This window comes from Chlorocebus sabaeus, chromosome 8 (assembly GCF_047675955.1).
Source record: "Chlorocebus sabaeus isolate Y175 chromosome 8, mChlSab1.0.hap1, whole genome shotgun sequence".
NCBI lineage: Eukaryota > Metazoa > Chordata > Mammalia > Primates > Cercopithecidae > Chlorocebus > Chlorocebus sabaeus.
In genome coordinates this window covers 7881644-7953323 of record NC_132911.1, presented here as the reverse complement: position 1 = coordinate 7953323, position 71680 = coordinate 7881644, and the positions used below count along the sequence as shown (strand labels likewise).

Genomic DNA, 71680 nt, shown 5'->3' with positions numbered 1-71680 from the left:
CCACACATCCTCTGAAATGTAGGTGGAAGCTGCCAAGCCTCTTTCGTTTTTGCACTCTGCATACTTGCAGGCTTAACACCACATGAAAGCTGCCAAGACGTTATGGCTTTCACCCACTGAAGAAGTGGCCAATCTGTACATTAGGCCCTTTGAGCTGAGGCTGGAGCCTGGGCAGCCAGGATGTGGGAACAGTGTCTTGAGGCTGAGCAGGGCAGCTGTGCCCTGGGTGTGGTCACTGAACCATTCTTTCCTCCTAGGTCTGTGGGTTGCAGTAGGAGGGAGTGCTTCAAAGTTTTCAAAAATGCCTTGTAAGCCTTTTCCCCATTGTCTTGGCCATTAGCACATGGCTCCTTCTCAGTCATGGGAATCTCTCTAGCAAGTGATTTCTCCACAGCACACTTACATTCCTCTTCTCAACATGCTTTTTCTTTCTCTACTAAATTCCTAGGCTGCAAATTTTCCAAACTTTTATGCTTTGCTTCCCCTTTAAATGTAAGTTCCATATTTAAATCATTTCTTTGCTCCTGTATCTCACTGTAAGCTTGTAGAAGCAGCCACATATCTTGAATACTTTACTCCTTGGCAACTACTTAGACCACACGCTCTAGGTAATCACTCTAAAGTTCAACTTTGCACAAATCCCTAGGACGTGGACACAATGCAGCCAAGCTCTTTACTGGGGTGTAACACTGGTGACCCTTGTTCCATTTCCCAATATCTTCCACTTTTCCATCTTACACCTTGGTAGCCTGGACTTCTCTGTCCATATCTCTATGAGCATTTTGGTCACATACATTTAACAAGTTTCTAAAGAGTTCCAAACTTTCCCTCATCTTCCTATCTTTTGCTGGGCTCTGCAAACTCTTTCAGCCTCTGCCAGTACCCAGTGACAAAGCCACTTTTATATTTTCAACTGTCTTTACAGCAATACCCCCTGAACAGTACCAATGTTCTGTGTCAGTTTGTTTATACTGCTATAACGGAATACCTAATGCTGGGTAGTTCATAAGGAAAAGAAGTTTATTTTGGTTCCCCATTCTGTAGGCTGTATGAGTAGCATGGTGCCAGCATCTGCTCCTTTTGAGGCTTCAGAAAGCTTCCATCTGGGTAGGAAAGGGAAGGGGGAACAGGAGTATCACAAGTCAGGAGAAGGAGCCAGAGTTGGGGAGGTGCCACACTGTGTTAAAGAACCAGATCTCCCATGACTCAAAGAAGGAATTCACTGATTATCTCTGGGACAGCACCAAGTCATTCATGAGGGATCCACCCCAATGACCCAGACACCTCCTGCCAGGTCCCAACTCCAAGACTGGGGATTACATTTCAACATAGTATTTGGAAAGTACAAACACCCAACCTGTACCAGAGCCCAATTTCCAGTGCACATATCAGAGAGTGGGCCAGTGAAGGAAGCATTGATCTTGAGTGTTGGAGAAAAGAAGAATGCTTTCACTCTTGGGCTATGTTATGATGTGTGCACACTTGGGCTAAGACTTCCCTAGGCCAGAAAAAAGTAAAGGCTCTGTAAGGGAGTGAGTGGCAATTTCAGGAGGACAGACAAATCTTGAAAAGTCTTCATCCCCACAGTAAAGTGGAGAGAACTCAGAGTCCTCAGAAAGCCATCAGCAAGTAGTGGTGCCAGTCAGCTCTAGATTAAACTATTCTGCAACTACTGCTCCAAGACATTTTCAAGCCGTTCCTGAAAAAACCAAACGAACATATAGAACCCCAAAAATGAACCAGATAATGTCTAGCATTCTTTAAGAAAAAAGAAAAAAAAAAACCCACACCAACCAAAATTGTTAATCAACAATTTAAGCCGGGCAGTCGTGGTGGTTCATGCCTATAATCTCAGCACTTTGGGCGGCCAAGACAGGTGAATCACTTGAGGAGAGCAGCTCGAAACCAGCCCACCTATGTGTATGAAATGCCAACCTATGTGTACGAAAAATACAAAAATTAGCTGGACATGGTGGCACACGCCTGTAGTCCCAGCTACTCAGGAGGCTGAGATAAGAGAATTGCTTCTACCAGGGAGGCCGAGGTTCTGTGACCTGAGATTGCACCATGCACTCCAGCCCGGGCAACAGAGCAAGACCCTGTTTCCAAATATAAAAAAAATATAATAGGCTTTATTATATACTGAATCCAATCAAAAATTTCCAAACATGAGAAGACGTAGGAAAATATGGCCCATAACTAGAAGAAAAGTCATTCAGTAAAAGCAGACCCAATAATGACAAAGGTAATGGGATTAGAAAAAGGAAAGTAAAGGAGCTATTATAAAAGTTATAAATATGTCAAAGGCTGAAGAGAAAACCTTTTTGATGAGGAGGAACACATGTAAAGAACAAAATGGACCTTCTAGCAATAGAACAAAATGAGCGTGTGAACAAAAAATATTCTGAATTGGATTTACGACATATGACAGCATAGAAGAAAGGATCAGTAAGGCTGAGTCTACATTAACACAAACAAATGAGGAAATGAAGCAAAGGGAGAAAATAAAAGGCTGGATAAAAAATAAACAGTGCACTTCATAGAAATATCAAGCAATCCAGCATCTACGTGTGTGTGAAGGCAGAAAGAAGTTCCAGGAGAAAGCCTAAAGTTAATGAAATAATTGCCTATTTTTATTAATGTCGTGAGACTAGAAACATACAAATTTGGTATTGAAAGACATCCAAGAAGAATAATTATTGAAAAAACCAGACCAAGAATTTCATAATTACACAAGTTCATTTTCACACTGCTATAAAGAACTACCTGAGACTGGATAATTATAAATAAAAGAGGTTTCTTTGGCTCACAGTTTTTCAGGATTAACAAAAAGCATGGCTAGGAGGCCTCAGGGATCTCACACTCATGATGGAAGGTGAAGTGGAAGCAAGCAAGTCTACCATGGTGTCAGACAAAAGAGAGAGGGAGAGAAAGGAAGAGAGACAGCACAAGAGCAAGCACAGAAAGAAACTGCCACTTATAAAACCATCACATCTCTTGAGAATTCACTCACTATCATGAGAACAGCATGGCAGAAATCACCTCCCCATGATCAAATCACCTGCCACCAGGTCCTGCTCCCCACACTGGAGATTATGGAATTATAATTCCAGATGAGATTTGGGTAGGGACACAGAGCCAAACCATAAATAATCAAATTGTTTTGAATCAAAAATAATGAGAAAATCTTAAAAGCATGCTGAGAGAAGACACTGCTTACACAAGTACAAAAAAAAAGTGACGTATTTAAGTACCAAATGAAGCATACTATGTCAACATAGGACCCTTACAAGCAAAAATACATTTCTAGATCAATGCTAAACACTGATTCCAATAATAAGTAAAGGGATTTTCTTGCCTTGTCTTTTCTTTTCTTTGTTTTTTTGTTTTTTTGTTTTTTTTGTTTTTTTTTTTTGGGAGACCGGAGTCTCACTCTGTCGCCCAGGCTGGAGTGCAGTGACTCGATCTCGGCTCACTGCAACCTCCGCCTCCTGGGTTCACGCCATTCTCCTGCCTCAGGCTCCCAAGTAGCTTGGACTACAGGGGCCTGCCACCATGCCTGGCTAATTATTTTGTATTTTTAGTAGAGACAGGGTTTCACCATGTTAGCCAGGATGGTCTTGATCTCCTGACCTCGTGATCCACCCACCTCAGCCTCCCAAAGTGCTGGGAACTGCATGCATGAGCCACCACACCCGGCCTTGGGTGAATTTCTTAATGTCCAGGTGTCCTTGATTGAGAAACGGTAGACTAGGTTCATTCCAAGCAGATGACATTATTTGTGCGCATAGAGGGGAATGCGGAAGGCCAGGCATTTTCTAATGACAACAACAAAAACTAAGAGAATTCCTCACTAGCAAACTTGTAGTATAAAACAAGACCCAAATACACACTGTCTATGAAAACCCAATGTCTTTGTCAAATATAAGGACAAAGATAGGTTGATAGTAAAGGGGTGGAAAGAATTATAGTACAGAATAATTAATCTAATGAAAACAGAATTAATTGTGTTGGCTAATTGGCTATAAATCAAAGAAGATCTTACAGCAAGGAGCATTATTACTGGTAAAGAGGCTGTGTTTTCCAATGATAAAGTTGTTAAATCACCCAGAACAGATATTATTATTATTAAATTAGTATGCACCTAATAAGAGAATCTCAAAGTTTTTAAAAAGAAATTGATAGAACTAAGAGAAGAAATTTAAAAATTAACAATTACCATTGAATATTTCAACTCTTTTTTCTTTGAAATGGTTTTTTTTTTTAGCAGAAAAGTATAAATAAAGATAGAGAGGACTTGAAAAACAGTATCATCCATTGCGACCTATTGGAGCTTTACAGGACACTCCTCCCAATAACAGTAAAAAGCATTAAAATGTTATCTAAGAGAGCTCGTACTGGTCTAAGAAACAAAAAATCAAAGCAATTTAAAATCATATGAAACACAATGTCTATCCACAGTGGAATGCATGAAGCTGTGATTAAAGGAAAATAACTGGGAAATTCCCCACATATATTTGGACATTAATCAACATATTTCTAATGAGTCAAAGGAGAAATTTAAAAATGTTTTCACATGACAGCAAATGGAAACACAACATACCAAAATTTGTGGCAATACAGCTAAAGCAGTGCTTGAAGGGAAATTTATAACATTAACTGCTATTATAATGGGGAGTAGAAAAGCTCAGAAATAGACAATCTAATATTCCACTGTAAAAACCCTGGGGGAGAAAAAGAACAAATGAAGCTGAAAGTAAACAGGAAAATGAGTGAATAAAAAAGAATGTGGACACAAAAGAGAACATTAAAAATAAACAAATGAAAGCTAATTGCTTGAGAGAATGCACAAAATTGTGAGAACTCTCAATAGGTTCATTAGGGGAAAAGAGAAATTGCTAGAAGTCTCAGGTGCACACCCAGGCTTCAGGCAGGCAGGAAACTGAGATTAATCTGCGTTTCAGGGTCAGATAGATGAGCCGCCAACAGGTGGCAGTAACTGCGCGCTCATTCGCTCACCTCCTGCAGGTCAGGCCAGGCTCTGGACTCACCACTCAGCTCAGGAGATGGGAGAGGATGACAGTAGCTCCATGGACTCTGGCCTTAGGCAGAGCATTACTGTAGCTTTGGGGTTGTAGGAAGAGGAAGAGCGGAGGTTATCAGGACACCATGTGGCGGTGGTTAGGAATATGGACTTTGAAGACAGGGGGATTTTATTTCAAATTGCAGATCTACCCCTTAGTAGCCAGGTGACTTTGTCCTCTAACCTTTCTAGGCTCCAGGACCTGCCTCTGTAAACCTGGGTAATACCGCCCTGGCATGTTTGCTTCTGAGGATCAAAGGAGATAACTTGTATAAAAATGGCCACAGCAGGGCCGGCTACAAAATTCCCAAGGCTCAGCGCAAAATGGACATGCAGGGCGCCTTGTTCGAAGAACAGCAGAAGAAAGTGTCATGAAAGGCGGGAGGATATTCAGCTTTCTCAAGCCCATAATTTCTATCATTTGAAATATGTAATAGGGATAATATTTATAGAAGAGCAACAACAGAATCATATAAATCCCCACCAGAAATCAGTGTCATAGTTTTAATAGAATAAATAGTAATACTTTATTAATTGGATCTCGATAAATCAAACAATTTTTCTGGCCAACTTTTCTGTCAATTAATTTATGAGGTCATCAAACTTTATACTTTGAACAACTTCATTTTTCCTTTTGAAAAGAATCTGCTGAAGCAACTGTTTCTGGAATATTATCTAACCTCTGACAACACTGGAATAAATTATTTTGACACAAATTTTAGTATATCTGGAGCTGCTGATTCTTGTGGAACTATTTTTTTCAAAGGATTAAACTCTTTAAGCAAATCAGTTTTATGGAAGTTTGAATTTAATTTTAAGTGTAAATTTCTCCAGTGGAATTTGGATGCATCTTCTGACATGTTCTGTAAGTTGCAGAGACCCGTAGCCGACCAAATGTGGCATCATGATTTGTAACTTATTCAAAACTCTTGTTTTTGAATTCTATTGTTGTGTCTTTAACAAGAAGAACTTTATTTTTAAAATTACTCGACTTGTTAATAATTGATTGATCAGAAGTTTTCCTTTTCTCTTTCTATTTTTTTTTTTTTTTTAAGATATGGTCTCCATCTGTTAACCAGAGGTTATCATGGCTCACTGCAGCCTCAAACTCCTGAACTCATGTGATCCTCCTTCCTCAGCCTCCCAAGTAGTTAGGACTATGGGCATGTGCCACTGTGCTCAGCTAATCTTTTTTTTTTTTTTTTTTTTTTTTTCAAAATGAGGTCTAACTCATACTGCCAGTGTGGTCTCCAATTCGTGGCTTCAAACATTCCTCTAACCTCAGCTTCACAATGTGCTGGGATAACAGGTGTGACCCACCATGCCCATCCCATCAGAGGTTCTGTGACTATCATTGTATATTTAATTTCTATTTCTGAGCCTTGGATAACTCCTTGAAGAACTCTAAACCCTCTGAGGAATTCCAAGAACTCCCCAGTATACTCTCTCCCCGGTATACTCTCTCCCCGGTATATTCTATCCTTGTATACTCTATCCCCGGTATACTCTCTCCCTGGTATACTCTCTCCCCGGTATACTCTATCCCCGGTATACTCTCTCCCCGGTATACTTTCTCCCCGGTATATTCTATCCCTGTATACTCTATCCTCGGTATACTCTCTCCCTGGTATACTCTATCCCCGGTATACTCTGTCACTGGCATACTCTATTGCAATGTCCACGGGCACACTTTTGTTTTGTGATTCTCTCCTCTCAATTTGCTATCTGAGCACCTATGGTTCCTGTCCCGGTGCTCAGGTCAGGGGGTAAATATTTGTGCAGAAGCTCCAAGGATGACGCTGAGAATACACAGGCACAGAGGTTTCGGTGCTACCTCCACACAGAGACCCTCCTTTCACCCCAGGGCTGAGGACACTGCTGCTGCTGCTGCTGCCGCCTCCCATCCTGGTCTGTTGCCATCTTCCTTCCCAGTCCAGACATGCCTGGGCCACTCCAAGGCCCTGTGCTCAGGGCAGCAAGGTTTAGCATGTGGCCTTCATGTCCCTTGGCCTGAGCCTGCCCACCTCGACCCCTTCATAGCCACTCTGCCCATGTGCCTGCTCCATTGTCTCAGTGGGCTTCACTTACAAAACACAAGTTCACAGAAAAAACTAAGAAGGTCAAGAGGGTGTCAGCAGAGCCTGATACCAGGCACTGACCCTTCTGAGGGCATGTCCCTGTGTCACTGCCCAGTCCTCAAGCTCATGAAGTTGGCCCTGCCTCCAGCGTTGAGAGTCAGTAAAAGTGCTTCTGTTATTTACCATTGAGGACACAGTGCAAAGAAACTTTGCTTTCTAAAATTATAGATACGAGAGACTTTGCTTTCTGGGAGCCTTTCTGAAGGAATGCCCACTCTTGCCTGGGGAATTGAACCAGTTTGCCACAGATAACAGCCTCTGGTTTGGGAAAACCCCTTGTCTGTGCTGATGGATAGTCTTCCTTGCTGAAGCAAGATAATCACCCTACCTTTAAGACAAAAGTACTCCTCCCTTGATCTTTATCAAACACTTCATCACTAGGATGAACACTGCTATGAAGGAGTCACGTTGGGCTGTTCCAGGAAAAAAGAAGCAGCTGCAACCATAGGAATCTTCATGGGAACAGTCAGCCCAGCTGTCCTTGAGCGACCAATGTTACCTAAGTCTTGGTGGCTTCTTCCCCAGGGACACAGAGGCGCTGCATGTCACAGTGACTTTCCTATTTCAGAGCAATTTCACCTCCTTCTCTAACAAGGCCTCACAAATGTACTGAGATCTAGAGAGGACAAGTATAAAACCACAATGCTATCGGTTTTGTGATGGGATTATAGGAGAAATTCATACTCTTCTATGTGTGAGTTTTTAAATGCGAGTGTATTACTTTTATAATAATCATGTTAAGCATAGGAGTCATTAAGAACATATCCATTGGGAGTGGTGTCACACGTGAAAAAGATGGGAACCTCTTTCTTAACTCAAACTCTTATTTACATATAAGAGTTATGCAATAACTCCAGTAAGGCCCCTTGCCAAGTACCATGGCATTTCCTTAAGAATATTTACTCAAGAAAGAAAGAGGTGTGACAACCTAATTCGATGTGTGAATCTAGATTGAACGTGTACCCAGAAAAATCGACAGCTATCAAGTTATTCTTGGAACAATTTCAATGTCTATGCACACACTTTTGTTTTGCAATAATTTACTGACAGTTTGCTTCCTGAGCACCTACGGCTCCTGTCCCAGTGTTCAGGCCAGGGAATTTTTCTTGTTCATGTGCATAAACGGTATTGTGATTGATGCGGGAATTTTTTCCTTATTTATAACAGATCCAAGTTGAGATAATTAGGGTGAAGTGTCATGACATTTGCCTGTTACTTTCAAGAGGTGACAGTGACATAGAAAGTATATTTTTTAAATTATTTATTAATTTAGAGCACATATAGACTTTTTTTTTTTTTTTTTTTTCTTCCACATTCAGTTTTTCTGTTTGGCTTCCTTGGCCAGGAATAAATAGTTTTAGTGTCAGGAATGAATGAGTCTGCTCAATTCCAGCCTGCTCTGCACAGAGGAAAACAAAGCCCTGACAGAGGAAGTGACACCCTGGTGAGGCAGCGGCAGCCCCGGATGCAGATTCCTTTAGCAGTTCTGAGGGCACCCAACCCAGCCCTCTCTTCGCATACCCCATCAGAAACTTTCTTCCATGATAAGAAAGACATTAAAGATCTTGGTCATACAATGCATTGCAGCTCTCTTTAAAAATACCTCTGGCCTGCCTCAAACTGTGAGTTCTTAAAGTGTGACATTTTCAGTGTAGACCACGGCTCGAGGCTCATTGTCCCCAAGGCTGTCACTGCTACACTTCTGTGACAGTATAGACACTGACACTGGGGCCTGCTCGTCTCTCGAACTTCCCTTAGATCCAAAGAGGGAGGAACCAGGATGAATGCCACTTATTTTCCCGTGAAAATCCCCACCCTTGAGCATCTGGCACCAGGGGCTCTGTTCATTGCCTGTGGCCACCGATTGCTACTCTGTGTTATGGAGGAAGGACAGAGTCCTGAGAGTCCCCAGAGACCTCACACAGCCCTGAAAACACAGGGCGTCTGCAGAAGTGGGTCCCATCACCAACATGGAGACCACGTGAAGGCCTTGCACCCCCACTCCGTGCTTCTCCACCAAATCCCAATGGCAGTGAACTCCCTTAGCGCTGACGTCTGTGGAAAGCAGAGAAAGCCCTGGCTCGCAAAGTCCTGAAGTCCTGTGGAGCTGACGTTCCCTGAGTGACAGTGTGAGTGGAAGGAACTCAAGTGTGGGCCATAGGCCACCTCCTGGCTGGGCCTGGGTGGACTCTGAGGGGACACATGTAGTCACAATCCCACCCTCCCATTCTCCTTCTCAGAGGAAGCAAGCAGCACCCATCTGCCTCATCTCTGCCCCGGGGGGAAGATGGGGGAGTTTCAGGGCAACTTTTGCATGAATTTCACCAGTTCGGATCTCCTGGGAGGACGGGGCCCACCATGCTCCTGGTACTGCCAGAAGCCGTGAGCCCCTCCAGGGCCCCTGGGTTTGAGCCAACCCTGTTTCATCCCCAGGAGCTGAATGTTCCAGCAATAGATAGAATTAGATGGAACCAGCTTGCAGTTTGGCCTGAGACTGTCCCTAGACATTCAGGAAAAACAGGACATCCCACAGAGCAGGCAGGTGATCTCCAGTTCACAGGCCCTGAGTCTGTTCCCCTATAAGAAAGGCATTGCCCCTCACTCCATTCACATCCCAGGTCCCAAATGGCACAAGACAGAAAGAAGCCCTGGTCCTATGAGCAGAACAAGGGGATGTTCTGGGGTTTCCTGAGTCCAAATTTGCCTAGGATCTCCTGGGTGTACTTTACTCTCAGAGGGCCATTTCTCTGATGCCCTGGTAAGGTGGTCAGTTTCAATCACTGTAATCACTAACATGGCAGGCAATACCTGTTCCGAACTCTGCCCAGTGACCAGGGGCCAAGACCTGTTTAGGTGGAAAGCCCGGTGTCCTCCCCAGCCTCAGCTTGTGGTGAAGCTCCCAGCCATTGCCCATGAGGGTTCTGTATCTTCTCTTCTCGTTCCTCTTCATATTCCGGATGCCTCTTCCACGTGAGATGGGTCAGGGAAACAGGAGGCTTGGACAAGTGAAAAAATGGGGTAGAGACTCTCTCTTGCCACTCTCTCACCTCTTTCTCTCTCATCCAAGTACTAATTAGGCCCACCCCTGCTTAGCTTCAGGGGTCGGCCTCTGCTAAGATCAGAGGAGATCAAATGTGTTCAAGGTGGTATGGCCGTAGACACTGTCTCTCTTTTTCTCTGTCTCTCTTAGGTCTGTATCTCTCCCTTGTCTCTCTTTCTTCTTTCTCTGCCTCTTGTATTTCTCTCAGTGTCAGAGCACTCCCTCTCTCCCTGTCTCCCCTACAGCCTGACTCCCTTTCTCTCTTTCTCTCTTTCTTCTACGCTCACTTCTAGACTGAGTAGATTGCATGCCTTGCTTTATTGAACCAAACTCTATTTCCTTCAATATGAAAGGAGTTTAAAAGCCTCATGGCTGCCTCACTCCCTCTTCTAAGCCAGAGGGGCCCGGTAGCTTGTAAATCTCATCTCCTCCCTGATCTTCACTCTGTGACCGCTAAAACGATGGTTGAAACCTGTCAGGTGAATTTTATTTTTCAATAAAAGCGAGAAATTTTGATTTTATCCAAAGAAGTAAGTAAAGAATGTCATTTTCTAAATTTTTGAATTTAAAGTGTAGATTTGAGTGACCTAGAGAATTTTAGGGAATGATAAGGCACAGCCTGTACTTTGGGAAGTTGTGTTTGGGACGCTGGCCCTTCGTCTTTTCAGATGGAAGGCTCTGGAGAACGCTTACCCTCTGTGGCTGCTCTAGGTTCACGGAACAAAAAAGCCTATTGAAAGCCACTTTTAAAATCGAATGCCTAATTTTATTTTCTCCTTGATATTATAAGAATAAAATAAAAGGGTGAAGGAAGAAAAGGAGAGTGGAAGGGAGGGAGAGAGAAAGGTAATTTGAGACCAAGACCTGAGATATCAAATCTGATAGAAATTACATTGAAAAAGCCTCATTTTATCCATATTGTTTATGGGTTTGGGTTACAGAGAAGCAGCAGCGTTCCTGGACGCACCAGACACTGGCGATATTCTACCACTTAGGAGAGTAGGAAGGAAGAGACAAAAGGGAGGCAGGGAGGAGGGGAAGGAGGGAGGACAAATGGAAGGGTGAGATGGAGAACAGAATTTAGAGATTAGAAACAATTCATTACAAAGGTTTACTTCTACTGTTAATTATTGTTTTTAATTGTAAACTACTTTATTTTTCTTTTCTTTTTTTTTTTATTCCCAGCCTCCTCCCTCCCCCTGCCCCTCCCTGTCCCTCCTTTTTTTTTTTTTTCTTTTTATTTTGAAACGGAGTCTCATCTGTCACCCAGGCTGGAGTGCAATGGCGCTATCTTGGCTCACTGCAACTTCCACCTCCCAGGTTCAAGTGATTCTCCTGCCTCAGCCTCCTGAGTAGCTGGGATTACAGGTGCCCACCACCACACCCAGCTAATTTTTGTATTTTTAGTAGAGACAGGGTTTCACCAGGTTGGCCAGGCTGGTCTCAGACTCCTGACCTCAGGTGATCCACCCACCTGAGTCTCCCAAAGTACTGGGATTAGAGGCGTGAGCCACTGGGCCCGGTCCTAAGGTACTTTTATATTAAATTCACATTAAACAATTTCTACCCTTTGAGCCACATCTTTTTCTTCCATCTCAGTTCAAATACTTAATGGACTTCATGATTTGGAAAGCAGAGGTTACTGGCCTGTGTGTGTAAATGGAGGTAGGGTAGCTTTGAGGTTATTTTCTTGTGGTGGAGCTGAATTCTCAAAAAATCCTTGTTGAGCTCCTACCTGAGCCCATCTGGAGGCCCCGGTCACTTAGCAGAGATCAGCCTTTCACATTCTGGTTCCAGGAACTAAGCTTCCCCTAACCACAGCAGGGCCAGCCTCCTTTTAAGAAACTGAGGTTCACATAATCGTTCACTCTTGTCTCATGATCATGATGGAAAAGCCCAGACTTGGAAAAGAAACTCACCGCAGACTGATTCCAGATGATACTGACACAGGCTTTGTGCCTTTCTGACATGGGATTTTGAATTCCAACACCCTATCGCTCCTCTTGTTCTTTGGTTTGCTTATCGTTTATTGCTTCTTTTTTTTTTTCTTTTTTCATTTTTTCCTTTCTTCAGATTTTTTCTAAAGATATAAGAAATCCTGCTAGCTGACACAGGAATAAAGGTGTGTGTGTTCTGAATGTTTGCTCTACAAGCTTGAAACAGATTGGCACCTATGGCCATGACAGAATAAAATGCTGCAAAAAGTAATGAGGAGTCCAAGAAGTTGCTGTGGTTGATGTGGGTTCAGAAAGGGCTCTCTCAGCAGAGACATGCGACATGTAAACCAAATTAAGCTACGGTGTTCAAAGATGTGGAATCTTGGTCTTAGTAACTGTAATTGTGACTGTGTAATGTTAGTTTTGGACAAGCCAAACACTGACATCCTTGGAATGTCCTTCCCAGCTCCCCAGACCAGAGGTCAGGGATGGCACAGGAGAAATTTTTTGGGTTGCTCCTCCAGTAACCCAAAACCAACAAGAGCAATAGGATGTTAGAATTCAAAACCCCGTGTCAGAAAGACACAAAGTCTGTGTCAGTATCATCTTGAATAAATCCACAGTGAGTTTCTTTTCCAAGCCTGAGCTTTTCCATCATGATCATGAGTTGTGAGTGAATGATTATGAGTCGTACGTTTCTGACAAGGAGACTGGCGCTGCTGTGATTTGGGGGAGGCTTAGTTCCCAGAACCTGGAATGCTTTCCAGGTTCATTGACATCTGTTCCCTTTAGGTCCCTTGACCTTCCCCAATTATTCCCATTGTTTTCCTATAACCTGTGCTTTGCTCCTCCTACTTCCTCTCCTTGCATGCCCTCACCTACCCCATATCTTCCCTGAAGACTGTGACTCATTATTGTCCCAGCTCAAAGACCTTTTTCCTCCTGGAATCAGGGTGATCCACTAAGGAGGGAATGCCCTGACCTCCTGTTCTTCACAAGCACTCCCTCCTTCTGGTTTAGGCTGCTTATGCAATTGTGCCTCCTGCTCATGTGGATACAGTTTTACTTCTCCATTAGTCTATGAGCTCTCTGCAGGTATGGACTTTCTCTTATTCATGTATGCACTGGTCATTGAGGAAGAAGTGTTACTTCATAAATTATTATACATTTAATGGCAAAATTGAATTGCACAAAGCATTTCCTCATATCTAGACATAATTTTGATTCATGTAAAAGCTCTTAAAAACAGGTCCTTTTAGAAGGTACAGTTAAATGAGGGCAATATAGCACAGAACACAACGAGAGGGGAGCAAATATTAAGAAGAAAGACAGTATAGACTCTGAGGGGAAGCATCAAGACACCTGCCTAACCCTGCCCTCTCTCGTTGGGAGGGTTTGATAGTTAAATCGTGATCTCTGCAGGAATACTCTACATGTCTATGAAGCTCTCTGCTTCTTGATATTAACTCTTCACTTCATGTGCATACCGTCAACCTCTGGCTAAATGCATTTTCATCTAAAATAATCCGTTGGATTTCCTAGAGTATCAAGATTGGGAAAAAAAAATCAGACCTAGAGATTTTGTCTAGATCCTTTAACAGGGCCAAGAGGTGAGGGAGGCACCAGATGCAGGTGCAAAATTTGAGGATCAAAAACTTCTGCACTCAAGATAGATGATCTTATAATGCATTTTTTTTTTTTGTAAAAAAATAATTGATTCAAAAGTAACCCATGATCAACAAAATATTCCAGTTTTAAATAAGGACAGAATCTAATCCTGCTATTGCCCAGCTCAAACTTACCCACCTCACCTTGATCCCAGGCCTGTCTAATAGTGTATTTATTTAATCATTTAATTTTTATAATGTGTGACATTTTTAGTTTGAGTGAATTTGTTGCTCTCCTGTTGCCTGGAAGTTTAGGTAGAGTTTACATTACATATCCCATGATATTTGCAATGTCCATATATTCAAAAGTTATTCACAGACATTTTTCTCCCTTAAAGACAATTTTTGTGGCCAAAGTATTTATTTGCTACACCACTGAGTTTTATTTTACTAGATGTAGTAGGCATAATAATGGCCTCCCAAAGATGTCCACATCCTAATTCCTAGAACCTATGAGTATGCTTCTTTACATAGCAGATAATAATTAATGTTAGCACATAGAATTAAGGTTGCTAATCAGCTGACTTTCAAATAGGGAGGTTATCTTAGATTAGGTAAATGAGACCAATGTAATCAAAAGGATCATTAAATTTGGAAAGAGAGACAGAACAGTCAGTGTCTTCATGATGTGATGTGAGAATGACTTGACAGGCATTGCAGGCTTTGAGATGAAGAAGCCACAAGCCAAGAAAGCTGGGCAGCTTCTAAAGCTTGAAAATGCAAAACAAAACAAAACAAAACAGCAAACAAAGATTCTCACTTAGAGACTCTAGAAAGGAACACAGTCCCGCTGACACCTTGATTTTGGATATTTTATTCCCCCAAAGTGTAAGATAATTAATTAGTGTTGTTTAAAGCCACTAAGGTTAATGACAATTTGCTACTTCAGCAGTAATTAACAAATACACTTGACCCTTGGTATCCAGTGAGGGATTGGTTTCAGGCCCCCTGGGGATATGAAATTCCTCAGATGCTGAAGTGATTAATGTAAAATGACATGGTATTATCATATAACCTTTGCATTTCCTGCTATGTACTTTAAATCATCTCTAGATTACCTGTAATACCTAACTCAATGTAAATGCTAAGTAAATGGGTGTTATCTTATATTGTTTAGGGAATAATGACCAAAAAAAGCCTATACATGTTCAGATCAGACACATTTTTTTTCCTGAATATTTTCAGATGTTGAACCTGTCAAAACAGAGGGTCGACTATGTCTTGGTTTCAAATCATGAATTGAGCAAAAATTAGTAACACAAAAGACCTAAGTCTACATTTGTTTAATGGAGGAAAAAAATGATGAAAAACTCACAACAAGTTACTGAACTTAATATTTTTTTTCATAGAAACGACCAAGGCTCATAGGAGAGACAGAGAAGAGGGAAGCACCATTTTTAAACCATCAGATTTCATGAGAACTCACTCACTATCCCAAGAACAGCATGGGAGAAACTGCCTCCATGATCTAATCACCTCCCACCAGATCCCTCCCTTGACATATGGGAATTACAATTGGAGATGAGATTTGGGTGGAGACACCAAGCCAAACCATATCAGGACTCCAGCAATTCTTTCTCTCACCTGCTCTATCTCTTATTCCCCTCTACTGCATCTATGCCAACTAAAAGAAAAACACTTCTTGGACACACAAGAGCTGTCATATTTTGTGTTTGCCCAGTTTTTAAGGGAAACCCTATGAAAGGGGTGCCTACACAGTCCTCACATCCTACCACACTTCTTTCCCTCACTGCCACTCAAACCTGACTTCTGTCACTAGGGTCATAATGCCTTCTGCATGACCTAACTCAGCCCTGCCTCTGCCCATTGATCTGACCCCTAATTATGTGGTCACTGGAAGCTGCTCTCAGGTGTCCTTGCCCAAAGGGACATACAGCACACAGCCTGTGGAGGGTGGAGGAACCAACTGCAAGGTGGGTTTCTGGTAGGACCAACTGGGGTTAAAGAAGGAGTGGGAGGCAATAAAGAGGATTGTTTTCAGGGTGCAAGTGTAGGAGACAGGAATGTAGACAACAGCTTTCAGCCTCCACTTTACTTTCTAGTGGCATTATTATTATTATCAGTATTATCATCACCATCATTATTTGCCATGGTTTGAGTGTTTTTGTCTCTCCCCCAAAATTCATGCTGAAATCTAATCCCCAATGCAATAGTATTAAGAAGCAGAACCTTTGGGAAGTGATTAGTTCATGAGGGCAGAGCCTTCACAAATAGTTAAGACCCTTGTAAAAGAGGTCCTAGAGAGCTCCCTTTCCCTTTCTACCTTGTGAGGGTCCAGTTAGAAGCCACCCTCTATAAGGAATGGGCCCTCACCAGACACCAAATCTGCCAGGGTCTTGATCTGGGACTTCCCAGCCTCTGTGAGTGACGCATTTCTATTGTTTATAAATGACTCGTTCTAAGGTAGTTTGTTATAGCATCACAAAAGGACTAAGACATTTTCATCATCATCATTATTACTACCACAAAAGTCCTATTGCTGAGGCCAAGGGGGCAAAATCCTCACAGCCTCTGTGTTAAATTGTGTGATTTATTTAAAATATTTTACCAGAAACATTACTTTTATTTCAGGTCAGGATCACTAAACAAAAATAGATCTCTATGTGGTAAAAGATTCAAATACTGATTGAAAATTTCAAAGTGGAAACATTTAATTTCTACCTTTCCCCTGGACCAAGGGAAAATGTAAGAAACATACTTAGTTCATTTACTGAGAGTTTCATGCAGTTGTCTAAGGACAGAGGTAAATGAGGAGCAAGAATGAAGACTTGATCGATGGCAGGCTGAGGAGGGGGCTGGAGGAGGCCGCTTGTGCCCAGAGAGACTGAGGATAGGCAGATTAGAGCATCCTCACCAGACCCCCTCCCAACCCAGGAGGTGATACATGGGCTAAAATATTAAAGAAATTGTTCACTGATACCCTTACCTTGTTCCAAAAATAATTTGACATTATCCTTGTGTGATGAGGATTTTCTAAGAGATGACGGATGAATTTGTACACCCCCCAAGAATGGGTAAGCAGGAAAACCCTCTCAGCATCTCCTCCCGGAAGAATGCTTACCGTGACACTGCTGTCTCTTTTAGGATGCGATTGTGGATGGTATGTAGTTAGAAGTAAAAGTGTGTTCAACCTTAGCATAAAATCAGAAATGCATACTAATTGAGTTGCTGACACGATTTCCCAGTGGAAGAAGGTGGTACTCTTTCTCAAGTCTTTTCCTACCATAATCTTTGGCCGAGAGAGAAAACTGGAATGAGCTAGAAAGATAAGCCTGTGCCATCAATGATCTCTGTGTCCTAGGAGACCCCTATGATTGGTCAATGTGTTGTTGACAATTTCCAGGGTGGTGATAGGGAGGACAATGGAGAGACAGTGATCAACTCCAAGGCTTTAACTAAGCCTGCAGCAGAGAAATTTGTGGTTACCAACAAAGGAGTTTCCTTAGGGACAGGGTAGCGATATATCCAGATTGTCTGGGGGCAGTCCCAGTTTATGTCTGTTGTTCAAGCGTAACCATCAATAATAGGCCCCTAAAAAGTATTTCTGTTTGGGTTATAAATTATTTGGTGAGCTTGCTTAGGGAGCACTAGCCTTTACCCACTTGACCCACCATGCTCCACCCGATGCAGAGTTTCCCCTTTGTTAGGAAAGTGCAAGTTAGACAACCTTTTATGCACGACCCTGTTCATTCTCTAAACCTGTAGCTCTTTTGCTGTCAAACACACAGAGCTGGTTTATCTCACCAGAGATGTGTTCCTTTATTCAAAAAACATTATCTTTCTTTCTTAGCAAGAAAGACTGTAAATTAACCAAAGGTTTTGATTGTGGATAGAGTTCAAATCCTAGCTCAATCACTATTTGTATAACCTACACTGACTTGCTCAGAGAAAATGCCTATCCCTTATAAAAGTTACGTCAACTAAGATACCACTTTCAAGATTCATGGTACGTGATAGGTGTTCAAGAATGTTCATTCTTACTGGAGTGACAGAGGAGTTTCAGCATTATTTTATTAAATTCTGTAAACTTAAATTATGCTAACATTTAATAAGTGAAATTCAGTATGTTCCTACAATTTTAGGTCTTATCTAAGACCATCTTTCTCCCACACCCAAAACGGCCAAAGTTTCCCTACCACCCTCTAATTCTATGGACCCTAAAAGGCAAAGTTGTCCTTATTAAGTTTTAAATTTTAGGGATTTTTTTGGAGACATTCCAGGCCTTATGGAGGAAAGTAGTATCTTGTATGATTTCAGGTATCCAGAAGTTGACTTAAAAGTTCTTCTTATAGTTTAGGTTGATTTACATTTCTCTAATGACAAGTGATGGTGAGCTTTTTTCATATGTTTTTTGGCTGCATAAATGCCTTCTTTTGAGAAATGTCTGTTCATATCCTTCACCCACTTTTTGATGAGGTTGAAACTCTTGTGGTGATCCTAGATAAAACACAACTTTCTGTGTGGACAGGTATTTGGTAGCAATTGACTCCCCCTAAGATTTTTTTTTTTTTTCCTGAGATAAAGACTAGGAGGTTGGCACTATAACCATCACCAAATAAACAGGAGACACTGGAGCTTTGAAAGGTTGAGTTATTTGCACAAGATCACTCAGTTAATGAATGACAGAGCAAAACTTTGAAACAAGGGTTATCTGATTTTAGAGCTCTTTTGCTCTTAGGTACAAAAAAAAATCTCTATTTCCACAAAGACCACAGCTTACATCATAGCTTGGCTGATTTCTCTGATGTCTACGTCTCAGCAACAATCTGTCTTTTGGCTTCTCAACACATACTGATTATTAATGAAGGGTAACCACTGTTAGAGAGGTCAAAAGGTATGCATCCCTGAGTTTCTTCCCTGCTTTCCTTTCTTGTTTTCTTCCTTCCTTTCTGCCTTAGTCCATTTGGGATGCTATTGAAAAGTAATATAAACAGGGTGGCTTATAAAGAACAGAAGTTTACTTCTCACAGTTCTGGAGGCTGGAAGTCCAAGATTGAACACCATCACTGGTGTCTGGAGAGAGCCCACTTCCTTCTCTGTGTTGTCACACGGTGAAAAGTACAAACGAGCTCCTTCAGGCCTCTTTTTATAAGGGCAGCAATTCCATCAGAAGGGCTTTGGCTTCATGACTTAATCACCTCCCCAAAGCCCGTCCCTCCTAATATCATCGCCACCTTGGGGGTTGGCATTTCAACGGATGAATGGGGAGACACAAACATTCAAACATTTAGGCCGCAGCATTTCCTTACCTCCTTCCTCCCTCTATCAATGTATTCATCTATGTATTGATTCTTTAACTCAAGTCTCATTTGTTTAAACAAATACGTGAGAACCTTCTCTCTGCTAGGTACTGCTCAGGGGCTGAGGAAGTAAGGTAATCAGACAGTGCCTGTTACTTTAGAAGCTCACGGTGTGGAGAAGGAGAGAGATGTAGAAATAATATAAAGCAACACAGATGTGGAGGGGAAAGAGACAAGGAAGAATTTCAGTGCTTTACCTTGTATATTTTCTGCTGTTTAATTCCTTTACCATAAGAATGCATTGTACTACATGGATTAAGAAATCCTTTGGCCGCTAATGGGTCACCTAGTTGTAATCTATGCAAGACTTTGACATGGTCAGAGTCTGCCTAAAATTATCTCTTTTAACTGGGTAACAAAAAAAAAAAAAATCAAAAATTGAACTCGACAAAGGAAAAAAGGTAATTTCCATTTACAGAATTTCTTCTCCTTTTTTAGCTTCTAAAATGGGTGGTTTTCCAAAAAACCATATGTTCTCATTTATAAGTGGGAGCTAAGCTATGAATACAAAAAGGCATGCAGAGTGATATGATAGATTTTAGAGACTCAGATGGTAGGCAGGGCTAGGGATACAAAACTACACATTAGGCAAAATGTACTGTACTCAGGTGACCGGTGTACTAAAATATCAGAATTCACCACTATATAATCCCATCCATGTAACAAAAAACTCCCTGTACCCCAAAAGCTATTGAAATTTGTAAAGAAGAATTTAACTTATCCTTAATGATTCATGAAGCACTTTCAGATCTTGAAATAATGTAATGCCAATGGTATTAAATATTGGTTTATTTAATCCATAGATGTGTGGAAACAGGCAGTTGACAGAAAGTAATCGTGCATTAACTCAAAATTCAATTTTAATCAAAATGCTATTTTAAAATAGCTGCCCTTACATGGTCTGGCATTAAAAATAAACTTTTTTATAGAATGGAAAAAACACAATTTTTTTAAAGGGTGGTTTTCTTTGTATTTCCAAAGGGAAAGCTGACAGATGCAGGGATATGAAAAGAATGAGGATAGATGAATAAATGGATGAATCCTCAAAATCACTATTGTATAATAATTTATTCTGAGGGAAAAAAGGCACCAAATCTCAGAGCCATAAGCAGAAATGAAAATCCACCAGAAAATGCAAAATTACTCGGAAGCCCTTCTATTTGAACAGGAGGAGACTTGGATCTGTAATCACGAGTTCATAGATGGAACATTCTAAGGTTACACCCATGTATAATTTGAACATTTGAATCAGGAATGCAAGCTTTTTCTCTCTGGTTGAACTGTTGTTGTTGTTGTTGTTGTTGTTGTTGTTGTTGTTGTTCTTCTTCTTCTTCTTCTTCTTCTTCCTTCTTCTTCTTCTTCTTCTTCCTTCTTCTTCTTCTTCTTTTTAAATTTTGCAGTGATTTACTTTAAGTGGATTCATTTGCTCTTGAGAAGAAGCATCACCACTAAGGGATGCTTTATTTTATTTCTGAAAGGCATTTGCAGGTAGCTCAGCATATCTCTTTTGTCATTTTTGCATCACGCCCTTATGGTGTGCTTAGCCACACACATGCAGAAATTGGCTAAAATGAAACAAAAGTGCAATAAAATGCTGCTTCTTGGATTTAAGTATTAGTTACCCAAAAATATTTCAAAAAACGCCCATTTATTTGCTGTATGTTCATTTTTAAAAATTTCCATTTGTTTTAGGTACAGTAGGTACATGCACAGATTTGTTACATGGCAATATTGCACTATGCTGTGCTTTGGAGTATGGATCTCATTACCCTGGTAGTGAACATAATACCAGAGAGGGAATTTTTTAACCCAACTCCTCCTTCCACCCTCTAGTAGTTCACAGTGTCTATAATTCCCATATTTGTCCATGTCTGCTCAATGCTTAACTCTCATTTATAAGTGAGAACATGCAATATTTGGTTTTCTATTCCTGTGTTAGTTTCCCAACTGAATTCAAACTCATTCCCAGATCACTTGTCCTCGTCAATTAATGTACACTGGAGAAAGAGCTACTTTCGGGCTGTGAGGTCATCGTATAATCCTGACCACTCATTTCCCATCATGAGACTGCTGTTCCTTCTGTTTCTCCTTCTTGGATGTCTAATACAAACAGCCTCAGGTAAGCTATGAGTCCACCTGGAGGATGATGAGGTGGATGCCCTTGGAGCTGACATGGGCCAAATTAATTCATCAGCCAATGATGCACTGAAATATGGAGTAACTGAACAGCCACATAGCTGAGAAAAAGCACAGCATGTACAACAAATTTCATTTTACAAATCAGGAGAGAGAAGCTTAAAGAAATTTAAAATTTTTTGCCAAGATTACCTTAATCTAGTTGTTGCAATAGATACCAGACTTAACTAACAATTGTGATAGATAACATTAATAGTAGGCATCACAGCTTACAAACCATTTCCATGTGAATCAAAACAATGGCAACAACAACACTAATACTAACAACAAATAATGCTGACCACTTTCTCTTTACCAGACATCACAGCAAAGATGTGTTGTGTTTTCACATATTATCTCCCACGTACTCCTCATAACAATATTTCTGGGGCAGGTATTTTTTAGCCCTGTCTTATGAGTCTAAAAAAATGGCATCATTTGTCCAAAGTCACAAGGATTGTATATGGTGAAGCCTAGATTCAAGCTTAAGTTGGTTTGATTCCCAAGATTACCCTCTTACCAAATACTCAACAGTACCTGAAAATAGATTTACTTATTAAATTATATACAAAAACGAACAGTTTTAAATATGGGTATGTCCCATGCAACACTTGGGACAAGCTTATACTACAAGATTATTCATTGTTTATCTGATATTCAAATTTAACTAGAGGTCTCACATTTTCCTGGCAATCTTCTGCATATGTTAGCACAGGCCAGGTAACGATGTGGTGAAAACAACGTTCAAATCTTGGTATCCTAAAAGAGCAAAGATTTAATTCCCACTTCTGGTACAAATGCATCATGGCCACAGGGCTGCACTGCTCAACTGTAGTTGCTCAGCTCCCCCTGGTGGAGCAGCCACCACCTTGACTACTGTTGACCACTGCAAAGGAAAGAGCTCTGAGGTTCTTACACTTGCAGGTAAGGGCTTCAGCCCTGAAAGGACACATCACTTCTGCTCAAAATTTGTTACCCAAGTAAGTCTCAAAGGTAGGGAGGCAATCCTACTTTGTGTCAAGAAAAAAAATAGCCAGATCTATTTGGTGAATAGCCTAACAGCCTGATTGTGATAGATAGATGATTGATGATAGATGACATAGATAGATGATTAGATAGATAGATAGATAGATAGATAGATAGATAGGTAGATAGATAGATAGATAGATAGATAGACAGATGGTTAACAGAATATAGATGATAGAGGATAGATTACATAGATGATAGACAGATACATAGCTATAGATATGGCTGTAGATTCAGATATGAACATATACCTGTACCTATACATGTATCCTTCTCTTCTTATGAGAGATTAGGAGCATCTGTGACTCACATAGCAAAACCTGGCTGCCAATAACTATAGTTGTGGTGGATGGATCAGGAATTAGAAACCAAGATTCCTAATCCTAGTTGAATATGCTTTCCATCACAATGCCATGCCTTTAAGAGACGTAAACTCTAACGGAAACATTTCATACTCACTGTTTTCTTATGGCTGTTGGTCATTCTCTCTCTGGCTTTCTAGACCTGATCTCTATAGGACTAAGCTCAACCTCCTGGATATTATGTCATTCTCTTTCCAACCTAGCTCACGGAGCACAGGAAGGCAGGTGCCTACTCCATGTCTTGGCTTTGGCATTGAAAGGATCACAAACTATGAAAGAACTCACACTTCACAGAATATGGAAGGCACCGCATTCAGGAATCAGAATACTCAGGACATCACTCTAGTTATCTATTCATTAAATACTTATTGACTAATTTGCACTCAATACTTGTAAAGTTTTGCCCTGTCAAGAAGAAGGAAGGCACTTTAGAAAGCTTTTATGGAGAGCATGTGTAGGGAAGTGAATTTTATATTTCTAGCCTTGTGGCACAGTCAGAAGAGACTACTATAGCAGTCAGGGAGCTTTTCCTGTAAAGGACTAGGTAATGAATTCTTTGGGCTTTATGGACCATGTGATCTCTGTCATAACAACTCATCTCTGCCTGTGTACAATGAAAGCAGCCCTAGATAATGTGTAAATAAGTGAGCATGGCTGTCATCATCTAGAACTTTACTTATGGACACTGAAATTTGAGTTTCATATAATTTTCGTGTATCACCAAAAATTTGGTTTTGAATTTTAAAAATAATTTAGAGATGTAAAAACTGTCCTAAGTTCACACGTCATACCAACAGAAGCAGAGTCAGTTTTGCCCTGTGGACTGTCGTGTGCTAAACAAGATGAATTCTAGTAACTTTTTTAAAACATAATTTCACTTTTTTGTTTCTTTCCCCTTCTTCCCTTATAGGATATGAGAGAAAGGATAGATTCCATGAATGTGAACACATGGGTGGTGTCTGCAGGCACCAAAAAACCCACGGCTGCTCTATCCTGCCTGCACAGTGCAAAAGCCGGTACAAACACTGCTGTAGGCTGTAGCTGCAACAGCTGGAGGGGCCTCAGGGTAGCCCAAGAGAACCACAGCCCCTGACTTCTGCTTAATAAAGGCATCACCACCCATGTGGATCCTCTTTCTGATAACATGCTTAACTTTTAGGCCATTGAACCAGAGGCAGGAGAATGTAGAATCTGGATTTGGTCACACCACTAACTCCCTGATTGATTTTGGATAAGACCTTTCTTTTCCTAGATTTCAGTTTCTAACCACCGACACGGGTATTCTCTAAGACACCTGTATGCTGTTCATATGTCTGTGAATCTATGGAATTTCGGATGAAGGGTGTGTGGGGGTGTGTGTGTGTGTGTGTTGGCTATAAGTTAAAAAGTCACAGAGGTTTTATTTTTGTTTTCGTTTTTAAGACAGGGTCTCACTTTGTCTCCCAGGCTGCAGTGCAGTGGCACAATCATGGCTCATTGCAACCTCAAACTACTGGGCTCAAGCGATTCTCCCACCTTAACCTCCCTAGGAGCTGGGACAACAGTCATGCGCCACCATGCCTGGCTAATTAAAATTTCTTTGTAGAGACAGGATCTCGCTATGTTGCCAGACTGACTTCAAGGGCTTCTCCCATCCAAAGTGCTGGGATTACAAGAGTGAGCTACCACACTCAGCTCTCACAGAGACGTTGTTCTCACTTGTTGTATCCTTGACCCTTAACGACTCTTGGGTATCAAGCGATGGATCCAGGTTGATTATTAAACAGCTAGGAAAATAAGTTGGCCTTCTACAGAAATATTTAACTTGGTACTTAGGCATTAACACATAGAATCAGAACTCAGACATTACTGAAATCAACTCATTGATTTACAGAGGATCAAGATTTAGAGAGGCAGTGATTATTTTCTTCTCTCCAAAGGCACCTTTCCAAATATCAAGATTTCTTTAGGACCATTTTCTTAGAACCCAAGGAATTGTTTTCAGCATAGATGAGATCAAATTTTACAGCGGAAGACTGCTGATTAGACTGGAAAGTCCAATATTCAGCAGTAACTTAATTTCTCCCATTTTGAAACAGTCCAAAAGCAATTTCTTAATAATCTTTTCTCTTAGCAGCTTCCTTTATTGTACCAAACTGAACTCTCAATCACCACTGATGGGAATGCAAAATAGTATGGCTACTCTGGAAGACAGTTTGGCAGTTCCTTGTAAAGTAAAATATACACTTACCTAATGACTCAACAATCCCTCACATGGGTATTTATCATAGAGGAATGAAAATGTATGTTCAAACTGAAAACATGTATGCAAGTGTTTATAGCAGTTCTATCAATAATTGCCCCAAATTGTAAGCAATACAACTGTCTCTTGACCAGTGAATTGACTTTAGTACATCCTGTAATGAAAGACTATGCAGCAACAAAAAGGAATAAATGATTTATGCATAAAATAACATGGATGAATCTTAAAGGCCTGTTGCTGAATTAAGGAAGCCAGACATAAAGGCTACAGATTGCATGACCCCATTTATATGACACTAAATGCAAGACTGTAGGCTCTGAAACCAGATCAGTGGCTGTCATGGTTTCAGTGTCATAGAAAGGGTTTGTCTATAAAGGGTGATATGGTTTGGCTGTGTCCCCACCCAAATATCATCTTGAATTCCCATGTGTTGTAGGAGGGACCCAGTGGGAGGTAATTGAATCATGGGGCAGGTGTTTCTTGTGCTGTTCTCCTGATAGTGAATAAGTTTCATGAGATCTGATGACTTTAAAAAGGGAAGTTTCCCTGCACAAGCTCTCTTCTCTTGTCTGCCACCATGTAAGACATGCCTTTCACCTTCTGCCATGATTGTGACGCCTCTCCAGCCACATGGAACTGTAAATCCAACAAACGTCTCTTTTGAAAATTGCCCAGTCTTGGGTATGTCTGTGTCAGCAGTATGAAAGCAGACCAATACAAAGAAACTGGAAGTGAAAGCAACGTTCTATATAGAAGTGTGGCAATAAACACAGAGCTCTGCATATGCAAATCCCTCAGAACTTAACACCACAAACTTTGAATTTTACTATATATAAAGTAACCTGATGGGAAGAAAAATGGAAAGCAGATTGTGACAAATAAATATAACTGTATTAAAAAATTAATCATATAACCACACTAATATGGTTAGGCTTTGTGTCCCCACCCAAATCTCACCTTGAATTATAATCCCCATAATCCCAATGTACCCAAATATGTGGAGGTAATAGAATCACAGGAGTGGTTTCCCCCACGCTGTTCTCATGATAATGAGTGAATTGTCACAAAAGCTGATGGTTTTGTAAGGGGCTCTTCCTCCCTTGGCACTTCTCCTTCCTGACACCTTGTGAAGAAGGTGCCTTGCTTCCCCTTTGCCTTCTGCCATGATTGTAAGTTTCCTGAAGCCTTCCCCGCCACACAGAACTGTGAGTCAATTAAACCTCTATACTTTATAAATCACCCAGTCTCAGGTGTTTCTTCATACCTGAGTGTGAGAACAGACTAATATACACACTAAACTGGAAGGAGAAGAAAAGAATTGACTTAAGTAACTTTGAAAGACTGTTTTGATTGAGTACTACAAAGATGAAAAGGCTTTATATTGTCTTTCATCTGCACTGCATTCCAATTGTTAGATTTGTTTCTCACAGCAGTTGTGTTACCAATTTTAAAACAATGTGTATCCTAATGTTGAGCAACTAAGAAAATATATTATAAATAATAACAGGCAGGTTTCTCACTATTGGAGAAAAAGGGTTATAAATAAGGAAATGGGAAAGGCAGAATGAACACTGTGATTTTGGGTTGCAGTTGAAGATATTCATGTGGAGCATGAAATTTTTTTAAATGTATACACACATATATATACACACACACGTGTGTGTGAGTGGATAAATTAATAAATTAATATTCACATGTATGTTTCCTAATTCTAACCTCTTAACAAGAAACAGTGACACCTCGGTAGCAATGAGTATACCTGGTGCTCAGGTCTTGGTTTCTGAGTACTATGTTTCAGTAAATGGACCCAGAATCCTTAAAGAACCAATTCATGCCAGTACAGGGGCAGAGAAAATATAAGATAAACCTGGAACATCTTGTAGTGTCAGAAAGTAAGGCAATGCTCAAAAAAAAAAAAAAAGAGAGAGCATAAAGGCAAAAGAAATCTGTAAAAGCTCCCAATGGTCAAACTTGAACCAACCTAATCAAAAAATGCAGTTTGGAATTATAACCCAAAGGATAAAATAAATACCCAAGAGTCATATTTGATATGAACAAATAACCAAATCAATAAGGGACAACTCTTCATTAATGAATGGTTAATAAAGGAAGGGGCAATGAGGAAATAGAAAATTAACAGTAAAAGACCACACTAATAATTACTACAGGCAAGATCCATCATTAAAGAGTGAAAATTTAAGCAGAAATAGGATATTTGCATAATTGTAAAGTATCTCCCCCAAGTTATTTAGTACTTTCCAAGAGAAACAATAGCTATGTAGAGAAAAATCCTAGCACACACCACATTAACCAAGAGATTAGCCATTTTGTGAAAGCATTTTTCTAGGATTCCAAAAACTAGCAAAGTGCTCAAAAACAAAATGTTGGGGGTAATAGGTCAAAGTAACACAAAGGTCAACAGAAAGAGCTCCTGATGGCCAAAGCTGGAATATTTGAGCAACAGCAAAAAAAGTGTCATAGTCTTGGATTATTACCTGAAGTATAAAATAATATCCATGTTCATATCGATGTAAATAAGTTATTCAATAAATAAATGAGGAGAAGAGACAAATTTCCCATACAGAAACATTGCAAGTAACTTAGGTAGATACACCACTTCAAGGAAGTGGAGTCTAATTCCCCACACCTTAAGCATGGCCTAAGCTTAGGGACTTGCTTCCAAAGAGTACAGTGTGGAGCAAGGAACTTCCCTGGAGGAGAAACACTACCTTAGCCAGAAGATCAAGGTTAACATCATCAGACTAGGTTTGAAAATGAAAGTCGTATTAGATAGAAAGAACGCTACAGCACAGTGCAGCAGGGCGCTTCAGCAAGAAAGGACTAAGCGTGCTGCAGTGGATTTTCCTTAGGGGTATTTATGGAACTTAAGGTAGAAGCTTAAGGGTAATTTGGACCATATTAGCCACGTAGGCCATGATAAATATATCTGTAGACATTTTGGTGCCCTGAGGTCAGCAAGGGTTGCACAATGAGTTCATGCATGCATTCCAGAAATGTATGGGAATTCTAGTTACTTACAAAGTTTTGGGAAAGAAGCCAGCTTGAAATAATAGGGAAGCCTAATTACTTCTGAATTCATATGTTACCGGAAAGGGGTCTGGATCCATACCTCAAGGGAGGATTCTTGGATTTCACGCAAGAAAGAATTCAGGGTGAGTCCAGAGTAAAGTGAAAGCAAGTTTATTAGGAAAATAAAGAAATAAAGGAATGGCTACTCCACAGACAGAGCAGCCCTCAGGGCTAGTTGTTATGGTTATTTCTTGATTATATGCTAAACAAGAGGTAGTTTATTTACGCTGCCCCTTTGTAGGCCATATAGGGTAACTTCCTGAGGTTACCACGGCATTTGTAAACTGTCATGGTGCTGGTGGGAGTGTAGCAGTGAAGACAACCAGAGGTCACTCTCACAGCCATCTTGGTTTTGGTAGGTTTTAGCCGGCTTCTTTACTGCAACCTGTTTTATCAGCAAGGTCTTTATGACCTTATCTTGTGCCATTATCCTACTTCATCCTGTGACTAAGAATGCCTTAACCTCCTGGGAATGCAGTCCAGTAGGTCTCCCACCTCAGACTCTTGAATAGCTGGGATGACAGGTGCATTCCACAAGGCCCGGCTAATTTTTAAATTTTTAAAAGTTTTTGTAGAGACAGATACTTGCTATATTGCCCAGGCTGGGCTCAAACCCTTGGTTCAAGCAATTCACCTGTCTTGGCCTCCTAAAGTGCTGAGGTTATATATGTGAGCCACTGGTTTTCCTCAAAGGTGGTCCCTGAGATTGACTGACTATTCCATTTAGAGAATGCTATGTTGTACACTATAAATACAAACAATTTTTCACTTGTCAATTAACAAATACTGTGAAATACATAAATAAAAAGATAGGAAAAACAGGGTTACCTAATGAAAGCCAATAGGGCCAACAGGCATGGGGCAGAACCTCAGATCAATATATTCCAAAATCTGGCTATATATTTTAGGAGACCCAATAATCCCCAGGGATGCCCAAGAATGAACATAGCCTCAGATTCAGAACAATTACCTAAGTAAAACCTACACAAAACAGAGTTGAGTATTGAAAACTGATCTTTATCACTCATGTGTTGCTCTATGAGGTCCTATCTGGACATCTTGTCATATACTCCTCCATACTTTACATCCTTTTTCTTTGAAATGTTTTTCTCAAATTTTGCACATAAAATAATGTATTAAATATATCACTTGTTTCTAGTGTTTATTTTCTATCTCCGTATTATAATATAAATACCATGAAGGTAGGAATTTTTTATTGCTTTGTTCACTGCTAGGTAAATGTTTGTGGACAAAAATAAATGAATGAAAGTTAACAGAATCATTAATTTTCTCTGAGTAGTCAGGCAATATGGGGAGGCAAATCAGATTTCTACCTCACTCTACTGATTGACCGTGAACAACATTATCATAAATTTGACAATACGCACATATAACATTTATATTTGGTGTTCCCAGGCTCTCCTCTTTCTTCATCCACAACCCAGTGTTACCACTAGGTTTTTTCCCACTAGGGTTGTTTCCTTTCCCTCCCCTCCTCCCTGAGGTTTGTTCTACTACCACTAGACCAATCCTATGTGCTTGAATCAAGAAGAAAAAGGAAGCAAGAAAAGGGAATAAAAACAGAGGGCTAGAGCTGGGATTTTTCAAAAAATTTGGAGAGAGATGATGGTGAATCTGTGAATACTGAGAAAAATATATGGAAGAACAAAGAAGGTTTTCATTTCATAGTAAAGAAATATAAGTAAGAGACTGAGTTATTTCTAAATTACTGATTCTAAACTCTTGTGGTAATAGTAGACCATTTTCCTGATGGACAGATAAACCGTTCTGACAACATGCTGTGAACCAAGTTCATAGGCACCAAAAATATTCAAAATCCTGTAATAATCCCTGTAGACAGATTGTATAGGAATCCAGTGCCAATGAAAAAACAATTGGAGAAGTTAATGTTTGTATCTTTACTTGGATATCCTTACTCATTGTTCATTTGCAAACCTGTGCTGAACTTTCTGTAGTTGCTCATTGATTGAGACCTGACCAATGGTTCTGTTTGTCAGTCATCACAATGTCAGCCAAGCTCTTCTTTTCCATATGATTGTTTAGGTTTTTGCTGCATGTTAGTGTATCTCATCTTTCTTTTTGTCCTCTACCTTCCCAGGCACCTTGCAGTAGTTTCTGTCTCCATCCTCCCACCCCAAACTTGCATTGTAAATTACAGAAAGCCATGGTCATCTCTAAGCTAACTCCCTCACCAGAGCAGGAAACAGATGCTCGTAGTGGAGGGAAGACTTGCTCAGGACACCACAGCTGATGCCAAGACCTGGACAAGAAAAGTGGCCAAGGAAGACACACAATAATCACAACTGCCCCAGGACTCCAGCCTCACAGCAGAAGCCTCTGACCTGCAACTGGAATTCCTACCTCTCAACAGACTTCTGCCTACATCTGAATGTGGGACTGGCTACTTTGAGTGGTCTCTCTGGAGAGGTGTGCCTTCCACCTGTACATCCCAACACAGCAATGTTCCCAGCACTGTGTACCCTCAGTAGGTTCCTTCTACTCAGCACAACACCCACTGCAGGGGGTCCCAAGCCCAGCTCTGTCCTCACATCTCCTCCCCAAACTGTAGTAAATTTTTTTCATATCCACTCTCCCTTCCATGCAGATAAAGTGTTGCCAAACCACTGAAAAGAAAAGTCTTAGACTGTGTGATCTTGGGCAAGTTATTTAACCTAGCTGAGTTTTGGTTTCTACATCTGCAAAACGGAGTTCATAAACCAAAACGGGTTTAAGGATTAAATATGTTATGTTAATAAAATGCTTTGCAAACTTTAAAACATAATACAAGTTTAATTATAATTTTCTCCTACCTAATGCCTACCCCTTCATGGGAAACATCTCTTTCTTTAATCAGTCCTAATGACAATAATCAGTTACGTGGACTTGAGTAATGTTTGCTCTCATTTGGACTAAAGGAGCCACGCTTCAGATCCTGCGCCTATGTTCCTTGCCAGGCTTCTCCATCAGCTTCTCCTTATTTTACAGCAAACGGTGAAAGTTCTGCAGGGTCCTCTGAAAGGCTCACAATTCGGTGTTCCTCGCTTCAGACAGATCCCACCTCTAAGGTAGCAGGGTCTTTCAAAATGGAGTGCCCTAGTGATGCCTGAAAAATGGAAAGATGTTTGTATGAAGCCGAAAGTCTGAGGAGGAAAGCAAGAGAGCTCACCATGTGAATGAAATCTCCACCTTTCCCAGCTAAACGCCAACATGAAGTGGGTTTGATTCCAAGCCCTCAGCCTCTCCTCCCTTCACCCTCTCAATCTCCCATAAGATCCCATTGTTGTTGATGTAACTACTGACCAAATCATCTTTCCTCCCTCGGGAATAAACAGGTGTTGGTCCATGTGTCAGGGGTGCAGCACGATCAATACCTATCGCCTGGTCCATCTCTCCAGGCCCCCTGCTCCCCTACCCCACATGACCTGGTCCAACTCTCACAGTCTCTTAAGATGGAAGCCCTGTCCAGGCAAACTCAAGCCACCACTGTGATGAGTGGCACCAGGTCTCTGGTCAGGGCAAATAAAAGAATCTTTATCTCTACCCCAGTTTATACTGATCATGTGAGTCAATAGATTTGGTCCTCACATCATCCAATTCATTGGGGGAAAGCGGAAGAGTCGAAGATAGTGACCTAACAGGACTTTTGACATCATGAAGACACAGCAGCCAGTTACAGAGGAATTTCTTTCACCTTTTTAGTAAGTTATTTTGAGGTGTAGTGATGACCTCTGAGTAGCCCCCCTAATCCTTAACCTTCCAACTGTTGATTTAGGGAGAGGAAAAAACTAAATAATGATAATAAGAAAGGGCGATGGTGTTGGTATTTACTGGGTAGTACCTGGAAGATGGCAAAAAGAGCAGTGAGGAAAACGTGGAGTCTCATTGTTAAAGAGCTGAGGTTCTTGAAGACCTGATGGGAAGAAACAAGAAGACAAAGTTAGACGGCTAAGGCTCTGTCGGAGGCACTTGCAGTGATGTGAAGATTATACAGAGATCAACATCTCACTACTCCAAGATCCTGCTCCTCCATCACAGCAGGGTCCACCTCTCCTGCTCCCTAACTCCCAGCTGACACTTGCCCTGGTTTTCCTCAACACGTGGGTATGACGCTGTCCTCTAACCACCTCGTAGGAGAATGGTATCAAGGTGACGTAGAGGCCTGTAGGCAAGTGGTGGGACTGAGAGTCAAGCTGTCAAAGCAATAGAATAAGGAGGGTCCTTCACAGGTGAGGAAAGTAATTGGAAAAGATTTTGAGGCAAGTTGGCTAGATGTTTCAGACTTCTTAAAAGAATGATCCAATATGGCAGTTGGTTCATTACAACCTCCCTAGAGAATCTTCATTAAAGGAAGATAGAGTTGGTTAAAAGTTAGTGGAAAAATAAACCCAAGTCAGTCCTAGAATTTGAATGTTGTACTTTGCTTGCACCTAAATCTATTATTCTTCCAATTTTAAAAAATAATACTTACATATTACAAAATTCCAAATAATAGAGAAATGTAAAAAAAAAAAAAAGAAAAGAAAAAGAAAAATGAAGGTAAAAAATCCCCGTAGCGTCTCCCTTCAACTATAACCACCATTTGTCATTCAAAGCATTTTAATTCACTCCCTTTGCAAATAAATCGTGTAAATATCTATCTTAAATTTCAAATACAGGATCATACTTCATAGCCAGCTCCATTGCATGTTTTTCATATTTAAATATTAGCTCAGAGGTTATTTAATATTTGTTCATCTATATTTGCCTCATATATTTATATGACTGTACGTATATCTTTAAAAATGTATATGCCTACTACTTTGTAAAAATTTCTAGAAATGGAATGTCAAAAGCTATGCATATTTCAAGTTTTATTTTTATTCATTCATTTATTTATTTTTGAGATGGAGTCTCACTCTTTCACCCAAGGCTGGAGTGCAGTGGCGTGATCTCAGCTCACTGCAACCTCTGCCTCCCAGGTTCAAGCGATTCTCCTGCCTCAGCCTCCCGAGTAGCTGGGACTACAGGCACATGCCACCACACCCAGCTATTTTTTGTATTTTTAGTAGAAATGGAGTTTCACTATATTGGCCAGGCTTATCTCAAAATCCTGACCTCGTGATCCACCCACCTCAGCCTCCCAAAATGCTGGGATTAAAGGCATGAGCCATCTCACCTGGCCAATTGCCCACTTTAGAAACTGTTCACCCACTTTTTTCCTCTTCCTGAAATGTATGGAAGTATCTTTTAACTATCAATATTCTTACCAATACTAATTATTATTAATTGTTTTAATCCTTGTCAATCATATTAGTGAATATAATATTCCCGCTTGTCTCACCATACCTTGTAAAAATTATTTCTGAGAATAAACTTTTTTTGAATGTTCATTGGTTATTTTTATTTCTTGTTAGCTATTTTTCTGCTGGGTCACTCATCTGTACTTACTGATTTCCAAAACTCTGTGCATATTTAACATCCTTTATCATAGGTATTGGGAGAATTGTTTCTGGCTTACTTTTTACTCTGTGTTTGCTCATCTAGCAGCCAAAATATGCACAGTGATCACTTTTTATGTAGTTCATGTTTGATTTCCCTAAAAGACATTTGTTTTGTGTTTACCTAATTATTTCTCTGTTCCTGTTAGTTTTTCAGCCTTAGGATAAAGGCTGTTCTGAAAAGTCATGCCAGACTTGTCTTCCCAGCAATGACATAGAAACCGTTTCTTGCTGCATCCAGAAGTATAAATTTCCTGAGCCTGCAGAAATATCGTCACTCGCCATATGCTATCTCACACAAAAGGCACATGTCTGGGTTCATGTCACCGTTCTCTTAGAAATCTGAGTCTGTACAGTAAAGAAACAAAATTATGCAGGATTCTAAGGAATTTAAAATGCTAGGCCCATCTTGATTCTGGAGGACACCTGAACATCCTACAGAGAACACACAGCACATTCTGCACACACATTGCAGGGCAAACACCAACCTTGCCACGTATCAAATGCCCAGGCATTCCTAGCTCATCCAGTGGATTCCATTCTCCTCTACTTTCCTGTCTCTCCCTGTGCCAGTACCATGTGCTTTTAATGAATGTAGTTTCTACCAGTCTTTGTCAGAATTCATGGCTACTCTCTACGATTCACTCTTACAAAATAACTTTTGAATTACTTTATCAAGTTAAAATAATTTCATTGCTTCTTTAACTGACATGAAATTGAAACTACAGGTTTTAAGGAAAAAAGATATGTGGACTATTGAGCCTTCCTAAGAACAGAATTTTACTTCAAATATTTTTGTCTCATTTTAATGTATCTTTTTGGTATTCTTCAAGAACTTTCTTCATATAGATCTAAAACATTTTGTAACTTAGTTATAAAAATAACTAATTTAAATCATTATTTTTATTTGAGTCACATTCTTCTTTCATTGTGTTTTATAACTAGATACTGTTTGCATAGAGAAAGCTATTGATTTTGTATGTTGAATGTATCACTAGCCCACAGGTTGAACTCTTACTGGTTTTGATTTTTTTGTAATTACTTCTCAACAGTTTTTCAGTCACAAAATCATACATTTGTAAGTAATTAGCATTTTGACTCCTCATCTAAGTGCATTGATTAGCAATTACTAAAGCCTTCAGGGATCATCTGACACAAAGTACTCACTTTACAAATGAAGAAACCATGGGCACATGAGAAATGTCAAAATAGCATTACCCAGTAAACCTGGTAGATGTCCCTTACATCTGCAGAATTCTCTCTCAGTTACCACAGTGCAAAAATTGCCTCCTTCTCTTCAATTTATTCCACCTCTTCTTTCTTGTCTCTCTAATTCTTCCCTTCTCATGTCAAATACCAACTTCCTTAATGTTCAAAAACCAAACAAGATATTTAGTTTTTTTAATAAACAGATGCTTCAGTTGTTTTTCAATACATGTGATTTCTTCTGTAAAAGCCTTTGATTTTTCTTCTAGAACTTGATTAAGAGTTTCAACTCATGCATTAAGCACAAGTTGTAGTTAAAGCCCAAATGTCCTTGGAGATCAGAAACAAATCTGTCTCTGATGAAGGCATTGAGAGAATTTTAATGACAGCCCACACACAGGAAAAAACAGTGCCTCTGTTGCCCTTGCACTGAGCCTACCCCATGTAGGCGTCAAAATTGGGGTGATTTACTTCAAACCATGACTTCCACTTAACAAGTTAGAGCCAGAGAAAAGCTGCTTTGGATCTAGGAATATTTAGGGCCACTACTTTTTGTAAACCCTGAGGGAAATCACTGGGGGAAAGTGAGAAAAATTAAGCTCAACGTAATGATGGTTGACATTTTAAGGAAAGAAACATAGAAGAGAAGTAGGGGGAAAGGGAGAGAAAAAGAAGGAGAAGAAAGAAGAGGAAGAGGAGGAGAACAGAGAGTTATATTTTATGTGAATCTCTTGCAAAATTCTTCTGCACCTTGGTGCAGTCAAGGTCCCTGAGTGCTTCTCATCAGGGTACACTTGAGAAAAGAAGGTCACTGCACAGACAAGCTTGGGTTAGAGCACTGCTATTCTCTTGTCTTTGGTGAGAAAACAAAATGCCAGCTGTTCTCTCCTTCCCCCGACTCTCAGGCCCACAGAAGCCTGAGCTCATCAGCACTCTCCTTGACACATCAGGTCTTACTGAATCAACCTTCTCTCACTAGAAAAAGAACATTGTCGCCTTGTCACCATGAGCCTATTGAATCTTCCATATTTGTTAACCTATTATTTGTTGAGACTATGAGTTGTTAACCTCAGGTCTGGGTTTGTTTACTCTTTGTGTTCTCAGTATTGAGTTCCTCAGTTCGAACCAGACAAAGAATAACTGTCACCTAAAAGTATAAAACACTTTTACAAAACCATAGAAATGCAGTTTCATCTCTCTTCTCTGTGCTAACCCTTTATGTCTCTGAAGACACCAGTCATGCTCTCCTGAACATTCCCTTCTTTGTTCTGAAGAGCCCCAGAACTCACAGCTGCTCCTCAGACAAAGTTTGCTCAATCCCTCACCAGCCTCTTTGTTCACTTCAGGGTCATTTCCCATTTGCCAATGTCCTTGAAATGAGAACACAAGAAAGTCTATGTCATTGTAAGTCAATGAAAATGAAATATTTCACCCTACATATGTAGATATGGGGCTTTTGGTCTTCTGTAATGTAGCTGTGAGCGTGGAAACGAGTGTGATTTTTTGCTTATTGTCAGGGCTTGCCTCCTGGTGCTTATGAGCCCTGACGATGAGCAAAGGATCGTACTAAGTGTTTCACATGCTCATCCTCAAGACAGTCTTTAGATGTCCTAAGAATGATTGTTCTAGAGTTGAAGAAACAAGACCTCGTCTCTAATGAGGTCAAACAGAAATTCAACTCAAGCTCATGTTACACCTAGGCTCAAAACCAACGTGCAATACCACTTCCTGTAGCCTAGACTCTTCCATGGGAAAAGCTTCAGGGAACTTGAGAACATTATGCAGTAAATATACAAAACGCATGAAGATTGGGGGTACCTAGGTCTTGGCTCTGACTCTGCTTCTGGTTTACAGGTCATATCACCTCCCTGTTTCTCAGGTCCCTCATCTGTGATGGGGTTAGATGATCTCGCAAAGTCACTTCTCAGATCTGGAATCTGTGGACCTACAGGCTTCTAAGAGTTGTGCACATGCCACAGGGAAGAGGCACGCCACAGGGCAGAGGGAAGTGAGATGTGCATGAGAATGAAATGTTCTACTTGCTTCAACTACATTCCTGCCTAAGAATGTAGTATTAAAAATAGCTGGTCTGGAACATACAGCCCAGCACCAAATCCTCCCAGTCTGCAAAGTGCCAAGCACTCAGTTACCTCCTTTCCCACCTGTGGACAGGAAGTGGGCTTGCTCAACCTCTTCCTCCTTCTTGAATGATTGTTTCTGAATGTGCCGCTAATAGCCTGACCATGTTCTGACCACACTGGTGCTAGTGAACCAAAAACACTATTGAGTCAGCAACCTCCAGGCTAGTCTCATGTGCCTGGCAGTGGCCCAAGCACAAGCATTAGGTATCCCATTAGCATTTGTAAATGTGTTTTTTTCCTGCAGTGGACTTGGCTACTAAGTAAACGTTTTGGGAAAAGGAGCCTACTAACATGCTGGAGTGTTTAGCATAGTCACTGCTTCTCAGGAAGGTCAAGAGAAAGATACTTTACCACAAAGAGCTAAGCAGGCACTCAGACGTACCAGCAATGTGAAGGGTGTCAAACAACCAAAGCTGTGTCTCTGGACAAGAGACTACACACAAGTGATGGGAAGGTGTCAAACAACCAAAGCACTACCTCTGTGCAAAACCTTCCACAACGGCTGGGCCAGCTTTTCACGCTGCAAGTGGGAAGGCTGAGACTGTGAGAGCTAGAGGACATGGAAAAGATGACAAGAATGGGAAAGGAACTTTCCACAGAATTGTGGAACTTCATTAGGATTAAGATGGTAAATAAATGGAGAATGTAAGATCTCTGAGTGGAGAAGTAAGTGAAAAGGAAAGAGTATAAAGTTCTAGAAAAAAATTTAACAATAAGGAACAACTTCTGCTTAAAATACATCTGGGGGAGACAGACCTTGAAACAAAGTGTTTAAACATAATCGGACCCAGGTTTTAACCACTGAATGAGCAGTGGAATAAGAGGGCATTGTAGAGCAATGTAATTAATTCCTCTGAGAAGAGGCGAGGAGTTTTGATACCTTCAGTGCTTAGGAGAGTGCCTAGAGGGTACTTTATAAAAATGCATTTGGAATAGACGAATTAAAAAAGTTTTTGTTTGGAAACCACAAAAATCATTGTGAATCTTATTTTGAAATGTTCATTAAAAAAAACAACAACAATATTTTCTTTTTTCACATTGTTGTTTTCTTTTAGTGTGGCTCTAGTGACACTACTTGACTATGAATTTTTGGGCAAGTTCCTTCTTATTCCTGGAGCTTAACTTCCTCATCTGGAAAATAACAAGCCTGGATTAGATGATCTCTAAGATCCTTCTGACTCTGAGATGCTAAGCATTTAAGCCCAGTACTTACTCCTGGGGACACTAAGCACTGATGAATAAGTCCTCAGCAGAAAGCTGCCTTCAATACTAAATAAAAGCCAAATTATCTACTTCCCAAAGCAATTTTCTTTTTTATCCCTCCTGCTAATAACAGGAAATAAACTATTCAAAATGTAGAATTATCTGCCTTAAGTTGGGTTGGACACCAATCTAACATCCTGGCCAGGAAAATAATTTAAAAGAAGAGTAGTGAGATTTTCCTTAATGTATTTTAAAACGGTAGCTATAGTAAAAAGTTAAACAGTGAGGAATAAGCAGAATAAATAGATATATTAGTTACAATGAGACAAAAAGAGATATAACTATGTATGTGAGAGTTTAGCATTTTAAACAATGAAGAAATTTTGGATATTTTAATCACTAGTATAAGGAAACCAAGCATTTGGCAGAAAAAAAACAAAACTTGATTCCTAACTTACTCCTTGCACCAAAAGACACTAATAATAGCAAAAGTTTAAATGTAAAAATAACTTGCTGGGCACGATGGCTCACGCCTGTAATCCCAGCACTTTGGGAGGCCGAGATGGGCAGATCACGAGGTCAGGAGATCGAGACCATCCTGGTTAACAGGGTGAAACCCCGTCTCTACTAAAAATACAAAAAAAAAAAAAAAAAAAAAATTAGCTGGGTGTGGTGGTGGGCACCTGTAGTCCCAGCTACTGGGGAGGCTGAGGCAGAAGAATGGCATGAACCCGGGAGGCGGAGCTTGTAGTGAGCCAAGATTGTGCCACTGCACTCCAACCTGGGTGACAGAGCGAGACTCCATCTCAAAAACAAACACTGGACTCGAACTAGGAAGACCTCAGAGGCCATTTAAAATGACACACTGCATGGCTGCCACGTGTGTGCCAAGAACAGAGCTAAGAACTTCAACGCCCTTACCCTTTCTATTCCTCAGACAATCCCGTGAGGTAGGTGCTATTGTTATATAATAACTGTTACACTTATCCCTCTTTAGAAAATGTGGAAACAGAGGCACAGAGAAGTTATGCCACTTGCTCAGTATCTCAGAGTCAGCACACGGCAGAGCTGGGATCTATCGCAATTCTTCACCACATCCCTCCCAAGGACGCACTTCCTAGGAACTGCGTGCTGCCGGGTCAGCCCACTTTTCTGAGCCTCTGAGCCTCAGGAAGCTTGCATGAGTTAACCCCTGAGGTCTTTTAAATTCTTCATGAGTAGGTTGACACGCTGCTCTGGCAACTTCCCTCAGAGGCCTAGGGAGGAGCTCAGATCCAGAGTGGAGCTTGAGCTGGCCAGAAGTCATGGGGCACCAGGGAGTAGTTCCCGGCTGCTTAGCTGTCCCTCCCTGACCACCTCCACCCAGTTTGCATAACAGCAAAACAGTGTTCTAATCCATTCAGGAACAGGACACTTACCTCGCTGCTCTATCCTTGCTTAAAGACAAAAGGAAGCTGTTACCCAAAGAGACAGACTGGAAAAAACGGAAAAATAGCCTCTTCTCTGCCTTCCAGTAGGTCTATTTCCAGGATCTAACTTAGCCTCACCCAGAAGGGTTAATTTGCAAAGAATTCTAGGAATTAGAGTCCTGCCATTGGCTTCCCAAAGAGAGACTTTGCTAGGGGCTGTGCAGAGTAGTGCAGCAATGAAAGCCTTGAAAGATTAGTTAATGTATACAGTTCATCCCACAGGCACGAGCAGACAGTTAGACAACAAATAACAACTGCTTAAAGCTGTCTTAGCCTAAGCTGCTTTCAGAAACAGTCTGTCAAAATTTCTCCAGGCTCTACAGTGCCTTCGAATATCAAATTTTTAACCCCAGAGTCCATGTAATTCATTCAAGCAATCACCCAATATTATTCAAATTTCATGTAATTCACTTAGGCAATCACCCAATATTATTTAAATTTTAATCTTCTCTTAGAATACTCAGTCTCCATGTAATCTTTTCCAAATCTATAGTGCTAAATGCTGTCAATTTCGGAATGATTCCTCCATTTATATCTTCAGCTCCAACCACCTAGCTGAACTCCAGACTCCAGAACCCATGTCCTGACGTGTCCACTATAATCGCCGACAGGTTATCTCACTCCTACTGTCCAAAACCAAACTCTTCATTGTACATCTCTCCAGCTTGCAGGCACCACGTGCACATACAGGTGTTGTCATTTCAGAAAATGGCACTAGTGTCTCTGCAGTTGTTCAGAGCAAAAAATAAAAATATTCTTCACATAGCCTCATATTTCATGTTCTTACATCAGCAACTGCTGTTGCCGCTGTACCCTCAACATAAATTTTGAATGAGGCCACTTCTTATCCCCTGCACTGCTGGCACCCTGGTGCAATATACACTGACTTCTAGCCCAGGCTTCCACAGCCCCCTTGTAACGGGGCTCCTGCTGACACTTTGGTCCACTGTAGTCTATTTTCCACTGAAAATATCAAGGTCTTATCACGGTTTGCAGGTATGAGCCCTGGCTCTTGACCACCCCTGTCCTCAACTTCCCCCACTGTCCACACCAGCCACCAGGCTTTTTTCAGAGGAGGTTGTTAGGGACTGAACTGTGTTACCCCAAAGTTCGTATGTTGAAGACTTAACCCCTAGTACCTCAGAATGTGGCACTGTATCTGGAGAGTCTCTGAAGAAGTCATTAAGTTAAAATGAGGGAATGAGAGTGGGCATTAAACCCAATACAACCAGAATTCTCGTAAGAAGAGGTTAGGACACAGTTACACACAGAGAACACACCATGTGAGGATGCAGAGAGAAGACGGCTGTCTATGAGCCAAGGAGAGAGGCTGCAGAGAACACCAGCATGCTAACACCTTCAGAGTTCCAGTCTACAGCACTGTGAGAACACAAATTCCTGTTGTTTTAGCCACCCAGTCTGTGGAAATTTGTTATGATATTCTGAGCTGACTAATCCAGAGGCCAACATCCAGGGTTTCCACAGCTCATCAGCTCAGAGCACTGGCAGAATCTTGGACAAGAGAAAATTCTTTGGCAGCGATTACAAAGTCTCAAATGAGACAGTAAGAATGAATAGTGAGAGATGAACATCATTCAAGTCTGTCCTCCAGATACAGCTCAGAGCTAGTGCACAAAGTACAATGGTTGCCACAAGACAAACTCTTCCAAATTGTGTCAGTGTCTGGACCCCAGAGGGCAGTGAAAGTTTACCAAAGTGGTAAATTTCTCTTCTGCAAAAACTCTGGCTTCCTCAGCCTGACACCCTCTCTGAGAAAGTGGGCACCCACCTTCTCCCCCACCCCATCCAGGGCCCCTGCCTCCCGGGAAGGAGGGTAGCCTGCTGATGCACGGTTCAGATGGTGCGCCTCTTCTGCGTCTTTACCTGAAACGTCAGAGGCCGGCTTTCATTTTCACATCTGCATTGATAGACCCTCCCATATGAGCAGATTCCCCAAGAATGTCCACTTTCCTCACAGCCAGAGCAAGATGGCAGTGCTGCTTTACAGCATTCATCAGCGCTACCCCTGAGCACCGCTTTTCGAGAGCTGGCCAATACCCCTGTCTAGCGAGGCTCTTTCGCAGCCATTTTCAAGATGCAACAACCGGGTACTAAGTCCTGACAGGCACTAATCTCCATGGTTCTCCAGGAATGAACAAATAAGGAAATAACTACATGTACCCCATGTATCCACAAAAGTAGTGCCTCTTTCTTAAAGAGGATGGGGAGCTCATTGCCCTTTCTTAAAGAAGCACTACTTTTGTGGATACATGTGGATACATAGGATGCCCCCACAGCTGTGCTCTTGCAATTGGTGTTCAGCAGCCTCTGAACAAGTGAGGAAGGTTCATCCAATAGTGCAAAACTGGGCTGTAGGTGCCCACTAGGAGGAGCCAGAGGTCCTCATGGTCATGAAGGCCCCTATCTCTCTCCATCTCCCATCTGCTTGCCTGTTACCAGCAATAAATATGGTCATGTCTAAGCATCATTTGTCCCCTGGAATATCCTGGAATACAAAACCTCTATTATACAACCAGATTCTTTTACTCTCTTATTTTCTTCCAGGCCAATTCCCTTGCACCCTACTTTCTTAACACAGTTAAGTTAATTCCTATGTTAAATAATTAACTCATCCATCTGGGAGTACATGCCTTCTAAGAGTGAATGTCCATATTATGGGTGGAAATCCTCCTTTTGTCCTGGCCCTGAGTGACCTGGACAAGTAGACCTTTCTACCCTGAGGTCCAGCTCCTCAGGGTAGAAAGTGCAGCCTCGACATCTCTATGAAAATGACCAGGACAATAGAAACAAAAAGGTAAGAAAAACAAGGAAAGAAAAAAATAAGGCAAAGAAAAGGGGAGACTACATGGCCAAATACATTGAGTTTACTGTGAAAACGCATTTTTGGAGATAGAGAGAAGATAAAGCACAAGGTAAAAAGACTGAATTGTTCATTTCCAGGTTTTCAAATGGAATCTTGCCCTGATCTGGGTCTCAATTAACAAAGCACAAGGACAGCTGAGCCTGTAGCAGGTGTCGCTGAGGATACAGGTCCCAGAGTGATGCCCAGTGGCAACAGGTGGGTCTGCAACTGCAGGTGCCTGTCACCTGGTGACCTTGAGGAAGATGGAGCAGCGTATTGGGCACAGTGCTGGGTTTCGGGGTACAGGAAATCAGATCAGAGCAGCCCAGAGGAGGACTGTGTCTGCTCATGGAAAACATACCTCACAGATCCTATTAGAGCAGAATAAAGAGATCATAACTGGCCACCTGTCGGCCATTTAAGATCTCATTCTTTCTTTCATGTTTTCTGTCATTTCTATCACACAGTCCCCTCTCCCTGCACACAGGCACTCAGACTCATAGACATGCACATGCACACGTACAACACATACATCCCCAGTTTCCACCTCCCAACACACTCCCCTCACCACACGTGCACACATACATGTAAACATACAAGCATACGCACAGGTGCACACACACCCTGAAGTGCAGACTCCAAACTCTAATACATCTGGTTTAGCCTCTGAGGCCGAAGCTGCTCAGACTGACATGCACAGGCCGTAAAACCAAATTTTTGCACCCAAGACCCCTTGGACAGAGTCTACTGCCCCCAGTGTAGAGTCGAAAGGCAGAGACCATGATAGGTGAAGTCATTCACTAATGATCCCACAGTTGGTTGATGACACCACTGAGACTACAGCTCCCAACAGACAGCACATTGGCCTCCTATCTTATGCGAAGATAGTAATGCATTTCTCATTCCTGCAAAGGGGACACCTACATCTAGGTCCTCTGTCCCAGGTAGCTCCAAGGCTAGGACCTGGTGCGCTTTCTCCAAGAGGCTCCAGAGAAGGACAAGGGTCCTCAGGGCGGTGAGCCTCCTATAGGTCAATGTCTCTCAAGGGACCGAAGGAGTTTGAGGACTAAGGGGAGTGAAAAGACCCCAGCTCTGTGCTATCTGGAGGAAGCAGCATCCCAGGGCAATGAGCTACCCCAAACCCATGTGGCTGTGGGAGAGCGGCATCCTCTGGGTTGATAGTTCAGACCTTTGACGGTTCTCCAATCCAGGGCTGCATTGAAATACCTGCTCTTCATGTTCACGAAGGCCCCTATCACTCTTCCTGTCTCCCATCTGCTTGACTGTTACCAGTAATAAACACACTTCTAAGCATTATTTGTTCCCTGGAATATCCTGGAATATAAAACCTCTATTATAAAACCAGATTCTGTTGCTAGCTTAAGTGTTTTCTTTCAGGCCAATTTCCTTGCCCTCTACTTTTTAGCACAGTTAAATTAATTTTTATGTTAAATAATTAAATCATCCATCAGGGGGTACATGCCTTCTAAGAGTGAATGTCCATATTATGGATGCAAATCCTATTTTTATCCCAGCCCTGAGTATAGGAGAGGCAAGATTAGAGTCAGAATAAAGGACAAGAAAAACAGTTTTTCAGGTTTTATTTTAAATGACAGCAGGTTTGAAGTCAAGAGGACAATAGATAATGGGCACCTTGCTACAGTTAAAGAAACAAAGGAACGGGAAAGGCATGTGATCTAAATAATTATTTATAAACACATTAGGAAACTAAAAATATTTTCCATAATGTCAGTGGTGTTTTCTCATCTTCCTTTCTTTCTTTCTTTCTTTCTTTCTTTCTTTCTTTCTTTCTTTCTTTCTTTCTTTCTTTCTTTCTTTCTTTCTTTCTTTCTTTTCTTTCTCTCTCTCCCTTCCTTCCTTCCTTCCTTCCTTCCTTCCTTCCTTCCTTCCTTCCTTCCTTCCTTCCTTCCTTCCTTCCTTCCTTCTTTCCTTCCTTCCTTCTTTCCCACCCTCCCTCACTCCCTCCTTCCTTCCTTCCTTCCTTCTTTCCTTCCTTCCTTTCTTTTTGACAGAGTCGTGCTCTGTTGCCCAGGCTGGAGTGCTGTGGTGCAATCTCAGCTCACTGCAACCTCTGCCTTCCTGGTTCAAGTGATTCTCGTGTCTCAGCCTCCAGAGTAGCTGGGACTATAGGCACCCGCTGCTACATCCAGCTAATTTTTGTATTTTTAGTAGAGACGGAGTTTTATCATGTTGGCAAGGCTGTTCTCAACCTCCTAACTTCAAATCATCTGCCCACCTTGACCTCCCAAAGTGTTGGGATTACAGGCATGAGCCACTGCGCCCAGCCCAGGGGAGTTCTCTAGAAATACTTCTGCCAGAAATAATAAGAAACTTGATTGGCAACAGAGTTATGTCCAAGGCTGAGCAATGGGCTGCTGACGGGGGCCTGGTCCTGGGAAGATGGGCCACTGGGCATCTTCTGGCTTGGCCAGTGCTCAGCTCTGCTGTCTGAGCATACCACAAGGCCTGGACAGTGGTTTTTAAACCACCCATTTCTCTTTCCAGATTTTCTGCTCACCCAGTTAATTTCGGGGTCAGAGAAGGATGACGAGAGACTGAAGATATCAATTTCTACAATTAATAAGGACTCTGGGTGATCAAAAACATGACAGAATTCATGGAGAAAGGTTAGAACCAGAATAAAAATGTTCCAAATTGTTTCTTCAGTCATTTCTAGAGATTCAGAGAGATAATGCCAGAGAGATGTAGGCTAGGAAGCAATCATGGAATGCTATCTGAAAACTCAGCAATGTCCAGTGAGAAACACAGCAGCAGTACAAATACAGATGGTTTAAAACCTGGTGCTAAATGGCCACCAGGGTAAAACAAGGGCCATGAAAGCTGGGATCACCGATACAGGAAATTAGTCCCTCCCAGTCTCCCTGTTAATTCATGAATTCAAATTGATATTATAGATATTACAGATCTGATTGAGATCCTCTCATTTTCATAAGGTAGAATAAGTGGGAGATACACTCTATTAGTTTCTCTGCAAAGAAAGAAAAAATGGATTAACTCTCTACTCCACTGGGACCCAGGTCTGACCCCAGAGAGTCATCCAGAGAGTACCAGGGACCATCTTCGGAAAACAAGAGGCATTTGATCCCCAAATTTATTGAATGAAAGCACTGTTGTTTTTCTTGTCTGAATATATAAAAGTAAATACTCAAGCAGATGGGAAACAGGATAGTAATGTCCTTATCATCATTAACAGCTTGCTTCAAGAAGAGGCATTAAGCATACAGACTCACTCTGTGATGAAAGCCGGGAGAAAGAGGAGCATCAAAGGGATCTTGAGGGCGAAGGCAGCCCTTCCCCTCCCAATCACATGCCCACCTCCTCTCACTGCGGCTTCTGTCTCAGGCCTTCTCCCAGCAGAGCTATAAATCCAGGCTCACTCCTCACTCTCCACACATCCACACCTGCTCTCCCTCCTCCAGGTGACCCCAGCCATGAGGACCCTCGCCATCCTTGCTGCCATTCTCCTGTTCGCCCTGCAGGCCCAGGCTGAGTCACTCCAGGAAAGAGCTGATGAGGCTGTAACCCGGGAGCAGCCTGGGGAAGACAACCAGGACCTTGCTGTCTCCTTTGAAGAAAATGGACTCCCTACTCTTAGAGCTTCAGGTAGGAGACATCAATCTTGCATATCTGCAAAATCTAGAACAAAAGGATTGGAGACAGGCTCTGGCGTCAAGTGTGGAAAAGTCTACCTCACTTGAGTGACTTTACTTAATCTTCCTGGACCTTGATTTTCTCATCTCTAAGTTAATCAGTGAGAACGGAACACATCTAAAAGATTTTCTTTCTTCTAAGACTTTTAGTTTCAAGATATTTCTGTGAAATTTGTTGCTTTTAAGATAGAAAGAGCTACACTGACTTGTTATTTGCAGGTCTGAATGGGTAGACTTAGTTATGGAGAGAATATTTTACTTTGTCCATTGGTAAAGCTTTTAGAACCTAGAGAGGAACCTATGGGTGTGTTTCCATGTGCTAATAGACTTGATTAAATCTTTCTACAATACATACTTAGATCCAAACATCATATTATGTCACATACATATACACAATTATTATTTGTCAATTAAAATAAGTACGTAAGTAAAATGTTTAAAAAAAAAAAAGGGAGAGAGAATGAAGAATTTGAATTTGGAAGGTCTTCAAAGACTCCTTGAGCACCAAAGTACTTGAGTCCATGACATGAGCATGCACAATGCAGCATCTCAGAAACGGATGCAGGTGCATTAGGGAGCCTTGTTAGGACATGCAGATCATACATGGAGGTCAAGATTAGGGGTATGGATTAAGCAGAATGAAGAGTAGGTAACCCCGGGGTTGAGAGGTATATTATTTTACCAGGGAGTGGGTAATAAACATGTCCTGAATAGACTCAGATGGGGAAAGAGCTGTGATCTTGCATGACTAACACATAGCTAGTACGATTTCTTGTCATTTATGACAAAGACATGAATTTTCTCCATCCTAACATGACTGATACAGCGTCTCTTGTTTAGACTATCTCAGTTAGTCTGGCTCTGCCTATCCTTTTCCCCACCTCCCTCGCTGTGCCTGATTCTCTCTTCTTTCCACAGGTCCTGAGGCGAGATTCCGCTGCATTTGCCGAATCGGCCGTTGTTCCTGGCTTGAGACCCGCTTCCGCAGTTGCACTTTATTGGGCCAAGTCGCCCACTACTGCTGTCGCTGAACTTCCTAGATAAAACCAAAACAGTGCAAGATTCAATCCAAAGTCCTGAAAAAGAAAAAACACTTCACTCTGTGTACCTTGTGTCTTTCTAAATTTTTCTCTCCAAAATAAAGTTCAAGCATTCAACTTAGTGTGTTTGACCTTTTAAATTTTCTTTTCTTTTTCCTTTTTTTCCCTTTTGCTTTTTTATATGGTGGATTGTACGGTTCCTTTGTATAGGCAATTCTGATCCACATTAAGTTAACTGGTCTTTGCATTCCAATAATGCACTATTAGAGCATCACAGAGCAATAACGAAATAGCAAAAATGAATAAAATTGGGTTTGTTGCTGTTGTTGTTGTTTGAGACAGTGTCTCACTTAGCCACCGGAGCTGGAATACAATGGTGCAATCTCTGCTCACTGCAGCCTTAACCTCCTGTGCTCGAATGATCCTCCCACCTCAGCCTCTTGAGTAGCTGGGACTACAGGCATGTGCCACCACACCCTGCTGATGTTTTGCACTTTTTGGAGAGACAGGGTTTCACCATGTTGCCCAGATTGCTCTTGAACTCCTGAGCTTAAGTGATCTGCCCTCCTCAGCCTCCCATAGTGCTAGGATTTCATGCTTGAGCCACCATGCCTGACAGGATATAAGTGTTAATTGGAATAGTTTGAAACTTAAAAGTTCAGTGCATTCCTAAGGATACTCAAACAATAGAAGTTTACAATGAGAGGCAAAAAGTGGTTGTTGGCTCAAAGGAAAGATAGATCTGATGGGCTATGTTCACTTGTCCTTTAATTTTAAAAAGTGGGAAAGCACTGCTATACATAATTTTTGAAATTTTAAGCAGATGTGTTAAATACATATGCTATACATTAAGCTTTATTTCACTCTGTTTTGGTAAGTGATATATAACTGTATCAACAAGATAGAATAAAATAAAGTTTAACAAGGAAAAAGTTAAAACTGCGCCAAAAACAGGAAAGACTGACGAGCATCAGTGATTCAATTAATAACCAGATAGAAGAAGAGCTCAGAAGCTGGTGACCATAGAGGATGAGGCCCAATAACCAATGAGACAAATGGTCCTTTACTGGTCCCCAAAAGGTTAATTAGACAAATGTTTAATGAAGGAGTCGGTCCCAATTCTCCATCCCTTCAAGCATATGATTCTACTCATTATAATAAAGCTATACTCATTTTAATAAAATGCTAGTGAGAAAAGATATGTTAATATGTTTTTAATTATGCCAATGAACCAAGTCAATAATCATAATGATAAGACAATTGGCCATACACTTACGGCTGTGCAAAAACTTAAGAACATCATATTTGTGAGAAAGGCAAGTTTCTAGAATTAAAATTTATATAAAAGACAGGGACTGAACAGCGCCATGACATGAAAAAACAAACAAACAAACAAACAAACATTTTTATTACAACAACAACAAAAAGTATCAGCCTGATAATAAATAACAAGTAGTCTGACTTCGATTCATCTTAGACACATACAAAGCACTGTTTCCTGATCAAGGGTCAGCTATTTGACCCTAGACTTGCAACCTCCTTTAGTAATCTGGGGTCTCAGAAGATCAAGAAAATCATAGGAAGGAGTAAAATCAAAACAAATAAGAAAAGATATCAAATCCATGATATGGGCCCTTCTATATCACTTTTGGTATAATGAATGAATAAGTTTGGGATCATCATTCAGGAATATGTTTCTCTATTCTTTAAGGTGTTAGATGTGTTTAAAAACAACCAGGCATACTAAATGTATGACATCAATGTAGATGAAGGGAATTTAAATAATCACCTTTGTATCAGTATTTAATACTCAAGAACTGGTTTAAACCTAGTGGAAACAGTGATGAGATTTTCCTCTGTGCACAAGAGTCCTTCCAATATTAAAGAACCTATCAAGCTAGTGCAGGCTGGTGCTGTCTTTCCTCATCTAATGGTCCTTATTGAGAGCTCTCCACTTTACTGGGAGATAGGTGGTGGGGGCTGGTTCTCTGCCCCAGAAACCCTTCTGAGCAGGACTCTCTTCCACTCTTGCTGTCACACCTGGTCCTGGAACTGGAGGGTCAGTAAGAGAGCACTGTAGAGGAGGGAGAGTATTCTCATGCACCACCCAAGAGGCGAGGCTCTCTGGCAGCAGGAACCAGAACGGGTAGTGGAGAGACCTCAGATGCTGAATACAAGTACATCTTTTGAGAAGTTAAAGTCACTCTACAAAGTCTGTGAACTTAGGTCAGGTTAGCATATAGGTGAAAGGGAAGGATTTTCCAAGTCTCACCTGGTTGCCTAAAAGTCACCATGATGCTCCTCTATTTAACTGCTTTACTCACAGCCAAAATTGACTGGTTGTTTGGTCTCTGCCCTTTCTTTTTTATGTGTTCTGCTTTTTGTTTTTTGGGTGTTTTGTTTTGTTTTGTTTGAGATGGAGTCTTCCTCTGTCGCCCAGGCTGGAGTGCAGTGGCACGATCTTGGCTCATCGCAACCTCCACCTCCCAGGTTCAAGTGATTCTTCTGTCTCACCCTCCCGAGTAGCTAGGATTACAGGCAAGTGCCAATGCGCCCAGCTCATTTTCGTATTTTTTTTTTTTTTTTTTTTTGGAGGCAGAGTCTTGCTCTATCGCCCGGGCTGGAGTGCCATGGCGGGATCTCAGCTCACTGCAAGCTCCTCCTCCTGGGTTCACGCCATTCTCCTGCCCCAGCCTACCAATTAGCTGGGACTACAGGCGCCTGCCACCTCGCCCGGCTAGTTTTTTGTATTTTTTTTTAGTAGAGACGGGGTTTCACCATGTTGGCCCGGCTGGTCTGGAACTCCTAACCTTGAATGAGCCCAGCACAGATCCCAGGGAGGACGCAGGCATTCTGACAGACAAATGATCCCACCCTTGCCACCCTTCCCCTTGTTTAGATGGTGAAGGAAACACACAGAACTTCAGATTGTGAAGGCCAGGAGCCTTCCTTGGTTTCTAGTAACCGCCACTGCTTCAAGTCCTGAGGTCCCTGTACTAGTGTTCCATATTGTTCCAAATTATGGGCTGGGCCGTGCTGACTCCATCCAGAGGGCATCTGCATTTCACCCAGAAGGACACCTGGCTCATTTCCCAGACCTGGGGTCTCTGCTAAAATTTCACTTTGTCACTGACATCTTTCCTGATTTCTCAATTTTAAATTGCAGCAACTTTCCTGAGCAGTCTCCATCCCACTTATTCTCTTTATTTTTAACTGTAGAATTGTAACGATCTCATATTCTAAACACTTCACTTACTCTCTATAACATTTCCCTCCCTCCTCTAGAAGGGAAGTTGCATGTTTTGCTCATTACTGGCCCACAGTGTTCAGATGACTGCCTAGCACATAGTAAGAGATCAATAAATTAATTATGATAAAATTAATTATATTCAATATCACATAATGATATAAAATTAGATTATTATTACTAAACTGCATAGGAAAAAATGAAAACTACAGCAGCAATGCAGTCCATGTATCAAGTTTCTGTGATAGCATGGGCAAAAACCCCATTTAAAAATATTGAAGGCTGAAATATAGAAAAATATCCTTGGGAAAATGTGGCTTCATGAAGCAATAGGAGTTTAGAAGAAAGAAATAGACTATTTTGGTTTTGAGTACAAGAAAAGACTTCATGGTGAAACACAGAGGTATTTAAAACGTGGGTAGATTAAAAGAAGGGGTAGAGTACAATGTTCAGTGGAGAGAATAATATCAGGGCAAGAAATATGCAAGGTCAGGTCGACCTCCACTGAATTTAGAGGAATGGATGTTGCCAGAGAGAAGGATGGAGTAGAATTGAGGCTGATGTGCTGAGAAGCATCCATCAATCCAATAAAAGGGTCAGATGAGGATGGAGCCTCCCTGCTCCTCTGTTGGATAAAGGCACACTGGGAGCACCACATGTGGCTTCTGCTACTGCAGTCTAGGGTGGGCAATGACTGCTGCAAACTCTAGGGACAGAGAAAGCAGGGAGAGGTGTGAGGGTCTCCAAACAACCAGGGCCACTTGCTCGGCCTCAAGTAACACCCAGAACTGTTCACTGGGATGCACAAACACTCTACGTTCACTGATGACATACAAGAGATTTTCTACCTTGAACCACTCGTGTGCTGGAACAATGAATAACAAATAAGTCAGATGTCTCATCCCTATAAATGCAATTACCCAAGAGGGCAGCAGCCCTGTCTCTGTGGGAGGATAGGAGCCTCACTCCAACAAGCACAAATGAGCAAACACAGATGGCCCAATCACACTAGCCAACTTCCCTCCTAACGACCTCCAGAACCATCCTGCTGGCTCCCCACAAGGCTTACATTCTCCTGCCTTTGGTTTGAGGTAAGTTGAGTCCAAGGGCTCTTCCTATTACAATGTTTCAACTCCTATTGCAACAGTCTTCAATAAACGTTTCCTTGACATTAATTGAAAGTCTTGTGAAATTTTTCTTTTTCTTTTTCTTTTTATTTTTTTTAATTTATTTATTATTATTATACTTTAAGTTGTAGGGTACATGTGCATAACGTGCAGGTTTGTTACATATGTATACCAGTTAGAATGGCGATCATTAAAAAGTCAGGAAACAACAGGTGCTGGAGAGGATGTGGAGAAATAGGAACACTTTTACACTGTTGGTGGGATTGTAAACTAGTTCAACCATTATGGAAAACAGTGTGGCGATTCCTCAAGGATCTAGAACTAGATGTACCATATGACCCAGCCATCCCATTACTGGGTATATACCCAAAGGATTATAAATTATGCTGCTATAAAGACACATGCACACGTATGTTTATTGCAGCACTATTCACAATAGCAAAGACTTGGAATCAACCCAAATGTCCATCAGTGACAGATTGGATTAAGAAATTTTTCTTTTACAAGAAAAGTATAGAGTTGTTTTTTCTGTATCTCTGTTTGTTCTGAACTCTGCTTACAAACAAAACCAGAAGGTAAGAGATGAGAAAAGTACTCATTTCCTTTTCTGAAGTTCTGTATTTCTTCCTTTGCCATGAAAAGTCAAATAACTCATAAAAATAAAAACTAAGGGAAAGAGTTCATTCTAATATTTCCTGGCAGATCACCCTCCCAATCTCTCAGTGCTTTGTCCTCCTGGATGACAGTGAGAGTGATCCCCCTTCCTCTTTGCCCCAACCCTCCACCCATGGCCACCCACTAACTCCTGCCACCACCTGGAATTCCTCCATTTCTGAACATCAACCATGAAGGTCCCCATCCCTGACTCACCCACTGTCCTTCCAGCCTCTCACGTACCGTCCCTCCTTCCCTGCTGATCAACATCAACAAGGCTCTTCTCCCACGGGGCTGTGCATGGGAATCACCAGGGAGCCTGAGGCCCAAGCTGCCCCTGGGACACCTGTCATCTGCTCTCATCTCCTGTCCTTGTGCACTGCACCGTCTTTGTCTCTCAGGTTCCCTGAGTTTGGTATTTTTGATGTTTTTCAGACATCTTAGTGGGGTCTTGAATTCAAATGTCAAACCATGACAAGCTGAGTTAACATTTTGACTCCTATATCTTGGAATTGAGGGGGAATTCTGGCTTCAGGAAATACTTGATTTAAGGACTCAAAGCATGAGTCACATTGTTGTCTTCCCATTTATTTCTCTTGATCTTACTTTGGGCTCTCTCCGCAAGTGACAGCCATGTGAATCATGGTCATCTCTCTGTGACCTTCGTAGCTGATCTCCTGGAGAAAATCCCTACTTCCTTCCCATTGTTCCAGCCAACGCCCAAGTCCCATGGCCGACTCTGAATCTGTCACAGAGGGCGGAGGTTGGCACCACACCTGGGTTCCATACTGCCCCTGCTCCTGAAGGAAGAATTTAAACTAAGAACAGTTGACAGGGGATCGGTGAGTCACTGGAAAAGTAAGGGAGGGCAGAGTGGGTCTGTGTCCAACAAAGAAATGGCTCCAGGCCGGGCGTGGTGGCTCATGCCTGTAATCTCAGCACTTTGGGAGGCCGAAGTGGGAGGATCACTTGAGGAGAGGAGTTTGAGACCAGCCTGGCCAACATAATGCAACCCCATCTCTACTAAAAATACAAAATTTAGCCAAGCATGGTGGTATGTGCCTGTAATCCCAGCTACTCAGGAGGCTGAGGCAAGAGAACCACTTGAACCTGGGAGGCAGAGGTTGTAGTCAACTGAGATGGCGACATTGCACTCCAGCCTGGGGGACAGAGCGGGATTCCCTCTCAACAACAACCATAATGAAAAAAAAAAAAAAAGAAGAAGAAGAATTTGCTGGAATCATCTGGGGAAGGATGGAGACAATGCCTGGGTGTGACCTCAGCACAGACTGAGAGCCTGCTGGGGCTCTGGGCTGCCGAGTCCTGACCACAGTCTATGGAGGAGGCAAGGATGGGAGCATGGCCACGAGGCAGACAGAGTAGCATCCCAGCAGGTGGTTCCCAGTCCTGCAGCCAAGAATGGGAGGGAAGGAGAGCGCAAGACTGGGTTGGGGCAGAGAAGGTCACCCCTCCAGCAACACCAGCCATCAGTGACTCTGAGCCAGCTGGAGGGTCTCTGTTCTCCCTGAGCTCCCCAAATGGCTCTGGGTGCTGCATGGAAAGCCACCGCCTGGGCCAGGCCACACATCTACGGCAGGGCTGCTGCACCCGCTCTCCCTCTTCCTGGACAGTGCCCAGGTTTCTGCAGGACACACTCACGGCCCCTCCAGCACTGTTGTAAAGATTCTGGGCATCAGTTGGTCCTCAGTGGGCTGACAAAGTCCCTTTGCAATTAAAAACGAAATCCTCACCACTAGTGTGCCAGCCACTTTGCGGCAGGCCCTCCATGTACGGGGACATCGTGTCTTTGGAGACAGCTATACCCCACTTGTCCATCCTGCTGAGGCCCACCAATATCATCACTCAGAAGCCCTTCGCATGCATTGGGGCCACAGCAGGATACAGTCTGTAGCTGGCCCAGCAGGTGATCTCTCCAGGCCATGCCTGGGTCCCAGGTTCTGAGTTTCACGGGGAGGCCCTCACTACTGCCCATCACAACTCTCAGAGCCTCTGGACAAAGCACACTAGTCCTGGCTATGGGCTTCTGCACGTGTAGACTTCCAGGGAAGGTAACTCCTTATGCCTTGGGTGGAGCAGGTGTTCTCTTTTCGTGGCATTTCTTCACTTTCTCCTTTAGAACCACACGTATCATTGATTCAGATGGAGGCTCCCCCCTCAGGGCATCACAACACTGCAGTGGGTTAAGGGAGTCTCATTTAGTTCATCATCTCCAAGCCACCAGCCTCCTCAAGCAGCACAGTGGTCTCCAAAAGTCATGGTTTTTAATGTCTCTGGATGTGCTACGTACACCCAAGGCACCAAGGTCCTTCCAAGGGCCATCACTTTTTGAATTCTCAACTCCATGGCCACCATCGCCTCATCACAATTGGGCTAGACCCACTGTGGTGCCCACCTTGGTGATCACAGAAGAGTTAGCTTATTTTTCCCTTAGAGATAACATCATTTACATGTTCTCCAATAATGAGACCTCCCCACACCATCACAGGACATCCACCATCTCAACATCAAACATTTACTGAACAACGGATTGTGGATGGATAGTAAACTATGATCCTCTGAGGACTGACGCCCCAGGCCCACTGGCACCCAGCAGGGCCACGAGGCTTTTGCTAGACCACACCTCTCCATTTGACAGGCAACTTCTGGCACAAGCTCCCGTTTTTACTGGTTTTAAAGGTTAGCTAATATTTCCCACTTACTCCTCCTGGCAGGAAGTAGGGATTATTGCTCCAGAACCCACTGAGGGTGCAGTCAGAGGCAGTAAATGAGGAGAAGAAGCCTTCAAACTAGAGACAACAACTATATCAGGCAAAGACCATATGGAAGTGCCGTCACCAAATGTGGCCATGGGGGAGAAAGGCTCCAAGGAAAAGTGGGTGCGAGCTGACCCATGGAAGCACTGGGAAGAAAGCCCTAGGTGACAAGATGTCAGTGTTCTCAATGATTGGCCTTGCTTGGTATCTCGTGTACACGAGGCTTGTGGGGTAGCTGTTACACCCAGGCCTTGCAGCCTAGAGAGCAACTGGGAACAGGACAGCCCTAGTCAGAATTTGTACCCCAGGCAGGAAAACTGGGAATTCCAGTTTGGATGGTCTCGATCTCTTGACCTCATGATCCACCCGCCTCACTTCCCCAAAGTGTTGGGATTACAGGTGTGAGCCACCGCGTCCGGCCAGCATCATTCTCAACATAACCAAGAACTATGGCATTTTATTCATAATAAAGATGTGCTAAAGTTATGTGAACTACATGAGCTCCTCCAACCCCAAGTCAAAATCTTAGAATCCATGCTAGGCTTTTACTCACATCTCTTCGTTCTGCTACTGATGGTCACATAATGAAGTGACAAAGTAAACTGTTATTTACACGGTATAGAGTATTAGCAGTCACACCTGCCACAGACAGCTCACCACCATTATACATTATACATCTCCAATGAGTCCTGCCCTTGGGTGTTAGATCTAAACAAGACCAAGACAGGAACAAGCTCAGCCCTCTGCCTAGGCAGCCATGAGCAGATGGTGGGCATATGAACACTGGACTCGAATTGGAAAGACCTCAGAGGCCATTTAAAATGACACACTGCATGGCTGCCAATTGTGTGCCAAGAACAGAGCTAAGAACTTCAATGCCCTTACCCTTTCTATTCCTCAGACAATCCTGTGAGGTAGGTGCTATTGTTATATAATAACTGTTACCCTTATTCCTCTTTAGAAAATGTGGAAACACAGGCACAGAGAAGTTATGCCACTTGCTCAGTATCTCAGAGTCAGCACACGGGTGACATAGGATGCCCCCACAGCTGTGCTCTTGCAATTGGTGTCCAGCAGCCTCTGAACAAGTGAGGAAGGTTCATCCAATAGTGCAAAACTGGGCTGTAGGTGCCCACAAGGAGGAGCCAGAGGTGCTCATGGTCATGAAGGCCCCTATCTCTCCATCTCCCATCTGCTTGCCTGTTACCAGCAATAAATATGGTCATGGCTAAGCATCATTTGTCCCCTGGAATATCCTGGAATACAAAACCTCTATTATACAACCAGGTTCTGTTACTCTCTTATTTTCTTCCAGGCCAATTCCCTTGCACCCTACTTTCTTAACACAGTTAAGTTAATTCCTATGTTAAATAATTAACTCATCCATCAGGGGAGTGCATGTCTTCTAAGAGTGAATGTCCATATTATGGGTGGAAATCCTCCTTTTGTCCTGGCCCTGAGTGACCTGGACAAGTAGACCTTTCTACCCTGAGGTCCAGCTCCTCCGGGTAGAAAGTGCAGCATCGACATCTCTATGAAAATGACCAGGACAATAGAAACAAAAGGTAAGAAAAAAAGTAAAGAAAAAAATAAGAGAAAGAAAAGGGGAGACTACATGGCCCAAATACATTGAGTTTACTGTGAAAACACATTTTTGGAGATAGAGAGAAGATAAAGCACAAAGTAAAGAGACTAAACTGTTCGTTTCCAGATTTTCAAGTGGAATCTTGCCCTGATCTGGGTCTCAATTAACAAAGCACAAGGACAACTGAGCCTGTAGCAGGTGTCGCTGAGGATACAGGTCCCAGAGTGACGCCCAGTGGCAACAGGTGGGTCTGCAACTGCAGGTGCCCCTCACCTGGTGACCTTGAGGAAGAGGGAGCAGCATATTGGGCACAGTGCTGGGTTTCGGGGTACAGGAAATCAGATCAGAGCAGCCCAGAGGAGGACTGTGTCTGCTCATGGAAAACATACCTCGCAGATTCTAATAGAGCAGAATAAAGAGATCACAACTGGCCACCTGTCGGCCATTTAAGATCTGGTTCTTCCTCTCACGATCTCTGTCATTTCTATCACACAGTCCCCTCTCCCTGCACACAGGCACTCAGACTCACAGACATGCACATGCACACGTACAACACATACATCCCCAGTTTCCACCTCCCAGCACACTCCCCTCACCACACATGCACACATACATATCAACATACAAGCATACGCACAGGTGCACACACACCCTGAAGTGCAGACTCCAAATTCTAATAGATCTGGTTTAGTCTCTGAGGGCGAAGCTGCTCAGACTGACATGCACAGGCCGTAAAACCAAATTTTTGCATCCAAGACCCTTGGAGAGAGTCTATTGCCCCCAATTTAGAGTCGAAAGATAGAGGCCATGATAGATGAAGTCATTCACTAATGATCCCAGAGTTAGTTGATGACACCACTGAGACCACAGCTCCCAACAGACAGCACATTGGCCTGCTGTCTTACCTGAAGCCTATAAAGCAGTGTTCATTCCTGCAAAGGGGACACCTACATCTGGGTCCTCTGTCCCACATTGCTCCAAGGCTAGGACCTGGTGCACTTTCTCCAAGAGGCTCCAGAGAAGGACAAGGGTCCTCAGGGCAGTGAGCTTCCTATAGGTCAATGTCTCTCAAGGGACTGAAGGATTTTGAAGACCAAGGGGAGTGAAAAGACCCCAGCTCTGTGCTACCTGGAGGAAGCAGCATCCCAGGGCAATGAGCCAGCCCAAACCTGTGTGGCTGTGGGAGAGCGGCATCCTCTGGGTTGATAGTTCAGACCTTTGACGGTTCTCCAATCCAGCGTCTGCACTGAAACACCTGCTCTTCATGTTCACGAAGGCCCCTATCACTCTTCCTGTCTCCCATCTGCTTGACTGTTACCAGTAATAAACACACTTCTAAGCATTATTTGTTCCCTGGTATATCCTGGAATACAAAACCTCTATTATAAAACCAGATTCTGTTGCTAGCTTAAGTGTTTTCTTTCAGGCCAATTTCCTTGCCCTCTACTTTTTAGTACAGTTAAATTAATTTTTATGTTAAATAATTAAATCATCCATCAGGGGGTACATGCCTTCTAAGAGTGAATGTCCATATTATGGACGGAAATCCTGTTTTTATCTCAGCCCTGAGTATAGGAGAGGCAAGATTAGAGTCAGAATAAAGGACAAGAAAAACAGTTTTTCAGGTTTTATTTTAAATGACAGCAGGTTTGAAGTCAAGAGGACAATAGATAATGGGCACCTTGCTACAGTTAAAGAAACGAAGGAACGGGAAAGGCATTTTACCTTAATAATTATTTACAAATACATTAGGAAACTAAAAATATTTTCCATAATGTCAGTGGAGTTTTCTCATCTTTCTTTCTTTCTTGCTTGCTTGCTTGCTTGCTCTCTTTCTTTCTTTTTTTCATTTCTTTCTTTCTCTCTCTCCCTTCCTTCCTTCCTTCCTTCCTTCTTTCCCACCCTCCCTCCTTCCCTTCCTTCCTTCCTTCCTTCCTTCCTTCCTTCCTTCCTTCCTTCCTTCCTTCCTTCCTTCCTTCCTTCCTTCCTTCCTTCCTTTATTTTTGACAGAGTCTTGCTCTGTTGCCCAGGCTGGAGTGCTGTGGTGCAATCTCAGCTCACTGCAACCTCTGCCTTCCAGGTTCAAGTGATTCTTGTGTCTCAGCCTCCAGAGTAGCTGGGACTATAGGCACCCGCTGCCACATCCAGCTAATTTTTGTATTTTTAGTAGAGACGGAGTTTTATCATGTTGGTAAGGCTGTTCTCAACCTCCTAACTTCAAATCATCTGCCCACCTTGGCCTCCCACAGTGTTGGGATTACAGGCATACGCCACTGCGCCCAGCCCAGGGGAGTTCTCTAGAAATACTTCTGCCAGAAATAATAAGAAACTTGATTGGCAACAGAGTTGTGTCCAAGGCTGAGTCCTGGGAAGATGGGCCACTGGGCATCTTCTGGCTTGGCCAGTGCTCAGCTCTGCTGTCTGAGCATACCACAAGGCCTGGACAGTGGTTTTTAAACCACCCATTTCTCTTTCCAGATTTTCTGCTCACCCAATTAATTTCGGGGTCAGAGAAGGATGAAGAGAGACTGAAGATATCAATTTCTACAATTAATAAGGACTCTGGGTGATCAAAAACATGACAGAATTCATGGAGAAAGGTTAGAACCGGAATAAAAATATTCCAAATTGTTTCTTCAGTCATTTCTAGAGATTCAGAGAGACAATGCCAGAGAGATGTAGGCTAGGAAGCAATCATGGAATGCTATCAGAAAACTCAGCAATGTCCAGTGAGAAACACAGCAGCAGTACAAATACAGATGGTTTAAAACCTGGTGCTAAATGGCCACCGGGGTAAAACAAGGGCCATGAAAGCTGGAATCACCGATACAGGAAATTAGTCCCTCCCAGTCTCCCTGTTAATTCACGAATTCAAATTGATATTATAGATATTACAGATCTGATTGAGATCCTCTCATTTTCATAAGGTAGAATAAGTGGGAGATACACTCTATTAGTTTCTCTGCAAAGAAAGAAAAAATGGATTAACTCTCTACTCCACTGGGACCCAGGTCTGACCCCAGAGAGTCATCCAGAGAGTACCAGGGACCGTCCTCGGAAAAAAAGAGGCATTTGATTCCCAAATTTATTGAATGAAAGCACTGTTGTTTATCTTGTCTGAATATATAAAAGTAAACACTCAAGCAGATGGGAAACAGGATAGTAATGTCCTTATCATCATTAACAGCTTGCTTCAAGAAGAGGCATTAAGCATACAGACTCACTCTGTGATGAAAGCCGGGAGAAAGAGGAGCATCAAAGGGATCTTGAGGGCGAAGGCAGCCCCTTCCCCTCCCAATCACATGCCCACCTCCTCTCACTGCAGCTTCTGTCTCAGGCCTTCTCCCAGCAGAGCTATAAATCCAGGCTCACTCTTCACTCTCCACACATCCACTCCTGCTCTCCCTCCTCCAGGTGACCCCAGCCATGAGGACCCTCGCCATCCTTGCTGCCATTCTCCTGTTCACCCTGCAGGCCCAGGCTGAGTCACTCCAGGAAAGAGCTGATGAGGCTGTAACCCAGGAGCAGCCTGGGGAAGACAACCAGGACTTTGCTATCTCCTTGGAAGAAAATGGACTCTCTACTCTTAGAGCCTCAGGTAGGAGACATCAATCTTGCAGATCTGCAAAATGTAGAACAAAAGGATTGGAAACAGGCTCTGGTATCAAGTGTGGAAAAGTCTACCTCACTTGAGTGACTTTACTTAATCTTCCTGGACCTTGATTTTCTCATCTCTAAATTAATCAGTGAGAACCGAACACATCTAAAAGATTTTCTTTCTTCTAAGACTTTTAGTTTCAAGATATTTCTGTGAAATTTGTTACGTTTAAGATAGAAAGAGCTACACTGACTAGTTATTTGCAGGTCTGAATGGGTAGACTTAGTTATACAGAGAATATTTTACTTTGTCCATCGGTAAAGATTTAGAACCTAGAGAGGAACCTATGGGTGTGTTTCCATGTAGGCTAATAGACTTGATTAAATCTTTCTACAATACATACTTAGATCCAAACATCACATTGTGTCTCATACATATACACAATTATTATTTGTCAATTAAAATAAGTAAATAAGTAAAATGTTAAAAAAAAAAAAAAAAAAAAAAACGGAGAGAGAATGAGGAATTTGAATTTGGAAGGTCTTCAAAGACTCCTTGAGCACCAAAGTACTTGAGTCCATGACATGAGCATGCACAATGCAGCAACTCAGAAACGAATCCAGGTGCGTTAGGGAGCCTTGTTAGGACATGCAGATCATACATGGAGGTCAAGATTAGGGGTATGGATTAAGCAGAATGAAGAGTAGGTAACCCGGGGGTTGAGAGGTATATTGTTTTACCAGGGAGCAGGTAATAAACATGTCCTGGATAGACTCAGATGGAGAAAGAGGTATGATCTTGCATGACTAACACATAGCTAGTACGATTTCTTGTCATTTACGACAAAGACATGAATTTTCTCCATCCTAACATGACTGATACAGTGTCTCTTGTTTAGACTATCTCAGTTAGTCTGGCTCTGCCTGTCCTTTTCCCCACCTCCCTCCCTGTGCCTGATCCTCTCTTCTTTCCACAGGTTCTCGGAGGATAGTCACCTGCTATTGCCGAACCGGCCTATGTTTTTGGCCTGAGTCCTCCTCCGGGTGGTGCAACATCGGTGGCCGCACCTACAGACTCTGCTGTCGCTGAGCTTCCTAGATAGAAACCAAAGCCGTGCAAGATTCAATCCAAGGTCCTGAAGAAAGAAAAACATTTCACCCTGTGTACCTTGTGTCTTTCTAAATTTTTCTCTCCAAAATAAAGTTCAAGCATTCAACTTAGTGTGTTTGACTTTTTAAATATCCATTTCTTTTTCCTTTTTTTCCCTTTTGTCTTTTTATATGGTGGATTGTATGGTTCCTTTCTATAGAGAATTCTGATCTACATTAAGTTAACTGGTCTTTGCATTCCAATGATTCCAATGATGCACTATTCGAGCATCATAGAGCAATAACAAAATAGCGAAAATGAATATAATTGGGTTTGTTGTTGTTGTTGTTTGAGACAGTGTCTCACCTAACCACCCAAGCTGGAATACAATGGTGCAATCTCTCCTTACTGCAGCCTTAAACTCCTGTGCTCAAATGATCCTCCCACCTCAGCCTCTTGAGTAGCTGGGACTACAGGCATGTGCCACTACACCCTGCTCATGTTTTGTACTTTTTGGAGAGACAGAGTTTCACCATGTTGCCCAGATTGGTCTTGAACTCCTGAGCTTAAGTGATCTGCCCTCCTCAGCCTCCCAAAGTGCTAGGATTTCATGCTTGAGCCACCATGCCTGACAGGATATAACTGTTAATTGGAATAGTTTGAAACTTAAAAGTTCAGTGCATTCCTAATGATTCTCAAACCATAGAAGTTTACAATGAGAGGCAAAAAGTGGTTGTTGGCTCAAAGGAAAGATAGATGTGATGGGCTATGTTTACTTGTCCTTTAATTTTAAAAAGTGGGAAAGCATTGCTATACATAATTTTTGAAATTTTAAGCAGATGTGTTAAATACATATGCTATACATTAAGCTTTATTTCACTCTGTTTTGGTAAGTGATATATAGCTGTATCAACAAGATACAATAAAATAAAGTTTGACAAGGAAAAAGATAAAATTGTGCCAAAAACAGGAAAGACTGACGACCATCAGTGATTCAATTAATAACCAGATAGAAGAAGAGCTCAAAAGCTGGTGACCATAGAGTATGAGGCCCAATAATCAATGAGACAAATGGTCCCTTTTGGTCCCCAAAAGGTTAATTAGACCAATGTTTAATGAAGGAGTTGGTCTCAACTCTCCATCCCTTCAAGCATATGAATTCTATTAATTATAATGAAGCTATACTCATTTTAATAAAATGCTAGTGAGAAAATATATGTTAATATGTTTTTAATTAGGCCAATGAACCAAGTCAATAATCATAATGATAAGACAATTGGTCATACAGTTGTTCAAAAACTTAAGAACAACATATATGTGAGAAGGGTAAGTTTTCAAACTTAGAATTTATATAAAAGACAGGGTTTGGACAGTGCCATGACATGACCAAAAAAAAAACCAAACAAACATTTTTATTACAACAACAAAAAGTCTCAACCTGATAATAAATAACAAGTAGTCTGACTTCGATTCATCTTAGACACATACAAAGCACTGTTTCCTGATCAAGGATCAGCTATTTGACCCTAGACTTGCAACCTCGTTTAGTAATCTGGGGTCTCGGAAGATCAAGAAAATCATAGGAAGGAGTAAAATCAAAACAAATAAGAAAAGATATCAAATCCATGATATGGGCCCTTCTATATCACTTTTGGTACAATGAATGAATAAGTTTGGGATCATCGTTCAGGAATATGTTTATCTATTCTTGAAGGTGTTAGATGTGTTTAAAAACAACCAGGCGTACTAAATGTGTGAAATCAATGTAGATAAAGGCAATTTAAATAATCACCTTTGTATCAGTATTTAATACTCAAGAACTGGTTTAAACTTAGTGTAAATGGTGATGAGATTTTTCTCTGCGCACAAGAGTCCTTCCAATATTAAAGAACCTACCAAGCTAGTGCAGGCTGGTGCTGTCTTTCCTCATCTGATGGTCCTTAGTGAGAGCTCTCCACTTTACTGGGAGATAGGTGGTGGGGGCTGGTTCTTTGCCTCAGCAACCCTTCTGAGCAGGACTCTCTTCCACTCTTGCTGTCACACCTGGTCCTGGAACTGGAGGGCCAGCCAGAGAGCACGGTAGAGGAGGGCGAGCCTTCTCATGCACCACCCAAGAGGCGAGGCTCTCTGGCAGCAGGAACCAGAACGGGTAGTGGAGAGACCTCAGATGCTGAATACAAGTACATCTTTTGGGAAGATAAAGTCACTCTACAAAGCCTGTGAACTTAGGCCAGGTTGGCGTGTAGGTGAAAGGGAAGGATGTTCCAGGTCTCACCTGGTTGCCTAAAAGTCACCATGATGCTCCTCTATTTAACTGCTTTACTCACAGCCAAAATTGACTAGTTGTTTGGTCTCTGCCCTTTCTTTTTGAAGTGTTTTGCTTTTTGTTTTTTGGGTGTTTTGTTTTGTTTTGTTTTGTTTGAGATGGAGTCTTCCTCTGTCGCCCAGACAGGAGTGCAGTGGCACGATTATGGCTCACCGCAACCTCCACCTCCCAGGTTCAAGTCATTCTTCTGCCTCACCCTCCCGAGTAGCTAGGATTAGAGGCAAGTGCCACTGTGCCCTGCTAATTTTTGTTTTTCTGTGTTTTTTTTTTTTTTTTGGAGGCAGAGTCTCGCTCTATTTTCCAGGCTGGAGTGCAGTGGCCGGATCTCAGCTCACTGCAAGCTCCGCCTCCTGGGTTCACACCATTCTCCTGCCTCAGCCTCCAGAGTAGCTGGGACTACAGGCACCCGCCACCTCACCTGGCTAGTTTTTTGTATTTTTTTTTAGTAGAGATGGGGTTTCACCATGTTGGCCAGGCTGGTCTGGAACTCCTAACCTTGAATGAGCCCAGCACAGATCCCAGGGAGGACGCAGGCATTCTGACAGACAAATGATCCCACCCTTGCCACCCTTCCCCTTGTTTAGATGGTGAAGGAAACACACAGAACTTCAGATTGTGAAGGCCAGGAGGCTTCCTTGGTTTCTAGTAACCACCACTGCTTCAAGTCCTGAGGTCCCTGAACTAATGTTCCATATTGTTCCAAATTATGGGCTGGGCCACGCTGACTCCATCCAGAGGGCATCTGCATTTCACCCAGAAGGACACCTGGCTCATTTCCCAGACCTGGGGTCTCTCCTAAAATTTCACTTTGTCACTGACATCTTTCCTGATTTCTCAATTTTAACTTGCAGCAACTTTCCTGAGCAATCTCCATCCCACTTATTCTCTTTATATTTAACTGTAGAATTGTAACGGTCTCACATTCTGTATATTCACTTACTCTCTGCAACATTTCCCTCCCTACTCTAGAAGGGAAGTTGCATGTTTTGCTCATTACTGGCCCACAGTGTTCAGATGACTGCCTAGCACATAGTAAGAGATCAATAAATTAATTATGATAAAATTAATTATATTCAATATCACATAATGATATAAAATTAGATGATTATTACCAAACTGCATAGGAAAAAATGAAAACTACAGCAGCAATGCAGTCCATATATCAAGTTTCTGTGACAGCATGGGGAAAAAAATCCATTTAAAAACATTGAAGGCTGAAATACAGAAAAATATCCTTGGGAAAATGTGGCTTCATGAAGCAATAGGAGTTTAGAAGAAAGAAATAGACTATTTTGGCTTTGAGTGCAAGAAAATGCTTCATGGGGAAACACAGAGGTATTTAAAACGTGGGTAGATTAAAAGAAGGGGTAGAGTACAATGTTCGGTGGAGAGAATAATATCAGGGCAAGAAATATGCAGGGTCAGGTCGACCTCCACTGAATTTAGAGGAATGGATGTTGCCAGAGAGAAGGATGGAGTAGAATTCAGGCTGATGTGCTGACAAGCATTCATCAATCCAAGGGAAAGGGTCACATGAGGATGGAGCCTCCCTGCTCCTCTGTGTGGATAAAGGCACACTGGGAGCACCACATGTGGCTTCTGCTACTGTAGTCTAGGGTGGGCAATGACTGCTGCAAACTCTAGGGACAGAGAAAGCAGGGAGAGGTGTGAGGGTCTCCAAACAACCAGGGCCACTTGCTCGGCCTCAAGTAACACCCAGAACTGTTCACTGGGATGCACGAACATTCTACGTTCACTGATGACATACAAGAGATTTTCTACCTTGAACCACTCGTGTGCTGGAACAATGAATAACGAATAAGTCAGATGTCTCATCCCTATAAAAGCAATTACCCAAGAGGGCAGCAGCCCTGTCTCTGTGGGAGGATAGGAGCCTCACTCCAACAAGCACAAATGAGCAAACACAGATGGCCCAATCACACTAGCCAACTTCCCTCCTAACGACCTCCAGAACCATCCTGCTAGCTCCCCCCAAGGCTTACATTCTCCTGCCTTTGGCTTGAGGTAAGTTGAGTCCAAGGGCTCTTCCTATTACAGTATTTTGACTCCTATTGCAACGGTCTTCAATAAACGTTTCCTTGACAATTCTTGGAAGTGTTGCTGAAATTTTTCTTTTACAAGAAAAGTATAGAGTTGTTTTTTCTGTATCTCTGTTTGTTCTGAACTCTGCTTACAAACAAAACCAGAATGTAAGAGATGAGAAAAGTACTCGTTTCCTTTTCTGAAGTTCAGTATTTCTTCCTTTGCCATGAAAAGTCAAATAACTCATAAAAATAAAAACTAAGGGACAGAGTTTCTCTAATATTTCCTGGCAGATCACCCTCCCAACCTCTCAGTGCTTTGTCCTCCTGGATGACAGTGACCCCCCTTCCTCTTTGCCCCAGCCCTCCACCCATGGCCACCCACTGGCTCCTGCCACCACCTGGAATTCCTCCATTTCTGAACATCAACCATGAAGGTCCCCATCCCTGACTCACCCGCTGTCCTTCCAGCCTCTCTCCTTCCCTGTTGATCAACATCAACAAGGCTCTTCTCCCCCGGGGCTGTGCATGGGAATCGCCAGGAAGCCTGAGGCCCAAGCTGCCCCCGGGACACCTGTCATCTGCTCTCATCTCCTGTCCTTGTACACTGCACCATCTTTGCCTCTCAGGTTCTCTGAGTTTAGTATTTTTGATGTTTTTCAGACATCTTAGTGGGGTCTTGAATTCAAACGTCAAACCATGACAAGCTGAGTTAACATTTTGACTCCTATATCTTGGAATTGAGGGGGAATTCTGGCTTCAGGAAATACTTCATTTAAGGACTCAAAGCATGAGTCACATTGTTGTCTTCCCATTTATTTCTCTTGATCTTACTTTGGGCTCTCTCCACAGGTGACAGCCATGTGAATCATGGTCATCTCTCTGTGACCTTCATAGCTGATCTCCTGGAGAAAATCCCTACTTCTTTCCCATTGTTCCAGCCAACGTCCAAGTCCCATGGCTGACTCTGAATCTGTCACTTGTGGCGGAGGTTGGCACCACACCTGGGTCCCATACTGCCCCTGCTCCCCAAGGAAGAATTTAAACTAAGAACAGTTTACAGGGGATCGGTGAGTCACTGGAAAAAGTCCACAATCCCATTCCCCCACCATGATAGTCTCTGGGTTACACTTTGAAAACAAACTGAGAAGATCCATCAATATTTTAGAGAAGCAAAAGTTGACATGCAAAAAGTGCTCAAGTCCAGCTTCTCTCCATGACAAGGAGAACTTCTCTCCCTGTTCACTTGCTGCTTTGTAAAAAGCCACCACAAAATTTAGAGGATTGAAACAGTATGATCAGGTCTTCACTCACACATTTGCAATTGGAGCCTGGCTCCCTCCAGGTGCATCAGAGAAGAGGTTCTGCTGGGATCTGAAGACCTCAGGGCTGAGACACTCCTGCACAGGGGCAGGTGGTGCTGGCTCAGCTGGGAGCTCCGGAAAGACGAGAGAAGCGACTGTGTGACGTGCTGGGGTCGGATCATGCTGGCTCATGAGAGAGGAGTTTTTGTGAAATAATTGTTAAATCATCCATAGCTGGGAGAATTTTAAGAACAGAGATTTTAAAACACTGCAAATCACAGTTTTTTCCCCCAAGAAAACAGGTTGTTTTGCATTCTCTAGCCAGTCCTTGTAGGTGGGCTCAGTTCCTCTCCCTGTGCAACGCTCAGGCTTCCTCCAAGCACGATGCCTGGGCTCCAAAGTCACCAGCGCTCTTAGTGTGTCTGGGCTGCTAGCAAAATAATGCCATAAACCAAGCTGCTTATAAAAACAGAAACGTTTTTCTCACGGACTGATACGTCCAAATCAATGTGCCAGGAGATTTGGTGTCATGAGAACTGCCCTTCTGATTCATAGACGGCATCTTCTCACTGTATTCTCACCTAGTGAACCCTCTCACCAGAGAGGGAGCTCTCGGGGGCATCTTCTGTAAGGGCGTTAGTGCTACTTATAAAGCCTGTGCCCTCCTGACCTTCTTACCTCCCAAAAGCTCCACCTCTTACACTATCAACTAATGATTTAAGATTTTAACATCTGATTTTCAGAAGGACAAAAACATTCAGGTTGCAGCACCATCCAATAGAGAGGAAGTGAAAGATACCAGTTCATCAGGCCCGATCCCAGAGAAACAGCATGGCACTAAGTCAGGTGCATTCAGTTGGTCAAGATGTTACCCAGTCTCGATTCCAAAGGAGACAAGTCACCTCCTTTTCTGTGTGAGGAGAGTCAATGATTTAGGGACACATTTTAAACAGCACAAGGGAGTTATTCCCTCACAGGTTTTTGGAAAATTGCTGCAGACGCCAACGGCAGACACATAGACAGCTTGTGAGAGGTGACTGGGAAAGGGGGACAAAGGGCAGGGACTCAGAGCTCCTGCCTGTCCCAGCTGGATCTGGAGGCCTGGGAGTCACTGTGTGGCACAGGCAGCACCAGGACCCTCCCTTCAGGACAGTGGACAAAGGGTTGAGTGGAGGGACAGGGCGGTGCTCTCTGAGAACCTGGGAGGTGGAGGGTCCTCAGAGTTCACCCCCACGCAGCCTCCGCCCTGCCCCATGATAACACACACGCTACGTTCCGTGACTGTCCTTCTCTACCAGGTCAAAACCATGTTCCAGGGCCCTGCCCGAGGTCCACACACTCTGTGTCTGCTGGGGCCACCAGACAGCCTCAGCTGTGTGAAAATATCCTTGCTGCTCCTAGAGGCCTCTCTCCTCTCACACCCACACCTGCACCCCCACCCACAGCTTCCCCAGAATATTTACTCCAGCCTGATGGTGTCAACGCACTTAAGGAGAGTCAGCTCCAACCTAGTGCAGGCTCACTTCAATATTCTCTGGAAATTCAAATGCATGTGTATGAGAGAACAGTTCCAACCATGTCTACACTGGAAGTCTACACTTGTAGAAATTCCTAGAAAAATCTACTGGGGTGGGGGTCATGGATGGTCACCACCTCAGACCATAGTGCCCCAACCCAAGGGGCTGTCAAGAAAAACCACAACCTCACTAGAACCAGGGGACTCCAAGGAATCCCACCTTGATGGTGAGGTCACCACTAAACCAGCCTCTCCTTACTGCTACAGGGTAGGGACCTTGCCACCCCTATCTTTCAGCTTTGGCCTTTGAAAGCACTGAGATTGCCTTTGTAAGCATCCTGCCATCTCATTGGCCCGTTTATTAATCAGATTAATTTTTTTTGCTATTGAATTGTTTGACCTCCATGTGTATTTGGATATTTACCCCTTCTACTATGTAGGGTTTGCAAATATTTTCTCTCATACTCTGGGTTGCCTTTTCATTTAGTTGGTGGTTTCCTTTGATGCTATCTTTCTGCTTTGGCCTTTGAAAGCACTGAGATTGCCTTTTTGAGCATCCTGCCAGCTCATTGGCCCATTTATTAATCACATTGTTTTTTGCTATTGAGTTGTTTGACCTCCTTGTGTATTCGAATATTTACCCCTTCTACCAAGTTGGGTTTGCAAATATTTTCTCTCATAATCTGGGTTGCCTTTTCATTTAGTTGATGGTTTTCTTTGCTGTTCAGGTACTTTAGCGTTCAAGGCAGCCCCGCTTGTGTATTTCCATTTTATTGCCTGTGCCTTTGATGTCACAGCCAAGAGACAATTGCCCAAATTAATGTCAAAAAGCTTTATCCCTATATGTTCTTCTGGTAGTTTATGGTTTCAGATTTTATGTTTAGGTCTTCAATCCATTGAGTTGATTCTTGTACGTGGTTTAGGAAAAAAGACCACATATACACATATCTCAAATTCTAAGGTAGTATACATTAGACGCATACAATGTTTAATTGACCCATGTATGTAAATAGAGCTGAAAATAATAAACGTATTTTTATCTTTCAATCAATTCTATCTCTATCTCACTGAATTTGTTTCACCTATAGCCTGATGAGGTTGCTGTCCTCTCTACCAGCTCCTATAGGAGACTGCTCATCCCCTAACCTCAAACACCCCTTCACGAGGGTGGTAATGCCCTTGAATCCTGCAATGAATTAGTTCTCTACTCCAGTGGAATTCAGGTCTGTTATGAGGGTCTGCATCTCTGAAGAGAAGAGGGCTCATTTTTAGAAAATAAGAGGCATTTATTCCCTGAAATTACTGAATTAAAGCACTGTTTCTATTATTTTTTGCAATATTAAAAATAAACATCTAAGCAGGTAAAAACGGAAAAAATGGTAGGGTCCTTATCAGCACCATGAGCTCCAACCTAGCACAGACACTAAACCTAGAGATTCATGCTAGAACGAAAGCTGGGAGAGCAGAGGAGCCTCAGAAGGATGTGGAAGTCAATGGATACCTGCACCCTCTCCAATGAAATGCCCGCCTCCTCTCACTGCAGCATCCATCTCTGAGCCTTCTCGCAGCAGAGCTATAAATCCAGGCTGGCTCCTCTGTCCCCACACATTCGCTCCTGCTCTCCCTCCTCTCCTCCAGGTGACCACAGGTATGAGGACCCTCACCCTCCTCTCTGCCATTCTCCTGGCGGCCCTCCAGACCTGGGCAGAGCCGCTCCAGGCAAGAGCTGATGAGATGCCAGCCCAGAAGCAGCCTCCAGCAGGTGACCAGGATGTGCTCATTTACTTTTCAGGAGATGAGGGCTCCTCTCTTCAGGTTCCAGGTGAGAAACGCCAGCATGCAGAGCTACAGACTAGAGGGAAGAACAGGAGACAGGCTCTGGAATTGGGTCTCAAGTGGCAGATGTCACTTAGCTGGCTTAACTTAACATCTCTGGTCCTGGATGTTCTCATTTCTAAATGGAATAGAGATCCAAATAAATCTAAGAGATTTTTCTTTCTCCAAAATCATGATTCCAAGATATGACTGTGAAATTCACTAGGTTTAAGATATAAGGAGATGCTACCTCGTTCCTTCTGGATCCAGACAAATAAGCTTAAGTATATAGAACATTTTTCACCCTATCTATGTAGGAGGTTTTAGAACCTGGAGAGGAGCCTAAGAGTGTGTTCAGGTGTGTGTGTGATGGGGCAGGAGGGCAAAAAAGTGAAGCCAAGGAGAATGAGTCTCGAGTCCTGTGTGACCAGCACTGCTCTGTGTATTTATTCCTATTGACTGAGATTGTTTCTGCGACCGGCTGCAATACAGCCAACATCACTCATCGGCCAACGTGTGACTTCTCCAAGACTCCCTTTACCACCCACTGCTGACCCCATACTCAATTTCTGATGCTCTCTCTGGGTCCCCAGGCTCAACGAAGGGCTTGATCTGCCATTGCAGAGTACTCTACTGCCTTTTTGGAGAACATCTTGTTGGGACCTGCTTCATGCATGATGAACGCTACCCAATCTGCTGCTACTAAGCTTGCAGACCAGAGAAAAAGAGTTCGTAATTTGCTTTGAGCATTAAAAGGAATTGTTATTCCCACACCATGTCGTCAATTACCTGTCCTCATCCCAAATAAATACTTGGTAACATGATATCCGGGTGTTTTGTTTTGTTCTGTTCTGTTTTGTTTTGTTTTGTTTTGTTTTTGAGGTGGAGTCTCACTGTGTTGCCCAGGCTGGAGTGCTGTGGCGGGATCTCAGCTCACTGCAAGCTCTGCCTCTCAGGTTCAAGCCATTCTCTTGCCTTAGCTTCCTGAGTAGCTGGGATTCCAGGTACCCGCCACCATGCCCGACTAATTTTTGTATTTTTAGTAGAGATGGTGTTTCACCGTGTTGGCCAGGATAGTCTTGATCTCCTGACCTCATGAACCACCCACCTTGGCTTCCCAAAGTGCTGGGATTACAGGCGTGAGCCACCGTGCCTGGCCAATCTAATAAAATAAAGATCCAAATTCTAGGAACTCCAAGGAAGTTTCAGACACAGATGCATATGAAAGCTCAAATGATGCCCCTGATTTCTCCATCCGCTGCTCTGTCTTTTTACTCTGCCTCGTTTTCACTGGATCCACACTCAAAGAACTCCGGTGTCCTGGGCAAAACATCAGTGTCAGCTTAAAGTTTATGCAGTCAACAAATCATTCCTTCTAAGGAAAAACCATCATGCTGTTTCCAAAAATGT

At 42.4% G+C, this 71680-nt stretch overlaps 3 protein-coding genes and 1 long non-coding RNA gene across 4 annotated transcripts; 3 read left to right on the top strand and 1 right to left on the bottom strand.

Annotated features, from left to right (window-relative positions):
• Positions 1 to 30922: 30922 nt before the first annotated feature.
• LOC140712286 (uncharacterized) lies at positions 30923 to 39649 on the bottom strand. Its single transcript, XR_012093815.1, has 3 exons — positions 39548 to 39649; positions 31931 to 32012; positions 30923 to 31205 (listed from the first exon to the last, which is right to left on the bottom strand). It is a non-coding gene; the product is annotated as an uncharacterized lncRNA (long non-coding RNA).
• A 5972-nt stretch (positions 39650 to 45621) lies between these two features.
• On the top strand, positions 45622 to 47184 carry LOC119623637 (neutrophil defensin 6-like). The gene is made up of 2 exons (XM_073018628.1): positions 45622 to 46106; positions 47072 to 47184. The coding sequence occupies exons 1-2, from the start codon at positions 45935 to 45937 to the stop codon at positions 47182 to 47184; spliced, it is 285 nt and encodes a 94-aa protein (XP_072874729.1). The 5' UTR covers positions 45622 to 45934.
• Positions 47185 to 59759: 12575 nt separating this feature from the next.
• Positions 59760 to 61872, top strand: LOC103247087 (defensin alpha 5). The gene is made up of 2 exons (XM_073018627.1): positions 59760 to 60178; positions 61155 to 61872. The coding sequence occupies exons 1-2, from the start codon at positions 60007 to 60009 to the stop codon at positions 61265 to 61267; spliced, it is 285 nt and encodes a 94-aa protein (XP_072874728.1). The 5' UTR covers positions 59760 to 60006; the 3' UTR covers positions 61268 to 61872.
• An 8233-nt stretch (positions 61873 to 70105) lies between these two features.
• LOC119618886 (defensin-7) lies at positions 70106 to 70987 on the top strand. The gene is made up of 2 exons (XM_037983509.1): positions 70106 to 70277; positions 70864 to 70987. The coding sequence occupies exons 1-2, from the start codon at positions 70106 to 70108 to the stop codon at positions 70974 to 70976; spliced, it is 285 nt and encodes a 94-aa protein (XP_037839437.1). The 3' UTR covers positions 70977 to 70987.
• Positions 70988 to 71680: the final 693 nt, after the last annotated feature.

What these genes read in the sequence shown, in the direction of transcription:
- LOC103247087 (XM_073018627.1), top strand. Translation starts at nt 60,007, where the DNA reads ATGAGGACCCTCGCCATCCTTGCTGCCATTCTCCTGTTCACCCTGCAG. An exon ending in CTCTACTCTTAGAGCCTCAG is followed by an intron (nt 60,179 to 61,154) that starts GTAGGAGACATC and finishes TTCTTTCCACAG; the next exon opens with GTTCTCGGAGGATAGTCACC.
- LOC119623637 (XM_073018628.1), top strand. Translation starts at nt 45,935, where the DNA reads ATGAGGACCCTCGCCATCCTTGCTGCCATTCTCCTGTTCGCCCTGCAG. An exon ending in CCCTACTCTTAGAGCTTCAG is followed by an intron (nt 46,107 to 47,071) that starts GTAGGAGACATC and finishes TTCTTTCCACAG; the next exon opens with GTCCTGAGGCGAGATTCCGC.
- LOC119618886 (XM_037983509.1), top strand. Translation starts at nt 70,106, where the DNA reads ATGAGGACCCTCACCCTCCTCTCTGCCATTCTCCTGGCGGCCCTCCAG. An exon ending in CTCCTCTCTTCAGGTTCCAG is followed by an intron (nt 70,278 to 70,863) that starts GTGAGAAACGCC and finishes CTGGGTCCCCAG; the next exon opens with GCTCAACGAAGGGCTTGATC.